Source organism: Carex rostrata, chromosome 22, assembly GCF_964058835.1.
Source record: "Carex rostrata chromosome 22, lpCarRost1.2, whole genome shotgun sequence".
Lineage (NCBI taxonomy): Eukaryota > Viridiplantae > Streptophyta > Magnoliopsida > Poales > Cyperaceae > Carex > Carex rostrata.
In genome coordinates this window covers 174,721-240,736 of record NC_135939.1, presented here as the reverse complement: position 1 = coordinate 240,736, position 66,016 = coordinate 174,721, and the positions used below count along the sequence as shown (strand labels likewise).

The window sequence follows — 66,016 nt, the reverse complement described above, 5'->3', positions numbered from 1 at the left end:
CCGATCGTTAAATGCCTACCATTGAATGAAAACTTAAACTAAATTTTTGAGGCACTAAACGAGAGTTCCAATGCCTCATTTTTTTTTATATACCTCACCATACCTCATATTTTATATCTTCATTTTCTTCATATTCAAAGTCTAAATTGTCGATCCGAAACGTTCAACATGATATCCATATTAAAATATGGTTAGGGATGAAATTTTATAATTTTTGAAATTTTTTTAGTATTTTTTAAGATGGGTAGAAAATCACTGTTTTTTGAACGGTTCGGATCGAATAAAAAAATTTGTTGAACGGTTCGGGTTGAATAAATTTTTTAACATATATATTATATGATATATACATATATATACATATACATATATTATATTATATATGAGGAGGGATCAAGTTACAACACTTGAAAGTTACAACAAAGTTACAACATCAATTTTTTTCATTTTGAAAGTCCAAATCGTCGATCCAAACCGTTAGATATTCAATCTATATTAAAATGTGCTTGGAGACCAAATTTTACATTTTTTGAAATTTTTTTGCTATTTATTAAGATGGGTACAAAATTGCTGTTTTTTAATGGTGCAGAATTTTAATAAAAACAGCGATTTTGTACCCATCTTAATAAATAGCAAAAAAATTTAAAAAAATGTAAAATTTGGTCTCCAAGCACATTTTAATATAGATTGAATATCTAACGGTTTGGATCGACGATTTGGACTTTCAAAATGAAAAAAATTGATGTTGTAACTTTGTTGTAACTTTCAAGTGTTGTAACTTGATCCCCCCTCATTATATATACATATACATATATTATATTATATTATATATACATATATTATATTATATATACATATACATATATTATATTATATATACAGAGATAGGCTAATGTGCTTCCGGTAGCATATGGGCCGAAATGCTACCGGTCCAAATTTGAAATTTCAAAATCCAAAAAGTCGATCTGAACCGTTCATCTTGTTCTCCATATTAATATGTGCTTGGAGACCAAATTTTATATTTTTCTGAAATTTTTTACTATTTATTAAGCCACTTTGAAAATCGCTGATCCAACGGTTTTACTGTTTTGTTAAGCCACCGTTGGATCAGCGATTTTCAAAGTGGCTTAATAAATAGTAAAAAATTTCAGAAAAATGTAAAATTTGGTCCCCAAGCACATATTAATATGGAGAACAAGATGAACGGTTCAGATCGACTTTTTGGATTTTGAAATTTCAAATTTGGACCGGTAGCACTTCGGCCCATATGCTACCGGAAGCACATTAGCCTATCTCTATATATACATATACATATACAGGATTTGGCTACGGTGCTATGGGTAGCTAAGAGGCCTTCCGTGCTACGGCTCAATATTCGATTTTTCAAAATTCTAACAGTCGATCTGAGCCGTTCATCTTGTTCTCCATATTAATATGTCTTTAGAGACCAAATTTTACATTTTTTGGAAATTTTTTACTATTTTTTTAGATTTATTGAAAATCGCTGTTTTTCAGACAAATCTGGACCATAAAAAACAGCGATATTCAATAAATCTAAAAAAATAGTAAAAAATTTCCAAAAAATGTAAAATTTGGTCTCCAAGCACATATTAATATGGAGAATAAGATGAACAGTTCGGATCGACCGTTAGGATTTTGAAAAGTCGAATATTGAGCCGTAGCACAGGAGGCCTCTTAGCTTCCCATAGCACCGTAGCCAAGTCCTACATATACATATACATATATTATATTATATTATTTTTTCTTACGGCCGTAAAAAATTCGGCATGAAAAATGTAGATCAGGATTATTTGTAGCAGTCTTTCGAATAAATCAAATTATATAGTATTCCATCTATTTTTAAAAAAATATATTAAATATTTGTAATACTTCAATACAAAAAATAAATAAATTATAAAAAATGAAAAATGAAAAAAAAATTCCTAAAAAAAAAATCCTAAATCTGGAAAAAATTATTCCGAATTTAGGAAAAAAAAATCTTAAATCCGGAAAAAATTATTCCGGATTTAGGATCCTATTTTCAGAAAAAAAATTTCCGAAAATTGGTATTGAAACCGGAAATTTTTTTTCCGGTTTGGGTAGTTTTCGAAATAAACAAGACGTTTGGTTAATTTTTTTGGATATAAATAAAAAATAGGATTTTATATTGAACTATTAAGATTTTAAAAGTCGAATTATAAACACGTAATAATATTTATATGACACTGTTAAAAAAAACAGAAAAAAAAAAAAAAAAAAAAAGCCGGATCGGACCGCCCGGACCCTCAAGGGTACAACGGGCACGGGTATAGGACGGACAGGGCACGATTTTTGAAAAAAAAAATCCGGGATGCCCGACCCGAGATACCCGTCTACCCGTGATACCTGTGCCCGGCCCGCCCTGCCCCTACCCGAGAGCAAACCACTAGATATGACCCAGTATGTATGCTAAATTGATCAATAATAAGGTGGGTCGGGCCTAGGCTTAGAGCCCAACCCAGAGGGAAGGCCTCACGCTTATCCTGGAAATGTATTCGCAAGAACCCGAACAGATCCAAATCATCTATTTTACATCGGACAGACGTAAATTCGTCTCAACTTAGAAGAAGCAAAAGCCGACCCCAAATTGAGATTTGGTCATTTGGATCAGCCACCATGGAACCCGTTTCAGACCAAAATGCACGAGTATCAAGATTTGTCATCTGTGGGGTTAGCACCAGCCACCAGGAGCTGGTGGAGCTGCTCATGTGCACTTGTTGATTCACACGCAAACGCGGCAGAGATGGAGATCTTGCAACAAGGGCCTGCAAAGCATGGATATCAAATTGATTTTCCACACAGTTAAAAACAAGAGATTCTAAAGAGGTAGTCCTCTATTAGATCTACGACTCTCAGAATGCCTGAAGAAATTAAATTAAGAAGTGACAACTGTCCGGATACACTGCACAGCAGTTCCCAGTGAAGAGGTCCCAACGAGTACGGCCATCAGTGACAGTGTCATACCATGTACGACAAAAAGCTGATGTGGCATTGCGGTGTCCCACTTGGAAGTCAGAAGCTCCAGAACACACCTCCTTGATAGGACGAAATACTGGAAGTACAGTTTGATAGGACAAAATACTGAAACGGCAATATCACAATGATTTATTTTACTCAAAATTGAAGAATACAATGATTTATTTTACTCAAAATTGAAGAATATAAAAAATATAACATCGGAATAGGTCCTCTGCAAGTTCAAATTCAGCTGGAAAGCTATCAGAAAAATACCGCCAGACAATCATACAATACAAAAAATTATTTTAACCCAACTCGATCACTACAATTAAATAATTAATAAACAGTAGATCTATAATTTAGTTATGCAAACTTGAAATACTTTATTAGTGAAAATAAATATTCAACATATGAAAATCCACAGCTCAAAGAGGATCGCAAATTGAAGTACATTTTTTCAGCCTTTCTACAGTGGTGGTGCCATATATGCAAATTAGATCATAAACTCGTACAATGCTAGAGCAGCACAGGTTTTAAACCTTTTGCAAAGGGGAGGGACCGAAGGAGAGTTGAAGAGACCTCAAGAGACTTCAAGAGAGAGACATGTCCTCTAAATTTATTCAAGCAAAACTACCAACTATTTTTCAATAAAGACAATCAGAGACCGAATTCTAAATTCATTCAAAAAAACAATAATTACAAATTTACAGTCCTCTATACATGTTTCATTATTGCTGCCTTACGTATATAAATTATAACTGAAGTATAAATTTCAGGCAGTTGGTGGAGTGATGATTTCAGGAGGTGATGATGGTGTGACCTCAGGTGGGGCCCTGGGCAGATCGATATCCGGTGGGGTCCACCCAGGCTCATGTCGTGGTGGAGGTGGTGTGGGTACTTCAGGGTTCTGAGGCTCACCCGGCATCTCTGGTATCGACGGAGACGGTATGGGTGGTGATGGGAAGTCCGGACCGGGACTAGGTATCGGTATATCAGGCATTGGGTCTACACCCGGTGGCGGTCCGACCTCAGGTGGGGCCCTTGCTGGATCGACATCCGGTGCAGTCCATCCAGGCTCAGCCTGTGGAGGTGTTACAGGTATTTCAGGTTTCTGAGGTTCACCTGGTATCTCTGGTATTGGCGGGGACAGGAGGTCTGGACCGGGTTGAAGTATCGACATCTCAGGTATCGGGTCTACAACAGGGGGCGGCTCGATGTTCAGATGAGGAATAGGAGTGAGTGTTGACGTGGCACCTGGGGGTTGGTGAACGGATGTAAGTTTTGGAAAGGAGGAACGGAGAATTGGGAATACAGAGGGAAGATGGTTTTGCGGTGAGAAATGGTAGGATCTAATGAACTGACCGCAGATTGCTTTTGATCTCATTTTTTAATGTGTTAATTGGAAAAAGAAGATAGATGGCCCATGGGTAAGGCAGCGACCATGTAAGAAATGGATCCGTGGGGTCGGTGCAAGGTTACACGTGTTGAATTGTGACACGGGAGAGGGTTGGAATTTGACACGTGGAGAGTAACGAGTTCAAAAAAAAAAATAGCAGAACATTCCAGCTTTTCCTCTTTTCCTCTTTTCCTCTTTTTGGATGATAGCGCACCGGAGTCGGCATTGTTTTGCAACTCACTGTTCTAAACGAAGAATTTACGTAAAATAAAACCAACGATACAGCGGACTCGATAAAATGATTCAACACATAATATATAGAAATTATGTAAGCTCATAAATATAGAAATTGTATACATAATATTTAAAATAGCAGTCTATGATATTTCTTTCTTTCTGCAATCACATCAATAGCCTTTTTTTGGTTTTTCCTCAGTGAATTTAGCCTCGGATGGCCCAAACAGTACAAAATAATCTGGTCTGAGCCCAAACAGCTTTTCTGTATTGTTGATAAAGGGTCGAAGCCCATACTTTTGTCATTCAAAACAAAATTGAACTGTTCTGAATTCAGTCAAAAGAACTTGATATTATTTCTTCTATGAAAATAGCTATTTTTTTCAAATGAAAATACCATAATATTCAATGTCCCTACAAAAACTTAATATTATTTCTTCTATTCCCTTTATTTATTTAACTTTTTTATTTAGTTATTTTGAAATTGAATTGACAAATATACTCTTTCATTTTATATAAAAATATCCCTTACATTTATAAAATGAAGATGAAGCGTGTAATATTTCGTTGTCTGAGCGTATTCTTCTTGTGTGCTAGAATTTTTTTTATCTATACTTGTAAACTCAATTCTCTTTTCTCATCATCAATATTTACTATGAAAATTAAATATCCCTTCTCTTCTTTATATTATCTTTTCAGTATTAGTACTAAGTACTGATAACGGATTAATTGGTATGACCTTAAGAGATGTATCAATTCCGTCTAGACTTTGGATGGCATTATTGGTTTCTCCTCAACAGCCGCTGGGGGTTCCATACAAAACTAATGGAGAAGTATCATCTGGATCAATGACCACGTCTCGATGAAGGCTCATTTGAATACCTTCATGCATGGTTAAACAACGAAATTTTGATTTTGATCGATCTAGGTCATGATGTCGACAATTGGATTCAACAAGAATTAGATATGCACCGATCAGACAAATATCACAACTTTTCATAGAAATTTGAAGGACAAGTGCTGGTTAACTAAGATAATATTGTCAAAATATTTCATATTCGTGCTCTATACTTGACAGTAACTTGTAAGATTACTTACCATTCAGAAAGCACGCGACTCAGTAATATCTATAGCATTTCTGCTGGATTAAAATTAATTCAAGCCTCCACTAATTTAAGTTTTATAAAACGAGCCTGCATAGTTACAACAATTGATTGCTTTTAATATACACACAACATAGCAAGAGACATCAACTCCAAGGGCTAATCATTCCTTCCACCAAAACAGGGTCATGATTTCAATTAGCCTGCAAAAATCAAGTGCAGAGCAATTAGATGTGTCAACGAAGCCTATATTTGACAAACCCAAAACCAAAAACAAAAAAACAGGAAACAAAGCAAAGAAAATAAAATCAAGAATTGTGAAAACTTGAAAATATAAAAAACACAAAGGAGTTTTGGAATTGATGAACCAAACTTCTTATATCTGGACTCTTACTCTATGATATGGCCAGCTTCTGTAGCCATGTGGAGGAGGAACTGCTCTTTCCCTTGTCTATAGAGAAAAAAAGAAAAGAAAAAGAAATAAGAGGGACATATTAGCACCAAATTGCAAGTTTAATAACTAACAATTTTTTTGTCTCATAGAAATCATCTCAAAACTCAGAACTAGGTTACCTCAGCAGCATCTGGATAATGCGATTGCTTTCCATGGTAAGAGCCTACTAACAAAAAAGGAACTGCACTTAGAGCTGGATCAAGACTAATATATTGTCACACCAAATAATTTTAGTTTGCTACACAACCAAATTTTTTGTCACAGTGCGCCCAGGCAATTGAAAATATATATATTGTCACCCAAAACTGCGATTTTGTGCCAAAATAAAAAACAATATCTACATAAGGGGACAGAAATTAGCTATAGTTCTGCGCAAAATAGGCAACTTGCAACATTGAATATTGGACTGTAAATACATACCACTCGCATATCCAAAACTAGGGTTCTGGTAAAATGGAGAGGGCTCCGCTATCCCATATGGCTGTGTTACACCACCATAACTGAAAGAAAAAACCAATAATTAAACTATCATCACAAATACTGCAAACGTTATGCTTTAAAACTCAAAATGCAAATTTTACTGCATAGCCCGAAGATACTAAGAATTATCATACCAGTCATTTCAGGTGCCCATGCCTGATTCTACTGTATTGATAGTACATATGCCAGGACTATCACTCAGGGTCAGTGACTACCAGGTATGCCTAGTGTTGGAACATTGGTACATATCGATTTGTACTCACTGCCCAGTAAAACCTATCAATAACCAGGGCCCTAAATTTGTCATGCTATCCTCCAAACTTTGTTTTATTGTCTGTCTTCCTTGGAGAAAATAAACGGAAAAAAATAGACGGCAAAAAAAGAAAAGAAAAAACCTTGAGCTCGACGAACCATACATGCCAGGGTAACTGCTGTCGTACCGAGGTCGAGGGAATCCTCTCATATCAGAGTATTCTGGAACATCACTCTGCTATACCATAAAGACAAATCATCACATATTTTTGAGGACATAATAAAAAAGAATATAAAAAATATCTCAGTATATTTACCAGTGCAGAGTGCCCTCGCTTCCCACCATGCAAACTATGGCTGTGAGTTTCAAAGGTTTTCCCTAAAGATCATAATAAACAAATAAATAAAAAGCAAGTTGCATCCAATAAAATTGCGCTCCACGGTCTTAGCGAAAACCTAAAAATTATCAGAGATCATAATTTTAAAATCAAGAGACAAATACCTTTAGGATTACCCATCTCCTGATGTGGAGCGGGTTCCCTCAAAGCACGTAGACGGTCAGCGGGAATAGAAGACTTGTTGCCTATACATGAAAACCAATTTTAACTTTGTAATAACACTAATCATAAGAAGGGATATATAAGCTGTGCCCAATATGAGCATAATAGTGCTCCCTCCACCCCCCACCCCCCTGCAACCAATTTTGACACCAAAGTTGGGTCAAATGTCAGAGATAAGACTCCATTTCTGCACGGTTTTCCTGATGTGGTGGAGTCAGAACTCAGAAAATCACAATTGTGGTTTGGCATAAGAAATCAGTCACTTTAGGTTGCTCTTTCTCTCTACAGTCTACACAATAACACAACTAAATCCAAGAATATATTGGAAATATTCAACAAATGATAATTATTTATTAATCTCAATTTGTGAACCAATAAATAAGTGATAGGTATGAAGGAAAGAAGATAAAGGAAAAAAACCAAAATGAAGATAAGATTTTAGGAATAAGGAACAAACATTATAGATCATTCAATTGTGAAGGTTATAATGATAACCCCCAACCATAAAAATAAAAGGTAAAGAAACACATTTTGGAACTACAAATAAATTTTGTCCAACAATCATAAAACATAAAAGTAACGAGACCAGCCAAGTCGAACACCATCTGACAGAATCAGAATAGATACCTATATGGTCTCAGGTCAGAGATGTCACTCACATAGTCACATGGCAATATATAAAAGGTTCGCAATGGAGTTGAGATCCACAAATCAGGGATGCAATGTAGAAATGACAAAACATTCTTTTTCAAAACAAAAGATGGATCACTATGAGAACAAAAACTCACTTTGCAACGTCTTTTGTTTATCTTTCTCACTAGCACTAGGTCTCCCCCCTCCTTTCGTCATTTTTCCTTTACTAACTGGCTTAGCTAGTGACACCTTAATATTTACCTGAGATACGCCACACAAATCAAAGGAAAGACAAATGGTGGAGGTTCAAAAGACAACCAAAGTTCAAAGGTTCAGTAGTCAATTTTTACTTGGCATAATCTTAGGTTTATAGTCAAATATGAGCAAGATGTTTACGTGCAAATAGGTAAAATTTCTGGTTCAGTTTGCAAAAGATAATAAACAAAGATAATCTAATTGTCATATATTAAAATGGTTCAAAAGTCCAATAAACTTTTTTTCAATTCTAAGGGTAAAAACCAAACCTTCAATCCATTCTCAACCAATCCCTCCTTTTCAACAAATTCTATGCATGAAATTGCAGCATCTCGGTTTGTATAGTTAACAAATGCATAGTCTTTCCTCTTGGATGACGGAATGTCTCGGGCAAGAACAACCCGTTCGATCTTGCCAAATTTTTCAAAAATCTCTGATATCTTGGCCTTGTCCCAAGATAAAGGAATGCACTCAACAAACACAGATTTTACCTATACCAAAGAAAAATCAGTAGGATTTCAGAGTCTTGGATTAACACTGAAGGATAATATGGTAATTTGGAAGCATACTCAAGGGTCAAATCTTATCCGCAAGAAAGAATGATGACAAGCCAGAACCTAAAAACAAGGTCGGTATCCAAAGAAGAGTTGGTATCAAAGATTCACGAGTAATCAAACAACAACAGTCATGTATTAAAGTGTCAAATGAACTCTGGTAAACATAAATGCATTAAGGTGGATGGGACTAAAGGTAATATTCTGATTTGCAGACTCAGTTTGTTTTTATCATTTGTCTTTTTGGAGAGAACTGATAATATAACAACAACAAGGAGAAAATATTATAGAATATGAAATGCAAACGTCAAATAAAAAGCTCTCACATTAATAATGGGTAGTATAAACTGTGAGGCAATAAGTATAGAGTGTAAAGCACTAACATAAATATAGTTCCCATTCCAGGTATCTAAAAATGAGGAAAGGTGGCTTTTCGAAAATAGAACATAAAAGTTACTTTCACAAATTTAAAAGCAGTAGAGTTAATTATAATACACTTGCCTTTTTGCAGGCAAATAAAAATAAATAAAGTGGTATTTGGAAAATGGACTTTATATCAACCAAGCCTGATACAACATATTCAAAGAGGTAATACAAAAAATGATACAAAAGATGATATTAAGAATTACTCGCTTAGGGAATCATTGTAGTACCTTTGGGTAACAAAACAAAAGAATTACTCGCTTAGGGAAGATAAACAAGAAAATTGAGGCAGCTTATGGTACAAATTTAAACTGCCCAAGGCCAATAAAGAAAAACAAGTGATCCTAATGAATCAAATGCTTAACCTAAAAAGGAATAGATATATTCCCTTCGTAAGAATACCACGACCTTAAACATATCCTTGCTTGGTTTATACCAGAATTATAAAATGTTGTCATTTAATCAAGCATGTCCCCTGACAGCTTATGTTATAATACTATTAGCCATAATGACTCACAACACCAACACAAATATGTATAAACCAGAAATCGGCTGATATCCTGCTGCAGTATCACTATGCTCCTACACAATACTATGAAGATTTAATTGGAAATTTGCAACAAAATTATGTAATATACAAAATAAGCCCACCAACTGTAAGATCACCAGAAAAGATTTGTGGCATGCAACTGGTAACACTGACACACACACATACACACGGATAGTACCTTGAGCATCTCCTCTTCATCTGGCTCATGACATGGTTGAGCCCAATCAATTCTGACATGGCATCCTTTACTAAAATCTCCCACTTTGAGTTTTTTATAGGCGACTTGGGCATCTCTGTTGGTTTCAAGATCAAGGAATGCAAATCCACGGTTCAATTCTGGGTTTTGCGGGTCCTGCATTACAGTAACTGTGTCGATCTTCTCTATGCCAAAATCCTTTAACATCTTAATAATCTGCCCATAAAGAAACAATGTAAAATTCATAATAATTAAACACTGAAGTTTGCAATTTCAGCCAAAACTACTTGCAGATATTATTATAATAAAAGTTTCTGCAAAATTGCTGAACAAATTAAACATCATTCTGCAATTAGGTCCAAATACCCGCCCCCCAATAGTTCTAGTATGCAACTTATCTCAATTTAATTCAACCTTGCATCAGTTGAACATCTGTTATGCAATAATTCCGTAATTATTTTGAGGTTCCAGTGTACTTTTCCAATTTTGTGTTTACATGTATGATATTAGAAGAATATTTACCACTGTCTGAAAATAATACTGAAAACTAGCAACTATGCAAAGGAGGCTATGTATCAAAATGTAAAATATGTTTCGACTGCAATGTAAATGAAATTGCAGATCTAATAAAACTCACTTCATCCTTTTTCCATCTCTTGTCAATATTGCCAAGAAAAATGCTATCATGGTCCTCCACAGGGGCCGCGCCGCAACGCTTTCCACATATCTGAAGTGTTTATTCAAATATTAGAAAATGGTTGCAAACATATCCAGACAATTTAAAATATGCTACAAATGCAGCATAATAACTTGAAAGATATATCTCAATTATCCTTGCCATCAGGCTTTCACACAGTGTATTTTGTACAAAAGAATGTCATATAAGAAACAAAACTGTACGTAACAATTAAAAAATGGTACGGTGTCCACATTGTATAATCATACAAAAATAGTGGGGAACATTCATTGCAGCGGTTTCAGTGATTTATTGAGATTCCAAACTACTATAAGAGTACCAGGTTTACTCAGATAAATCACCCATATGGCGTGTTGATGAGGTAAAAATACTAAAATTAAAAGCAACCAGGTCCATTAGGTCTAGCAAGCACTGTGCAAGACACTTTTGAGTTATCAGTACAGCATTATCAGTAAAATTGGTAAACATTTTCTAGTTGTATCTTGGATTTACTACAAAGTTAACATAGATAGTTGACAACCACAACCTACGTATTACTTGCTATTACAAGCTTGCCAGATGTCAAGATCCTATTTATTCAGAGGGCTAGTAATTCATTAGCAAAAAAAGCTTGTGTTCCTTTACTACATGTATAACTTCTTCCATTTTTAACTTAACCAAGAGCAATATTGAAATGCAGAAGCTATTAGTATCATATATTTTACCAAATACTCTAGTTTCAAGTTAAGTATTACCCGTATTGAGAAGAATTATAACACTTAAAATTTGAAATCCAATCAGAAACTGCATGCACGGTAATATTACCCTTTATAAATTAAACGTAATGAAATTTTACAACAATTATAATTTGTTACCTCTACTTTAGAGAACATGGAAATAGCCTTTTTAGCTTGTGCTGGCTCCTTGTAGCGCAAAAAACAATACCCCTTATTCTTTCTCGTGTTGTTCTCTATAAACATTCTCACCTCAACAATTTCTCCCGCCTTTCCAAAAACAGTTCTAATATCCATTTCTCCGACTTCTTTATCCAAACCTCCTATGAATATCTCTGTTTTTCTTCTCTTTTGCCTCTCTGTTAGCCCTTCCATCTCCTCGGCACCCGCATTCGAGGTAGAAAATTGATTTTGCAACATTTTATTAGCCAATGTGGTTATGCTTCCTTGTTGCGGGCTAGGGTTTTCAGCCATAGGTTTCTCACCTCGGGTTACAGTTACTTTGGCAGGCTGCTTAGCTGGAGGGGTTATTAATTTTCTCTTTTGTTTCTCTCTTGACGCCACCATCTCAATTCCCTTCTGGGTTTCAGCATTGGAACATTGCTTCGATTTTACACCATTAGGACTTTCTTTATTAGAAACCGTTAACTCCTTCCCTTGGGCTTGTTCAGACTCAATTACACTATTAGAGCTACCTTTTCGGTTTAAGAGTTTATCGGTAATAATTAGGGTCTCTTCACATTTGGGGTTACAGCTCTCGGCCTCTGAATTTGCAGATACATTTAGGTTTTCCTCGGCACATTTTTTGGCCAAAAGCGTTCCCTTTGGAACAAACTTTTTAATAATCTTTTTCTTAATAACCTTACGAACCTTCCTCTCATTATTACTAGTACTACAATCAGCTTTCTCCTTTTGAATCTCATCATCGACCTTAATTTCACCACCATTAATTTCTTTCCTATTCACGGAACTGGTACTGATTTTATTATTCTTTGCCTCATCCCCCTCGATTTTAATAACTATCTCCTTACTTTCCTCACCATATTTCTTATCCCCAAGCTCAGAACTAGGGTTTTCTGTACTATTCCCCGCTCTCTCAGTGCTCTTTTCACCTTTATCCCCATCGTTCCCACCTACACTAGGGTTAACATCATGAGTTATAATACTCTTCTCCATTTCTTCTCCTGTTTTATTAATCTCAACACCACCTGACTTGGCTTGTTCCTCTGCTAAGCCCAATGCCACTTCTGCCGCTTTCTTAGCAGCCAACGTACCCTTTGGAACCATTTTTTTCACAATTTTCTTCTTTATAACCTTTCTCACTACCTTCTTAACTTTTCCCTTCACCGCGTCCGACTCCATGGCTTCACCAGATTTTTCAGTATTTGTCTCTGGCCCACTTGTCAGAGACTCACTGGTAGTGGTCATAACTTCTGTAGGCACAACTGGTGTTTCTTTAACAACAGCCTTAACTGGAGAGGTTGGTAGGGATTGCTCTGAATTAGCAGTTATGATTCTGTCCACCGTTGGATTCACTTTTCTTGAATCTATCTTTACATAGCTGTTAACATAAACCGACTCCGGCTCGGTCCCACCAGTCAAACAAGGTTTTTTTACCTTACGAACCACCTTTTTGACCACCTTCTTTAAATTGCTCTTACCACCAGTTGTATCAGATTGGGGCCCAACAGGCAGAGACTGAGAGCTTGCCGTCAAACCGGCCGGTACAAGGGTTCCTTGTTTGGTAACTTCCATTTTGATAGGAGAAGGCGTTTCGACCTTCTGTACGGCCTTGTTTGCACTGGGACCACCAGACAGGGATTGAGCAGTGGATCGTGCAGGGGGAGAAGGTGCGTCGGAAGTGGCCTGGAGAGGAAGAGGAGGAGATGGATCGGGTTTACGGGTTTGGATATTGGATTTGGATTTGGAATTGGAATTGGGGGTGCCTCTCTTCTTAGGAGGCATTTTGGCGGCGGTTGGTATGCTCCTCTCTTTCTCTCTTTGCGTGGTTCGCTCGCTGTTTTACAAGCGTGTGACTAGGGTTATTCACTGGTTAGAACTCGGTAGCAATTATTCCAAGGCGGGGAGGAAACAAGGTGCTCCGGCGACGAACTGACTTGTAAATTCTAATCAGAGCAACTTTCTGAAAGGAAGCAGATGCAGATGCAGATGTTATCTGGGCTGATTTTGAGCGAACATGGCCTGCCAGCCTGTCCGCTAATCCATGTAATTGGTTCTCTTGATTTTATTTTTTCCTCTGTCAGCCTCAGGCCTCAGCCCACTTTGGATTTGGATTTGGATTTGGATTTGGATTTGTAGTTGGTGTTCGTTATTCATTAACACAAATATTCTACGGGTTTCAAATCAAAAATAATAATAATAATAACACAAATATTCTACAGGTTTGAACCGGATTAGTCTGATTAGACGGTCAGGATTGAACTCAAACAATGTATTACCTCATAGAATTCAGACCCATCTGTCCTATCTTTAGTTTGATTGGAACTTAAATTTGGTTCCATCAAATCGTTTTTCTAACTGTTTTGGTCTGATTGAGTTTCTCTGTCGATTAATGCTTTTGTTAATCCATATTAATGCTAAGCCAAATTACAAAAAAAAAAAAAAAAAAAAAAAAAAACAGAGAGAGAAAGAAAAGCTAGCATGCTACATGTAGCATTTCCCTCATGACCTCTATCTTTATCCTTTCCCCTGCATACTCCTAGCTGCATCACATTGGCAAGATATGGAATAAGAGAAGAAAAGATGATTATGAAATTAAGAATTAACCATTTTTTTAGTCTATTTCAAATGAGCATGTTTGGCTATAGTAGAATAGAAGAATTAGATGGAATTGAGTCTTTATTCTCACTGAACAGATCCAAGATTGATGGAATTAGATAATATGGAATATAGAATTTACCCAACTTTTAAATTCCAAGAGAGAAATGGAATTAGATTTTGAGCCAAAATAGATAATAACCTGTGACTCTTTTACTCTTATTTTGCTGACCTGGATCCTTCTTTTTCATTTTTCATTTTCTCCTTCTTTGTTGCACACTTCTAGAGGAGAGAGAAATTCCTTCACCGCCTCTTCTTGGCCTATCTCCAGTGATTTTTCGAGAAAACAACATTTTAAAGGTTAGGAGAGTAATCTAATTAATTTTATCTTTTATATGAGATCTATCTTGAAGAACAAATTACAGTGAATCTCTTTCTTTCTTTTCTCTGTTCTCTCCTTTCAAAGTACTTCTTCCTTCTGAAAAATTATAGGATTTGAACTATTAAATAGTATATATTTCATAATATTTTATACTATTTTTACTTAATTTTTTGAATTTTTTTACATCCATGGAAGTTAGGTTTATTGCCGGTATAGGTATTTCGATACTTTTTTTTTACTTTATTTGTTGAGTTTGGATACTTTGATAAATTGGTTTTATTATATATCGTAAGTATCAAATATCAACAAATTTTACAAGTAAATTGGTTTAGATCAATATCAGTATATTTTGATACTTTAGTATTCATGTCCCGAAATTTTTATTAATACCCAAAATTATTATAAAATTATGCAATCTACATGCTTTTTTGTGGGATTTAAAAAATTGTCCCTTTCAGTTACTAAATAACCGGATCAAGGCATCAAGGCATATTTTTTTTCTTGATCAGATAACTAAATAATCATAAAGCATGCTTCGGTCCGATTATTTAGTAATCGGATCTTTGTTTTGGCAAATAGGAGACGCCACGTGATCAGACCTTTTATGACAGCTCTTGATCCTTTGTTTGTACGAATCAAAAATTTCTGTTGCTTTTATTTTGTGTAACATTCTGTGTTATCATTGGAGATTTATAACAATTAAAACGTGCTCTTCAAATTTCTTAGAAGATCCAACCGACTTGCACATGGAACTTGACTTTTTTCAGCGACTTTTCTTTCATGAAATGCAGGATTACCTGCAATTTTAACCGATTATAATAAAGGGATTTAAAAATTCCCAATTTTTTTTATCATCTTTGAAAATAGGGCTGCACAAAAATTCGTAGTTCGTGATTCGAAATAGTTTGTAAAAAAATTGATTCAAAATAATTCAAAATTAATTCAAACCAAATTCAAAGTAACGTGAACCGTTGATTTCCGCTGATGACTTATGTTCACTGATGACTTAAAAGTTAAAACATAAGACTGCTCAACTATAAGTCATAACTCGTAAGTTGTAACTCTCGCTCTCAGTTCTAAAACCGTAGATGACTTTCACGGTTTCACCTCTCGCTTTCGGCTACTACGACCACTTTTCCTTGTCGTAAAAAAATTCGTAAAAGATTCGAAATTGAGTTCGAAAAATATAAAATATATGAGACTTTAGATAATGTTAATTATTAGTAGAAAGGACAAGGCAATATTGTAAGCAACACAATATTATAAGCAAGGATAGCCCACAATATTGTGTTATCCTTTCTACCTTGTTTCACGTGTACTCTTTATCCAAAACTTGATAGCCCACTTATATCTATATATCTATATCTTAATAAATTATAATTGAATTAGAGTTCAAAACAGTGATAAAAACCGGACCAAGACATTAGTTGACGGTTTCATTATATAGAAATACACAAATAATCATCAGACTATAAAACTATAAATTCCTATAAATAGATGCATTCAGAATAATAAAATTAATTACCAAAAGAGCAACATTTATTTAAAAATGTTTATTATTTTATTAGTTGTTTATTAGAAGAATTAACAAATTGTCAATTTACAATTGACTATTTCTTCTTCTCCTGATTATTATTTTGCATTTTTTTATTGAATTTAAATGATATCATAATTTATTGAAATTGAAAATTAAAACCATATTAAAACAAATTGACAATTTGGTAATTAACTTTTTGAAAATCACTATTTAATTTTTTTTAAATATATTTTATATTTCTACTAATAATTAACATTATCTAAAGTTTCATATATTTTATATTTTTACGAACTCAATTTCGAATCTTTTACAAACTTTTTTACGATAAGGAAGAGTGATCGTAGTTGTCGAAAGCGAAAGGTGAAAGTCGTCTAGGATTTTAGAATTGAGAGCGAGCGTTACGACTTACGAGTTATGACTTAAGGCTAGGCAGTCTTATGTTTTAACTTTTAAGTCATTAGCAAAAAAAGTCATAAGTGGAAATCAACATTTCACGTTACTTTGAATTTCGAACTAGAATAGTTTGCGAACCTATTTCGAATGAAACAGATCCAATTTAAATTTGGTTTAAATTAATTTTGAATTTTTTACGAACTTTTTCGAATCAAACTCTAATCGAATCACGAACTACGAATTTTTCGTGTAGCCCTATTTGCAAAGATGGTAAAAAAAATGGGAATTTTTAAATCCCTTTATTATAATCGGTTAAAATTTCAGGCAATCCTGCATTTCATGAAAGAAAAGTAGCTGGAAAAAGTCAAGTTCCATGAGCAAGTCGGTTGGATCTTCTAAGAAATTTGATCCATTTCTGTGAAGAGCGCATTTTAATTGTTATAATAAATCTCCAATGGTAACACAGAAACTTACACGAAATAAAAGCAACATAAAATTTTGATTCGTACAAACAAAGGATCAAGAGTTGTCATAAAAGGTCTGGTCACGTGGCATCTCCTATTTGCTAAAACAAAGATGCGGTTACTAAATAATCGGACCAAGGTATTTTTTCCGATTATTTAGTTACCAGACCAAGAAAATTGATCCGGCGATTTAATCACCGAAAAGCATGTTTTGGTCCAGTAATTTAGTAACTGGAAGAGGCAATTTTCGAAATCCCACGATAAAGTGGATAGATTGCGTAATTTTATAATAATTTTGAGTATAATAAAAATTTCATACCATGTCAGTATACTTTGATAAATTAATATTTAGCATCCATGTCAGTATATGTCCATGCCAAGTAAGCCCCAATCTAGTGTATAAACATGCCCTAAAACATTGTGTCAAGACATTAGGTTAGTTAGGTCCAAACCATGTACTACTGGTACCAATAAACTCCAAAACCAGCACTTGTTACAAACCAAAAACAAAAAGATATCTAGATAATGAATTTAGCTAAACTGCTTTACACTCTAATAGAGGACATCTTCATGAGTGCATAGAAACTAACCTTACATTTTTTGGATTTTTCTACAATTTATAGTGAAGTTTCAAAGTTCAGATTTAAAAAAAAAAACTGGTACAATACTAACCAGGTACACAAACTGCCATGTACAAGACCCAAATTCAACCTAGTTAGAAAGCCCAAAAAACATATGAAATAAATCATAGTTACAGATCTCAATGTCTTGAGAATTTTGATACTAAGAACATCAAATTTGGATCTCTACTTTATTCTACACAAAATATATACATTTTTTTAATTGAGATAATAAACAGATCATACTCTATGGTTACATAACCTAATTTGTACATTGCCTTTATGAAGTCCAATCCTTCCCTGTTAAGGTTATAGCTACTGGCATGTATTGATAGTTATCAGGTACATAGGGGTTAACTGGTTTAATTTAACAATCCAGTCAAAATTAAGTTCGCACACTGAATCAATAGTTATCAGGTGCATAGAGGCTATGGTACTATGCATAGCTCGAGTTGGTCCGTACTATGGATAAATATCTCTGTTTTCGAAGTTCAAGTAGGCAAGCAAATTATACATATATTACTAAATCCAATATTTTTTTATAGTGCTATAGGTAATGTTGCAATCCGAGAGCCAAAATACCAATGTTAGTGTTCAGTCCGAGAGTGGACCGGTCGTAGTAAGGCGAACTAATTCACGGTTGAATCTTCTACAATTCTGGTACAGTACCACTGGTATCTAGAAACAATGCTTTAATCTTATTAAAAGTTTATAAAAATATGTTATTAAAATAACAGCAAAAGTTATAGGGGTTTAGATGCAAATTACTTTCTTACATCTTGTCAGGCCTTCATACCAACCCTATTACAAATATAAATTTTATTAGGACCTATCTGCATATTTTATAAATTTTATCTTATTAGTTCAAAGGGAAAAACCAACAACTTATTTTCATGGAAAAATACTTCTTACTGCCTAGTTTGAATAATTTTATTTTAATTGTGTATTTTCTTGTTATTGTTGTATTTATCATTCAAATATTCTGGTATGGAATGTACCAGTATATTCTGGTTAGAAATAAGACATGAAATTAATTAATTCTGGGTGTTTCTATCAAAATTTTATCTTATTAATTCAAAGGGAAAAAAGCAACAACTTATTTTCATGGAAAAATACTTCATTTTACTGCCTAGTTTGAATAATTTTATTTTAATTGTGTATTTTCTTGTTATTGTTTGTTCAGGAGTGTATAACTGGTAGAACAATGGTTTGATGGTAACAGAATCCTGCCTTTTGTCATGTAGTGAGTAATCCCTAAAACTTGTTTTACCATAAATTTATACCTCTTTAGTTTTCAATTAGTGGTGAATTCTGGATTTCCTTTAATGTAGCAGTTGTAATCATAGCTAGCTTGAACTGGTATGTATTGAGATTTGGATGGTGCTGTACCAGTTGATGTACCATTTTTAACAATTTCTTAGGTAAATTCAAGCTTAACCATGGAATACTGCATGCGTGTTATTAGGTTCAAGGTGTTGTTTATGCGCTATTGGAGCAACCAATGGAGGATTGTTTCAATCGTTTTCTCAATCTAGCTTGTGAAGTAGGATTGTTAATGGGTTTATTAATGGGTCTGTTATGGGTGCTGGTTGCATTTGTAATTCTTCTGTTTTTTTTATTTTGGTTTTAATTTCCCCTTTATGGGTATCCTAGTTGTAGTTTATTTCTGTTTTTGGAGAAGTCCAGTGCAATGCTACTGGTTGGAGGTGAACAGTGGTACCGGAAAAAGATATGAGTATGAGGCATGGTTCTCAGTGTTGGTTTTACCTTGCAAGGCCTCAAAATAGAAGTAACTATATTGAGATAAGCTGATGCATTTTTAGATAGAATTGATTAATTATGCTCCAAAGTTGGATGCTTAAGCTTGGATTTTTGTATGTTTGCAAATTATGTTGTACAAGAATCTACTGGTTTACAAGTTTCTATTGTTCATCTATACTTGTTATATGTATATTAATATATTTGCATATTCAAAGCAGTTGTACTGTATCTGTATCTGGAATGTACTGGTTTACATTCATTTTTTTGAATTCTGTGTTAGGTTATGCGGATTGAAATGAATTTGATAAATTTGCAAGGAATCAGTTAATTAAGATGCCCGACCAAGGCTAACAGTAAGGTGGTCTCTGCCTTGTTCGTTTAATTGTCTATGTAAAGCCCGTTGGTTGTTCATACAAATTTTGTCCGAATCGAACAAGGTCAGTAATAGTAATGAATGGGGCTTTGTAATGAACACAATTAAACGAACTGAAAATGAACAGAAACTTCTCAAGTTTGAGCCGGTTATGAACTAAACAATTATCATATAACTTGTGATCTGTATCGTGCATGAAATGAAACACGCTCATTAGCAGCTCTAATTAGAAGAACTGATATTGGGTGCGCCTTGTTATACTTTTCTGCTGTATACCTGCAATTGGTAGAGATGTTAACAGAGCAGTTTTGGCTTAAAACGGACGATACAATTGTCTCATGCTACATAGTAGGATACCGCACTGGATTTCGAATTCCTTTTTCTATCGCTTTACAGATATGTTAGACTTATAGACAGATGATAGATGGCCCACTCTGGATAAATTAACTCTGATAACTTGAGCAGGACCATATATACATTCTGACCAGGCTAGGCCTAATAAATTGAGATTGAAGATGCTGAATAAATTATTATAATATAATTTTATCTTGTAAGAATAAGATAGACTAAAAACATATATACGTACGTACGTACTTGTAAAATTATTTAATTCACAGGATGCACTGCACCTTAGCTACCCCGCAATGTCGATCATCTAAGCTAGCAGAAACGGTGCCAGTTCGCATGCTGAGTCCATGCACACGACTACACGAGACGTGCACCTTCTATGGGGATATCTCTTAATTCCATTAACAGTTCAGATTTGGATTGCGATGATAATTAATTGAATGAAATATCTATGTTTTTTTTCTTAAATATATCATTTTCACTATCTGCCTAAATAAATAATATTTAAAATTTATACACTATCAACACCCCGAAAATATCATGTAAGAGCAAAAGTTTCACAATTTCTAATTGAACATGGACCGAAAAAGGAATATTTATATATATACCTGTTAAGGCTGCACTGGACATCTCCAGCTATCCTACTAATGGACAGGAAAGCTGATTTATTTCTAACGTCTTCATCAGACATTCAGAATTTCATCAGAAGGTTGTTATACTTGTCTCATCTGCTCACGCTTCCTACACCTCTGATTTAGTTAATACTCGCCATAGGCCATAGCTTACTTAATCATGATTAATGTAAATCATAGTTAGAGATTTCAGGTTGCTCTATGTATACATATATAATTAAACTTAATTTGTATTCAGTTTAAAAATACAAATTAAATGAATGAATAGAATATTTTCAAACTATATATCTTCTTCTCTCTCAAAGTTTATAGTAACCGTAGATCTTCACTCTCAAAATACTCCCAGCCTTTTTTTCAACTAAAACAAAAAGAATAAGCGCGCGGTATATTGTACAATTAGGTAATAAATACATATTGCTCTATTATCAAGTGTGTGTGAGTAATAACCAATTGCGTATTTTAACAGATTTATAAAATGAGTATATATTCTAATATATTTAAAATTTTAATAGATTAGTAGTTCCTAAAAAGTGGTTATTATGCCTGCACAAAAAAAATAATAACACGGTAATCCAGTAATCCCATACTTGGAACTTTTGAAGTTTGAACCAAATAATATTAATGTTAAATACATTAGCCAAAATAAATCTTAAAAGGGCAATATATATATATATATATATATTATTGTGTCCAAAATAGTCAGTATCTGTGTCACTATGCGGACATCCGATTAATGCACAGGCGTAGATTGTAATTAACGAACTGTGATTAGGCTGTTAATTAGAAATTTAGAAGCTAGACCGAATACTGACAGCTGACAATTTCGTTGAGAGGAATCTACAGTGCAGACTGTTGCAGCAAGTATGGGTCCCCTCCGGTTTCGATAACACTGGAGCTATCCAGTAATCAAATTGTTTGCTATAAATAGGGATCAATGGATATGTTAAGGGTGGGATGGAAGTTCATATCCGTATTCATTACAAATTGTTTTTATCCATACTTTATATTTACCTGCTACAAATTATCTTATTTGTATCCTATCCTTATTATGATTGTCAGATAACGAAACGGTAGTGGATAAATAACATATAATACTAATATAATAATTATTTTTGTTATATATTAAATAAAACATTAAAACATATACATTTATTTTACAAATGAATTGTACTTTATTGGAAAAAAAATGTTGATCATACTAAACACAAATAAACCAATTGAAATACGCTTTTCAATACTTCTTAATATCTATTATATATATAATATATTTTATATATAATTACACAATCGGAGAAGAGGTACAAAATAGGCTTTAAATAATAAAAAAAATATTTATTCATATTTGTATCTAATAAATTTATAAAAAAAATCTTACTTGTACGGTTATACCTATCTTATCGGGTATGATGCGGATCGGGTAAATGAATAAAAGGGTAGCATTGACACCTCTAGTTATAAAAGTATAAATACTCTTATTTCATTTATCACTTCGTCTCCTCCCACTTGTGCTCATCTAGTTTCAGAAAGACTGAGACCAAACCCTGCGTCCTCAGTTTCCAGTGCGCCACAAACCCTAATACTAGCAGCCATGGCACCAGCAACAGCTGCCGCTCGACCCCTCGTGTCTGTCCAATCCCTTAATGGTTACATGGCCGTCGACCGCAGTAACAAATCCATGTCTGTGCCATTACCCGATGTGCTTATAGCACCAATCCGGACTGATGTAGTCCAAACGGTTCATGCTTCCCTCTTATGCAACAAGCGTCAGCCGTACGCTGTCTCCAAGCGCGCTGGCCACCAGACCTCTGCTGCTTCCTATGGCACTGGCCGGGCCGTGTCCCGTATCCCTCGTGTCCTTGGCAGTGGAACCCACCGTGCTGGTGAGGGTGCTTTTGGCAACATGTGCCGTGGTGGTCGCATGTTTGCCCCGACTAAGACCTGGCGACGCTGGCACAGGCGTGTGAACATCAACTTGCGCCGATATGCAGTGGTCTCTGCCCTTGCTGCCTCTGCTGTTCCATCGCTTGTAATGGCGAGAGGCCATCGGATCGAGGCGGTCCCTGAGATCCCTCTAGTGATCTCTGACTCGGTTGAATCGATCGATAAGACCTCAGATGCTATCAATATCCTGAAGAAAATCGGTGCATATGCTGATGCTGAGAAGGCGAAGAAGTCAGTTAAGATCCGTCCCGGCAAAGGTAAGATGCGCAACCGCCGGTACATCAACAACAAAGGCCCTCTGATCGTGTATGGCACTGAGGGATCCAAAATCATGAAGGCCTTCCGCAACATCCCTGGGGTTGATGTGGAAAAGGTGGAGCGCCTCAATCTGCTCAAGCTTGCCCCTGGTGGCCACATCGGTCGGTTCATCATCTGGACCAAGTCAGCCTTTGAGAAGCTTGACTCAGTCTATGGCACATTTGACAAGCCGTCAAATAAGAAGAAGGGGTTTGTCCTGCCGAGGCCGAAGATGCTGAATGCTGATCTAGCAAGGATCATCAACTCTGATGAGGTGCAGGCTGTGGTGAAGCCAGTCAACAGGGACAAGAGGAGAGAGTTGAAGAAGAACCCGCTTAAGAGCATCAGTACCCTGTTGAAGCTGAACCCATACGCTGCGACCGCGAGGAGGATGGCTCTTCTGGCTGAAGCACAGAGGGTTAAGGCAAAGAAGGAGAAGCTCCAGAAGAAGAGGAGCCCGCTTAGTGCAGTAATGATTTCTATCTCATTTTTTTGTTCATTTATCTTCTTAATTAACTTAATTTGTTAGTGTTGTTTCATGTTGTGCTACTTTTGGTATTATATACTCGCTGTTAGTTGTTACTATACAGTACTTTTGCCTTGGTATGTTTGTGTTTGTAGTGTTAATAACTTAATATTGTTGGCTAGTGTTGTTTCATTTTTAATTGGTTGTTAGGAGTATGTTTTTTAACATGTATAACAACAGTCTGCTTGCTTGTCAAATTGGTCAAGGCCTCACTAAAGTTTGAAGCAATGAGCATAAGTAAAATTTATTTCCCTTCATGGTTTGGAAGTTAGATGGCTCAATTGTTCTAATCAGTTATCTTCTTCTAATATCCAAATGCATGTCTGTGTAGTATTTGGTGGTCTGTTGTCACATAATGTTGGTTGGATTGTATTACCTCAATTAAACAACTCTGGATTATTAGTCTGTGTAGTTCTAGTTTAATTAAAGACCTGTCTTAATCGGATTAAAGAAAGTGCAGTAGAGGTTTTTTTATACAGACCTGATGTATTCTGGTTTAATTGGGTCTCTGTTTGTTAGGTCCTACCCTATCATTAGTGAGAACCATTTATCCTTTCCCTGTGCTGTAATTTTTGTTGCTATATATATATATATATATAGATATATATTATTGTTGGCTTATGTATGTTTAATTTTTTGCCTGGAACTGCTATTTTGTGATAATTTGCTCTGTACTATGGTGTTAATGTTTGCTCGAATTGTGACAGGAGGAGAAGACAAAGATCAAATCAGCTGGAAAGGCATGGTACAAAACCATGGTTTCCGACAGTGACTACACCGAGTTTGAGAGCTTCTCAAACTGGCTTGGAGTGACTGAGAACTAGTTCCCTGCATTGAGAAGTATTCTGAGCTTGTTAATGAGTCAGGTTATCAAATTTTGTCTGTGTTTTTGTGTTGCCTTGTCATGCAAGACCATAATTTGATAAGAGTTTATTTTGAGAACCTTTGTTCTTTAGTTTTTTCCAGATAGTTTGGTTTTGGATGAACGAGAGTTTTTGTTGTCATGTTGAATATATAGTCCTGTTAGGATTATCAGATTATGTTGTTGGCTGGTACTGCTTTTATATTATCAGTTTATTAAGTATTTGTTTAAATAATGCTAAGGAAAGTTTTCTGATATAATTCTCCAGTGGTAGTAATGTAGTATCATATACCTCACTTTTAAAGCAACCATTATATATAGCATTCGTACAGAGGTAATTCACCACTTTTGAGATTAAATCTAAAGATTAACAGAGAGAGAAGAAGAGTGGAGAAATTGTATTCATACAAGTAGTAAACCAGCTCTCTGAAGTTCTTATCAATACTAATTTAATTAGAGTAAGGTTTACAGCTTGCGTGATAATAAAAGACAAAAAAGGAATAACTCAGTTAATTTCTAGAAGAATCAGCACATAGCAAAGGAATAATTACGTCGGTAAACAAATTTACACAGAGCCATTTGAAACCAACTGGAGAGATGCAGTTATTCTTCAACATTAAAGCATCAAATCCATCTACGTGTAGTTCGAAATTTGACTTGTATCCCAGCCTAGATTAACTTTTTTTTTATTAAAGGTTAGAGCCCTTAAAGATTGCTAACGGATATATATATGACATAAATTAAGAACTATTTACAAAGAAGGCCCGTGTACATCAATTAAGTGGGCAATTTATCCTGTCTACATGTCTTTGGATTTCCACAATTTTATTTGCAGTAAATTTTGTGTCCAGATAATACAGACATCCATGTATGTTTAAATTTTTCCAGTACAGGTAAATCACAGACGATCTGTAAAGGGAGAATTAATTAAGATCCAGCCAGGTACCTCATACCTGACTTGGTATAATGAGATCCAGACCGTTAATTATTTAAATATGATATTGTTGAGAATGAAGGATAAGTCAGACCCGTTAAGCTTTAGACCCGTTTAGAATTAAATAGAGTTATTAGTGATAAAAAGTTATCGTTAGTACTGTAGCTTACTGTATAGGATAGGCATATTACCGTTATATTTATTTTTCTCCAACTATATAAGGAATCCACTGTACAAATTAGATTAAGAATGAAATATACAATTTTCTCATTCATCTCTCTGTCTAAAACTCAGAAACTCAACATGGTATCAGAGCTGTAGTTCAGATCCTGACTCAAGACAGAAAATTAAAATCACAGACAAGGACTGTGATTTAAAAAAAAAAAAAAAAACTGAGCATCTGTTCAGCAAATCTGCAACAGCACCAGCAGCTGAAAAAACCGAAAAAATCACCAGTACAAAATTCCGCAAAACCGACTTTGGTAAACCCGATTCAAAAAGAACTGAGCAGTACATACTGCAAACAGTCACCCAAACAACAAGACTGATTGCGTACCAGCAAATCAGCACCCAAAAAAAAAATCAGAAAATCTGATCATATACTAGAAAAGCCAAGCATAATATCTGTTCTTATCAAAGTTCAGTAAAATCAGCAAGGCAAATACCAAAATCGAAAAATGGGACAAACATCTTCTTTAACCCAATCGGAAGAAGCAAGGGGCGTCACCATGGGTGGTTCGCAAGCTACCAAAGGCGAGCGATACGGGATCCAAGGTTGCACCGAAAAAATTCCCCAATTCTCAAACCACCACGCAAATCCTAACCCTAGATCGGCTCCCGAAAAATGCACGAATTGTAAGAAAGAAGGCCACAGAGAGGACCGTTGTTGGTTTCTTTACCCCCATCTCCGATCAAAACGCAAGGCGGTGGAGATAGGAGGAATCAGAGGTGCTGATCGGGAGAAGGAAAAAAAATGGGCGGAGAGAGAGAATGAAAGGGGAAGAGGCTATCCAGCATTAAACCTAGTGGGTCCAGAAATCAGATCCAAAGAATTAAAATCCTCCAGTGGGTTTAGATCCGAAACAATTTGAAGGAAATCTAAGCAAGTTAGGGTTGATCAATATCTACACGCCTAACTTGAGGGGGAGTGTTGAGAATGAAGGATAAGTCAGACCCGTTAAGCTTTAGACCCGTTTAGAATTAAATAGAGTTATTAGTGATAAAAAGTTATCGTTAGTACTGTAGCTTACTGTATAGGATAGGCATATTACCGTTATATTTATTTTTCTCCAACTATATAAGGAACCCACTGTACAAATTAGATTAAGAATGAAATATACAATTTTCTCATTCATCTCTCTGTCTAAAACTCAGAAACTCAACAGATATATATATGCATCTTGAACTCCCAAGCATCTAAGGTAAATTCTTTGGAAGTGATATTGGAAAAAGTTATAGAATGAAACAGCTATATGGGTAACTAGTCCGTAAAAAAATAGATTCAAATTCTGCTCGTCTCTTTCTTCTCTCTTCCTCTCTTTTCTCTCTTAAGTTAAAAATCATTTCGTCGTAATTTTATTAGACTTGCTTCGTACTTTTGGGTCTTATTATTCTTTTGAACTGTTTTTTCTTATTTAAAAAAAATATTTCCGGACATATATATGGAAGCACAAGCACTGCATCGGGATGTATTTCATGTTCTTACAACGATTGTCTGATTTTCACTTTTTGAGCCTAAAAAGACGCAACACGCACAACACAATTAATACTTTGTAACTTATTGTAAAGGCAGGCTATACATCACGGCAAGTAGGACAATAAAAAATGCCCCGTATCGTATGCTCATAGCAGCACATTCACAATTGAATAGTTGGGATTCGGTTTAAGATCAAAAATAAATATCAAAATAACATTACACACATTATTCAATTGCATACAAAATATGTAAATATTCTAAAATATCTAAACCAAAATCAAAGGAAAGAACGATAATTGAATCAAATAAAATATAACCATATTTGAACCATTATAATTCAATCGATTCAGTTTATTGCCGGTTTCGAAAAGTCTAAACTGAACCAATCCATTTAAATCAAAAAATTTTGATTCAGATAAAAATCAAATAAACCGATCCGTTTGAACACTCCTAGTTTGGATCTATTGTTGAAATGTGAAAATACAAATATGAGTCCATAATTAACACGATCAATCCATAATATGCATATTACCATAGCCTCACTCCTGTGCAATTACTAAACATATATTGCTCTACAGCTCTAGTATTAAGTGTGTATTGATCAGTAATAGTCAAATATACATTTTAAAAGAATTTAAGTTGAGTTTGAAAGAGAAAATAAATATGAAAACACATTTTGATTAGGTTAAATTAAAGCTACACCACATCTGTTTTACAGTTGTCTCATCGACACAATTAACAAATATATATTAGCACAATAAACAACTATATATATTCCAACATGTTTAATTTTTTTTATAGATATGAATAGTTCCTAAAAAGTGATTATTATGCCTGCAAAAGAAAATAACACGGTAATAGCATCCATGCAGGAATTCCATACGCTTTGAAGTATGAACCAAATTGATCGATGTTAAATACATTGCGTCCAACATATATAGAATTCGTATCTGTGTAACCATGCGGACATCCGATCGATCAGTGCACAGGTGGATCGTAATTAATGAGATTGAGTCGATTTGTAATTAGGCTAATTTAAGGGTGTCAAGTCTAATTAATATACTTCTCTTTCTTCAAAAAAATTAACATATTTCTCAATATACTAGCGGTTCTTTCCTTACAGCTTGGATTTTTTTTTTTAAATAAATTAAATTTAATATTTTTATCGAAACAAGCATTATTAGTTTAATTCTACAAAAACAACCCAATGATTTTGCAGGTAGGTGAAACCATTTTATGACTCATCTATACCCGAATTTTTTATTAATATCCAAATTTAATAATAAATTTCAAAAAATAACCGCATCAGCCACGTTTATCGAAAATATACCCTTTCCGGAAAAAAAATTTCCGGAAACAGAGGCTACTTCCGGAAAAAAAATTTCCGGAAACGGGCTATTTCCGGAAATTTTTTTTACGGAAACGGGCTATTTCCGGAAAAAATTTTACGGAAACAAGCTCTTTCCGGAAATTTTTTTTCCGGAAACAGCGGCTGACTACAAAGGGCGCTGGCTCCACCCGTCCTCATCATACCCCATCAGCAGCGTTTTTAAGGTATTTTTTTTTATTTATTTAATTTATTTAATTTATTTAATTTATTTAATTTATTTAATTTATTTAATTTTAAATGGTTTAAAATAATGTCCAAATAATTTAGGAAATACCGAATGGTCTAGAAAAATTTAGAAAATACCAAAATGATTTAGAATAATTTAGAAAATACCGAAATAGTCTAGAATTGTTTAGAAATTACCAAAATGTTGTAGAATAATTTCAAAAAATACCAAAATGGTGTAGAATAATTTAGAAAAATACCCAAATAGTGTAGAATAATTTTGAGAAATACCAAAATAGTGTAGAATAATTTAGAAAATACCGAAATAGTCTAGAATTGTTTAGAAAATACCGAAATGGTGTAGAATAATTTAAAAAATACCAAAATGGTGTAGAATAATTTAGAAAAATACCCAAATAGTGTAGAATAATTTTGAGAAATACCAAAATAGTGTAGAATAATTTAGAAAATACCGAAATAGTCTAGAATTGTTTAGAAAATACCGAAATGGTGTAGAATAATTTAAAAAATACCAACATAGTCTAGAATAATTTAGAAAATACCAAATGGTGTAGAAAATTACCTTAGTAATATAGAAAATTGTTCGATTAATTTAAATTTTGTTTAGGAATCTCTTTTCCTTTCGGGTCCCTTTCGGAGCTCTGATTGTCTGATCGATCAGATCTGCGATTCAGGTTTTTACATTTGAATTTTTTTTATTTTAATTTAAAATATAATTAATGAGTTCATTTTAATGGTTTAGAATATTGTCTGATTAATTTAGAAAATACCAAAATGATGTACAATAATTTACAAAAATACCAAAATGATGTAGAATAATTTGAAAAAATTTAAGGTGATTTACAATATTGTTCGAATTTTGTAGTATGACAGACCCAGTACTTAAGCATAGATTTAGCCCCCTGTTGTGGATAGTTCACGGTAATCACAGGATATCTGAGGCGTCTAAGGAGGTAAACATTTACTTATTTCGTTTTTCATAACTCTGTAAGTAATCAAATAAATATTGTAATTAATTTTTTTTCTTATTTTAGAGTAAAGAGATTTTAAACGTGAGACATTATCGGCACAAATGCGAGTATAATGAGAGGTACGCACCATTTTTAATTCGAATGAGCTTATATCAGCTCGCGACATTGCCCGATATCGCCCTCGATGCGGCCCTCATTCATGGACTTGTCGAGCGGTGGCGTCCGGAGACGCACACTTTTCATCTTCCTTTCGGAGAGATGACAGGTATTAACTAATTTAAATATATTTTTTTTATTCCTTACTGACAAGTCAAATATATTACAGTTTCTCTGGAGGATGTGAGTTGTCTCTGGGGTTTGCCTATTACGGGGGAGCCGATAACGGGATTTACAAACTCGGCGAGTTTTCAAGGCCGACTGTATGAGTTGCTGGGGGTGAAAGATGATGAAGTGAAGGGGTTCATGAAGAAGAGGGGAAATGATACGTACGACATGCTTATTGCCAAAAAAGCTGTCCGTGAGCGCTTCAGAACATTACCAACAGATGCGAACGAAGAACAATTGAAATGGTTAGTATTTTTTTATTTACAACTTTATTCGTATTTGATATTTTTTAATAATGTACTCACATTTTAAAATTGACGGTTAGGTATGTCCGTAGATTTCTCCTCGACATGCTAGGGAATACAATGTTTGCTGACAGTAGCGGGGACGGAATACCGCTGTGGTATCTCGGCATGATTGAAAACTTGGACGAGCCGAGAAAGTACAACTGGGGCGGAGCTGTTCTCGCTTATTTATATAGAAATCTATGCCTCACATCCAGTCCTTCATGCAAAAGCATGAATGGTCCCACCATGCTTCTGCAACACTGGTCGTGGACCCGATTTCAAATTCACCGGCCGTTACCGGGATCTCAACCGAATTGGGGCGCAGAAACAGAAGATACATGTCCATCATTTGCTGACATGTGGAAAGGCCCACACAATTGGGAAAACTCGTCTCATGGTGCAACCTCCGGTCCAAGTATCCCTCGCGACCAGATTCAGAAACTGACGGATAACATGGTCAACTGGCAGCCATACGCATCTGTTTACCACAACCTTTCGAGAACAACCCGGGCGGATCAGGTACATTGTAGTAAAGTCATATTATTTCTTTCATTTATGTCATCACATTTATAATTTGTACCTAACATTGCAACTCTAAATTTGTCAGCCGTTCTACTTGTACCGCGGTCCTCTTATTTTTTATTGGATTGTTGAGCATCACAATCCTGATCGCTGCATGCGACAGTTCGGAAGATGGCAACAGATAGCGCCACCGCTTCCCCAGGATGCAATCGAGCACCAAGAGCTGCACAAGTAATATTCGCAAATCATATGTGGTTTACTTATTTTAAAGTACTTATTTACTTATTTATTCTACTAACCTTGTAAACAGGTTGAAATCGGGCTCAAAGAGAAATGCCAACTGGGCGCAAGTGCACCGTCGGCATGTAAACGATGCAACACATTATGCAGATCATGTGTACGAAGTAGGTCATCCGTGGAACATAAATGACCTCCTAAGATATCGTAAATGGTACCAGGAGAACTGCATGGCATCCGTCTACCTGTTTGGCCAGCACGTGGTGGGTATGGATCGTAATGTTCCGGTTTCAAGAGACGAACACTCCAAGTCTGGATACATTCCCAGCGGATCGACATTTGTTCGAAATGTAAACATTTCTAACTTTGAATTTTATGATTGTTTTATTATATATAATTTATTATACTCCGAATATACGTACAGGCTTTGCGTGGGATAGGAGAGTTAGCACATGGCACACGGGCATTTTTCACGAAGGGTCTCCGTGCAATTGGCAAGGGCAAGATGAGACTAGGTTGGTGCCTCTGCAGAGATAATGGTTATGGAGACCATGCTATTGCCATGCTGGAGGATGCGGGGGTTCCACGTAATTGGGAGGAAATTCCATCCGACGATTCTTATCCTTTGGGAACGGAGCCGATGCCACCAGGCCCTGTATTTGAAGGCCCAGATCCAGTGACGGGCTGGTTATATGATGGCTCACAATGGAGGGATTACATCCGTCCGGGAGAGTTCGCAGGGCATACTCTATCATCACGTGCCAATGCGCGCCAGGTATGAATTCAACTTACAAGCTGATTTAAAATTTAATTTGTAGCTAAGAAAAACTATGTATGAATTGCAAGAGCAGACTCATGAGCATACTCAGGAGCAGACTCATGAGCATACTCAGGAGCAGACTCATGAGCAGGCGTATGAGCAGACGCATGAGCAGGGGCAGGAGCAGGATATGAGTCATGCTGAATGGATGAATGTACTATTCGGCGATGAAGGCGGCCCGGTATGTAATACTTTAATTGAGGTAATTTTATTTTTTAATTTATAATCAACAAGTAATAAAAATTTTCTTATGAAATGCAGATGTCTCAGGATCAAGCGGGTTATTATTACTATCAAGGACTATCTCAGGAGCAGGCGAACGAGATGGAGCAAATACAATTTGACCAGGCAAGGCACGAATCAATGATGGCTCATATGGAGGCGCCTCCGACTCCATTCTTTGACCACGCATTCGGTGATCCTGGGGTGTCGTCTTCTTATGATGCAGGTGATCTTGGGGCGTCGTCTTCTTATCCACCTCCTGCAGAGGATCCGTCTCAGACACCACATGCAGTGGATCCCACTGACGCACCGCGACGTTCACAGCGTGCTAGGGTTGACGCTTCTCGCTTCTCACATTCGCAGTATCCGGACCACCATGTACATGCACAGCGTCGCCAGTAGGATTTATGGATTTTATCTTGTTATTTGCGTTATATGTTGTTATTTTTATTATCTTGTAGGACTCCTCGTATATTTTTTATTTATATATTTGTGCTATATTTTGTTATTTTTGATTTATCTTGTCTTGTGTGTTGCATCGAAACCATATCCTATAACCTAACAAAATAAAATAGTTCTCAACACATACAAATAAAATAATTGTCGACACGTACTTAATTAAATAGTTCTCAGCAAATACATAATAAAATAGTTCTCAACACATACAAATAAAATAAGTCTCAACACATACAAATGCTAGCCAGACTTTTTTATCTCCCCCAGACGACGTGCTAGCCAGGCTTTTTTATCTACAAAATCATCATCAGATATTTCAACTCGTAAATATTCCTTTATCTGCACACATCTCGGACAGTCCTTTTCATCTCTTCCACAGAATTGACAAATTTTGTTATTTTCCCCGGTCTTTTCTCGATTGTTACTGTCCATCTTGGTGGTCTACAATTTCATAATCATCAACATTATTACATAATAAAATAGTTCTCACCACATACAGATAAAAAAACACACACATGTTAATTTCTACGACGCAGACTGAAATGTTGTCTGAGGGTGCGCCAAACGGTTGTACTTGTTCTTGCTGGTTGCTCTGCCGCTGCTTGCGCCTGTCTTGCTGCCTCCTCTACATGTAGTGTAGAGCATGCATTAGATTGTGAATTTAGTTAAAAAAAATTAACAACAGTTGGTTTCTCAGTTATACCTGCAGCATTTCGATCAATTGTCTCACGATGAGCCTAGTGTCCGAGTCTCCGACCACGCATTCTGTCCATCTCCATCGGTATGCGGTCGTGCCGTCTCCTTCCTTTTTTTATCAGTCTCGACTCAGGTTTAATTTTCGGGCCCTCATACACTGGCCATTCACATTGGTTGCCTTTCGGTTCCCAATGTCCACTCCATGTCTGTGCCACTATTGACATACGGTACAAGGGGTTGACGTATAAATTTTCATTATATCTCATTTCACGGACAACGGCCATGAAATGAGAACAAGGTATGCCGGTCAATTGAGGCTTATGACATTCACATTCAACCTTGTTGTTGTCCTTAATAACAACCCTATACCCGAAATCCCTACGAGTATACTCAAGTCTCGGCTGATTACGCCTTGCTGGAATTTTTTCACCCTTAACTAGGACCTCAAAAAGCCCATGACTTCCACGATAAGGAATCACAGTCATGTCCCTTCCTTTTCCAATACGCTTTTGCAATAACTTAGTTACCCTGTCGGACCACACCTGACCATGCTGACATGCCATTTGAGCTTTGTTCGATCGTTCAAAAAACCATTTATTTAATTTATAGAACGTATCCTCCACGACCGCTGCATCCGGTAATCGCCGACTAATTTTGAACACGACGTTCAGTGACTCTGACCCATTTGTTGTCATTATCCCCCATCGGTGGCCTCCGTCCAAAGCTTTATACAACTTCTCTGGACATGGAAGCTCGTCTTCATCGTTAGGGTCCCTCTTACCCACCTTGTTAAGGTAGTCGATAGCCTTCGGACAACCAATTTCAAAGTCTTGTAACATCTCCTGCAACCTCCTAGGTTTGCATTTGTTCACTCCAGCTATGAACCTGTCACTAACCTCTCTCTTACGGCCCACGTGCTTGTAGAGATTTTCGGCAACATGTTGGGAGCAGTACCGATGCACACATTGATCGGTAGACTCATCCCATCCGAGATTTGGATCCTGAAACACGGCTTTAATTCCCAAATGTCTATCCGATATGACACAAAAGAATCGATTATCTCCAATTACTTCCAACCTTAACCATCTCATAAAAAAACCCCAGTTGTCAGCGATTTCTTTCTCCACAATTGCAAAAGCCACTGGAAGCAATTGGTTTTCAGCATCGTACATACATGCCATTAGCAGCCTACTTTGGTACCGTCCCGACATGAAACATGCATCGATACTAATCACTGGTCTGAGGAACGGTATCGCTGCAATACACGCTCCAAATGCCCATGCCGCTCTGTGGAAGTGCCTATCAGTTTCTTTCTCAATCGGTTTCGAGATCACACAATACTTAGTTCCTGGATTGTTTCTCTTGATGGCTTCCAATAGTGGAATAAGAAAGTTGTACGAGTTCTCCCAACTCCTAAATAGATTTGCAATAGCAAGCTCACGACCTCTCCATAATTTGTTGTACTTGGGGGTTACCTTATCATATTTCATCATGACGATATCTCGAATATGATTTATAGAAGAACACACGTCCCTTCTAATGGTCTTATCAATCGCAAGGGCAACCATCTCTGCTGTAAGATGACAATGATCAGTACGTGTTGCCGATACTGTGCACGTATGGGGAAGTGCTTGTTTGGTAATAATCCAAGATTCTGAAAGACCGTTCTACTTTGCGGACACCTTAAATTTACAAAAAACATCTCTGCACCCCACCTCGTAACGTCTAGGTTCGCTCCTAATAACCCTGCACTCACAATTATTTTCAAGATGAAACTCATTGATTGCTATCTTTAGAGCCGTTTTCGACTCAAAAAATACACCTTTAGCCAATGGATTATCTGTCATTTTTTTTGAGCTGCCGAAAAAATCGACATCCGCAGGCCGAAAACCGGATATGTCATTGAAACTGTCAACCGGATGTGTCATATTTTCCCGACCAGTAATCGGGTACTGTGATTGACGGGACTGTGGTTGTGACTGATTAGGCTGTCCGATATCATCATCGGAACCCGACGGCTCACCGGAGAGCATCTCATCTCCACTCGCCAAACTATCAGAATCAATTGCATCCACAGGTACATGCGAATAATCGCGTACATGTCTGCGGACCGCACTGGAACTGGGTCGGGATCTCATTGGTATATCCACAGAGTGCCGACCGGTACTAGGTCGGGATCTAACTGGTATTGGGTCTTGATCCACATGATTCTGACTGCTACTGGGTCGGGATATAACTGGTTGATCCACAGAGTTGCTACCGCTACTGGGTCCGGGTCTCATTCTTACATCCACAGAGTACCGACCGGTGCTAGGTCGGGATCTAACTGGTATTGGGTCGGGTTCCATAGGATTCTGACTGGTACTGGGTCGGGATCGAGGTTCAGGAATCTGACTAGTACAGTTCGGTTCCAATTCTACATATAACTCCATAATCTGGAACCTTTGTGAAAAAGACGACACAATTCCTAAAATCATTTCGAATGATTGTTGGTCCATTACCGGTACTAATTGATAGTTACGTTGTCCATCGGTGGACATATTAAACCTGGCTTGAATTTCCAGATTTGCTTAACTAGCATTGTACCCAACAAATTTATAAATCTCATTCTGAAGATAATCAAAATTGTGGTTCACGGTTATCGGTAATGAGTATTTAGCTCGGGTACTGTAATAGACCCCCTCATCATTATATTGGATTTCCCCTCCAGTATAAATTTTCGCACAAATAGTTGTCATTTTTAATTTCGATTGGTCTGACAATTTCAAAAATAACAACATATAATTAATAGGGCATTGGTAAAAATATTCTGGACAATTTTCAATAATTATTCTACACTATTTTGGAATTTCATAAATTAATAGGGCAACATTCTAAACTATATTGGAATTTTTAAAATTATTATAAACCATTTTGGAAGGTTGTAAACAATTCTAAATTTTCTGGACAATATTATAAAAAATAAAAAATATTTTCGAATGAAGTAATTAATTATAAATTAAATTAAATTAAAAATAACATAAAGAAAATAAAATTACCTCAATCGAAAACCGGTCGATCTGACTGTCAGAGCTCCGTAAGGAATCCGAAAAGCAAAAAGTTCCTAAAACAATTCTAAATCATTTCAGAATTAATCAAAATTATTTCAGAATTAATAAAATTATTTTAGAATTAATAAAACTTTTAAAATTATTCTGCACCATTTTTAATTTTTTTCAATTAATATGACAATATTCAGAATTTAAATAATTTCAAATTAAATAGTTACATATTTAAATAATTACAAATTAAATACTTCTAAATTTAAATTATAAATAAAATAAATTTAAATTAAATTTAAATTATAAATAAATGAAATTAAAATTATAAATTATAAATAAATGAAATTAAAATTATAAATTAATGAAATTAAAATTATATATTTCTTAAATTTAAAATATAAATAAATTAAATTATAAATAATAAATTAATAAAATTTAAATTATAAATAAATTAAAACTTACTGTGAGAGAGCGGATGAAATGAAAGCGACGACAATCTGTGAATTTATAAACTGCATTTCCGGAAAAAAAATTTCCGGAAATTCCGTCTATTTCCGGAAAAAAAATTTCCGGATTTAGCCAGTTTCCGTAAAAAAAATTTCCGGAAATAGACCGAATTTCCGGAAAAAAAAATTTCGGAAAGGGTAATTTTCGAAAAACATGGCTGATACGGTTATTTTTTGAAATTTAATATTAAATTTGGATATTAATCAAAAATTCGGCATCTATACACTATGACCACAAAAATTAATAATAAATAGCTCCAACGATTATACGATCAGTGGAGCTGTTTTTTATGAAAATCAAATTAATCATACTTGTTCTGTTAAAATATTTAAAATTGGCTCTATTTAAAAAAAAAAGTTCTACAGCTTGCACCAAACCGATTGGGGGACAAATACAGGGGAATTCGGGCCTGTTTGTTTGTCATGGGATTACACGGGATGGAATTTGATGGGGACGGGAATCCACTTTTGAAAATATGGGAACCCATCGGTATGGGTATGTACGTGATTTATTATGGAAATGTGGTGAAATGAGTGTTCGGTTGTACCGTGGGATTAGTTGTGGGAAATCTTATTCTCTTTCTAAATGATTGATATTATACAATTATTTATATTAATAAAATTATTAAAAATGTAATTAAATAAAATAGATTAAAAAATAACATAACCTTACTTATTAATTATTATTTTTAAAATATAAATATTTTGATAATTAAATAAAATAAGAAAATAGATACAAATAAATTAAGAAAATATTTTAAAAAATAAAAATAAATTAGTTAAATTCAGTTTAATATTATTAATTATGATAAAATAGCTTAATTACGTCAAGAAGCAACTCAATTTATTGATTTTCACTTTAACTGCACCAATTGGGAAAAATAAAATGAACTTTGACTCAATTTAATTTTTCCTATGTAAATAGTGTTGTTGAAAGAGAAAAAGAGAACCTCATAGGAATCAATTGAGAATTAAATTAGGAAGATATCATGCTGCCGAATACATCGGGGTTAAATACCAATATTATGTTTTTTTCCCACATAACTCATGTAACCGAACAGGGCCTGTGAATAGGGGTGAAAACGGGTTAGATATTATCCGATCGAATTCGGATCTGTATTCGAATTTTTCGGATTTGGATATTCAGATACGGATAGTTTGCGGATACGGATATTGTTTTTCAGATACGGATACGAATTCGGTATTAATTTTTGAATCGAATACGGATACGAATACGGATAATTATCCGGATACAGATATTTTGTCTTTTCAGATATCCGGATTTTGGAGTTTCTAATTTTTTATTTTGCCGTTTCCTGTTTCTCAATTCTCAATTTTCCGTAGTGACTGGGGCCATGCCACGCAGCCACATACCTCTTTCTCTCTGCCTTTCAATATCTGCTTTTTGGGACAGGTTGGATTGGAATAAGGTTTTTAGGGGTTTTTTTTAGTTTTGACATAGAAGCCATTGAAATTTTTTAATTGACATATAAGTCGAAAAACCTTTGTCTTAATAATATTGCGGGAAGTTTTTTTTTGGTACTTAACTATTCATTGCAAACTAAAGGTTATCCAAGTTTATAGGAAAAACTTTATTTAAAATTCAATACTTGTAAGTTCCATGTTAAAATTAGTAAACAACTTTATTAGGTTTGTCAGATAACCACACTAATTAACTATAACTGGGTGTTATATGACTATATCTCTGCTATTAACTGATAGAGTCTTTGATTGATATCCTAAGTGAATAAATTGATATGCTATAATATTAACATGATTGATATACAATTATGCTAAATTTTACTTCTATTTTTAACGGGGGAATTTTTTTTGTTATATTAATTTTGTTATAATATATATATATATCTGAATTAGAAATTCGATTTATATCCGTATTCATATTTGTATTCGACTAATATTCGATTCGTATTCGTATCCGATTAATATCCGATCCGTATTCATATCCGATTAATATCCAATTCGTATCCGTATCCAGAAAATAAAAACGAATACGAATATGATTTTATCACTATCCGATCCGTATTCGATCCGTTTTCACCCCTACCTGTGAATGATCTGGGAAAACACTTGGGGACCGGACCACAATCCTGGCAGCTTATACTTTTTTTACAATCATGAATAAAAACAAATTAATTACATCATCATCCATCACCCGGGCCGATTTTAAGAGGTCAATTTTTAATTGCCTCAGGGCTGAGGTGAGAAAAAAAAAATTTTGGGGACCATATTGGCCTCTCTCTCAGAATAGAAAACTAATAAGGCTTAAGACTGTTCTAAACCTTCCAAATTAGAAGAAGTAATATGCAAAAGGCGTAGTTAATGTTGTTACCATAGCGTAGATTGTTTTTTTTTTTTTTTTTATGTTTTGAAGTAAATTTTTTTTCATTATTTCGACAACTAAGTTGCAGTAATTATTTTTTATTCATATACTAAGATAAGTTTTTTTAAGGCTTTGCTCCTATGTTCCAAACCCTTTTAGTTTGAAAAGCTAATGAAAACATTTTCTTACCCTATATTCATACTCGAGAAACTAACGAAAAAACTTTATTTGTATCGACTACGGTACAAATCAAGTAATAAATGGATAAGACTATAAGAGGGTATCATCGACACCCCTTCTTATCACCAGGTGCAAATACAAACATCAAAATTCCAAGGAGATGTATGTTAGTGAGAATAAAAATTAGAAAAATAAACGAAATTGGGGCACTAATTCAGACTGTTCATAAATGTGTTTATACTATTGTTTCAACATGCCGAAGTCGAAGTCCAAATATAATAATGTATAAATCAATTCAACCATGTTTGTACAAGTATATATAGATAAAAGATAAGCATACTAGTAGAATGACTTTTCAAATATAGAATTTTTAAATCAGCCATACCTGTACCAGTGTACTACAAAGTGCTTATCATCATCAGATTAATTCTATATCGGTACAAATAAGTAAACTAGCTTTTCAAATCTCAACTATAGAACTACATATCTTATTATTACACTGATACTTTTGTCAGTATAATTTTGTATTTATTTTTGTAATAATCAAATAAAATTATTAAAAAATTACATTAATATTGCCAATGTTTTTATGCTTACCAAGTTACCATCATCAAATATATATTTTTAATTATATATCTTCTAGTGTCTAGTAGATGGATATTGATGAGTCGGCAATTCTATATTCTGAAAGGCAAAAATAATTAAAAAAAATGGAATAAAAGAAATGACAATATCTAATAATATGTCAACGATAATAATTGACATATCTACTTAATTTCAGCATTAATTTCCTTTAATTAAAATTTTACAGCTTTATTAATTTCCTTCTGGGAGAGAGGATAATATAGTCCATAAAAAAGTTTATCTCACCTCCGCCCTGCAGCAGTTAAAATTTGCATACAAATGTTTGCTATAAATACGCCATTTCATTTATCATCCGTCTCGTCTTTCCTACTAGTGCTCATCTAGTTTTAGAAAGATCGAACTAATCGGAATCAAAGGCGGATCACCAAATCCTAATTCCTACGCATCCTTTAATTAGACATCATGTACCTTTAATTAGCCCTCTCACGATCACCCAATAAAACCCTGCGTCCTCTGCTTCCAGTGCGGCTCAAACCCTCATACTAGCAGCCATGGCGCCAGCCACAGCTGCCGCTCGACCCCTTGTCTCTGTCCAATCCCTTACTGGCGACATGGCCGTCGACAGCGGTAAGAAAACCATGTCTGTACCATTACCTGACGTTCTCATAGCACCAATCCGCACTGATGTAATCCGAATGGTTCATGCTCACCTGTCACGCAACAAGCGCCAGCCATATGCTGTCTCCAAGCGTGCCGGCCACCAGACCTCGGCTGAGTCCTGGGGCACTGGTCGAGCTGTGTCACGTATCCCTCGTGTCCCTGGCACTGGGACTCACCGCGCTGGTCAGGGTGCTTTTGGCAACATGTGTCGTGGCGGTCGCATGTTTGCCCCGACTAAGCCCTGGCGCCGCTGGCACAGGCGTGTGAACATCAACTTGCGACGATATGCAATGGTCTCTGCCCTTGCTGCCTCTGCTGTTCCATCGCTTGTCATGGCAAAAGGCCACCAGATTGAGGCAGTGCCTGAGCTCCCTCTTGTGCTCTCTGACTCAGTTGAATCGATCGAGAAGACCTCGGCTGCGATCAACATCCTGAAGCAAATCGGTGCGTTTTCTGATGCTGAGAAGGCGAAGGACTCTGTCAAGATTCGTCCCGGAAAAGGTAAGATGCGCAACCGCCGGTACATCAACAAAAAGGGCCCTCTGATCGTGTATGGCACTGAGGGATCTAAGATTGTGAAGGCCTTCCGTAACATTCCTGGAGTTGATGTGGAAAATGTCGAGCGCCTTAACCTGCTCAAGCTCGCACCAGGTGGCCATGTCGGTCGATTCATCATCTGGACCAAGTCAGCCTTTGAGAAGCTTGACTCAATTTTTGGCACCTTTGACAAGGCATCAGAGAAGAAGAAGGGGTATGTGCTTCCAAGGCCGAAAATGATGAATGCTGACCTAGCGAGGATCATCAACTCTGACGAGGTGCAATCGGTGGTGAAGCCAGTCAACAGGGAGGTGAAGAGAAGGGAGCTGAAGAAGAACCCAATGAAGAATGTCAGTGCTCTGTTGAAGCTGAACCCTTTCGCGGGTACCGCAAGGAGGATGGCGATTCTTGCAGAGGCGCAAAGGGTCAAGGCCAAGAAGGAGAAGATTGAGAAGAAAAGAAGCCCCATTAGCCCGGTAATGGTTTTTTCTCCATACACCTTTCTAGTGTTTTGTTTTTGTTTTCTTGGAAATTTATGATTTTTATATACCTCGATTTTGTTAAAACTGTTTTGTGCTAATAATCAGAGGTATATCCGTTTATTTAATAGTCATATTATGCACTAGGTAAGCCAGGTATCTATATATTATCAATTTGAATTAAATAGTTTCCCATATATTCAGCATTTCAGCATGTTAGTACAGCTAAGAGAGAATAGATATAGTTGATTATACCACTGAATTGAATGTAAGATACCTTCTAGTATCTTTTATAGAGCGGGTTATATATATGTCTTTTTTTTCAAAATAATGATATATAATTAATTATCCTGCTCATCTTGTCACCCATTATTTCCTTGATTTGTATAAGTTTTGTCACTTCCAATGTAGACATGTAGTTTCATGCTAATTCTACGACTTACAGTTTAATTATTTTGTTTCTTTTATTCGGAATGTGATTGATTAATAATAGGAGGAGAAGGCAAAGATCAAGGCAGCTGGAAAGGAATGGTACAAGACCATGATTTCTGACAGCGATTACACCGAGTTCGATAGCTTCTCCAAGTGGCTCAGAGTGACACAGTGAGAGCAGGATTTCCATCCAGAATACCAGTATTTATAATTAGTTAATCAGTTTACTGATTTTAATCTTGGTTTTGTTTGCTTGTTAGATTTACTTATTAATTGCAGATCGATCTTTTATAAAGACTATATGTTGAGTAGTAGTTTGCTTTTTGTTCTTTTAATTAAAAACCACCGTAGTTTGCTTTTGTTTGAGACATTTGATATATATAGCATCAAATGTTACTGGTATTAGCATTAGAAGTATCTGTTATAGTGTTATGGCTTTGGATTGTTGATTTTAAGTCTTTTCGTGAATCTTTTGCTTAAATTTCATGCTGTTTTAGACTCTTAGGATAAAAGGTGCATTTATGATGCAGCTGGAAAACGGATGTGTTTGTCAGGAATTACGATCCATAGAGACAGAGTTAGTATCACCTACTTTTTCAAAAAACAAAAGTATTGAAAAATTAGTGGATCTGAGTAAAATTAAAGGAGTCTGATCCGATACTACTGTGGACCCTGTTACGGGCCTTTTCTTTCGGCCTGGGCCTCATATTTTGAAAACCCAACGCTCTACTGTGTTTCGTTGCAAAACATGTGGGCTAACACAAACCTTCGATGCTGAAATGGACGTAGTATGGTCCGTCCGATATTCAAATTAAATGGCTGAGATCTTCTGCTACCTTTCCTACAGTTATATCATACAACTTGTTTATATGACATAATATATTATTGTAGCTCTTGATTTCATTGAGTTTGATTTTAAAAATAGCACAGCAAAGTCAGTTCTGTTATGAAATGCCATGGAATGATATGGCACGCATGTTGGTTACGTGTCATGATTCACGTGTTTTATGTTGTGATTATTTGTGTACCGTGACTATCTTTTAAAAAATTTGACACGATACGGTACATCACGTCTTGTGAAAGATCTAGTTACAACACGGTACGACACGTGGTTACACGAGTCATATGTAATTAGAACCATTAGATCTTGATCAAATGGTGAATTTTGAATAAACTAATCTAAATTATGATCGAATGATCACACAAGTCACGTTTGGTCTTAGCACATTTAGGCACAACGTGATTCACGTGGCGTGACCATTCACATGTCATTGCCACTCCTTGAATATTTGATCACAACACGGTATAACACATGAAAAATTAACTCCATCACAACACGACAAGGTACAAGACTAAAATCACAGCGTATTAGTCACGACACAATACAGTAAGCTACGTTTTTTCCACTCTACCCATATATCATTGTTTCGGTATAGCGAATCATTTTTGTACCGGATATATTCAGAAAAGTGACCTAGTATTTCAATATGTATTGATCTGATAAGAATGAGATTCCAACCATTTATTTTAATTTGACACAAATTTTAAAATACTCCTAAGCCTAAAACATGCTCAAGAAAAAATCGTTCTACTGAAACTAACTAGTTACATACAGTGTTGTAAAAAACTATCTTTAACAGCCAATTAAATAATTGTTTAATCGTTAATGGCAACCAAACCGTTACGAATACATTTAATATATGTCTGTTTGTGAATGAAAACGATTAATCGGTCGTTTTTCCGATTAATCGGCAATTTTACTGTTTAATCGTCCGTTTATTTTAATTTATTTCCGTTTATTTCAATTTATATTTCTTAATAATAAAAAATGAGTTTTAAATGAATAGACAATAAATAAAATAAGTTTGTAAGTTTTTAAATTCAAAATGTTTCTCATGTTAAATAGGATATTATGATATTTAGAGAGAGAAAAAAAAAAAAGTAATTTCGATTTTGATGTTATCAGATTCAAGGGTATACATGAATTTTTCTCGTCTTTACCGGCTCTTTGGAGGTTTGGACTTTGGATCTCACTTTTACAATGTATAACGGGACCCACTTTACAGTCTTTGAGGAGACAACCCATGGTCCAAGTTTACACAAAAATTTTATCCACCTCGCTTCGTGATGTCCGTCGTTCTCTGAGAAGAACCTCAATTGAAACTCGAAACACTCCTATCTCACTCTCTCTCACTCCAAGCCGCTATTTTCTCTTCTCCGACGAAATGTCGACCCAATCGATTCACCTCCTCTCACCTTCCTTTCCCTCCTCTCGCTCCCTCTCCAACCTCCCAGCCTCTTCTCGTCTTCTCTCTCTTATCCCCATTTACCTTCCCTTTCCGCTTCGGCGCCACGCCTTTCCTCTTTCCTGTAGCTGTTCTTCATCTCATACTCCACTTCTGTCATCTGATAATGGATTCGGATCTAACTTGGTGGTGGCCCAGGCTACGTCTTCAGCAATTGACGTTGACGCTGTCACTGAGGCTGAATTGAAGGAAAATGGATTCAGGTGAGGAGATTAACCAATTGATTGTTGATGATTCAATGCTAATTCTACAATCAGTGTAGCTGTAATTTTGTGCTTCCATAACTTATCTTTTTTGCCAAATGTTTTAAATAAAATGTTGTGTCACTGCATGCTTAATTGAAGTCAGTATGATCAAATGAACGCCAATTTGGTGTTTTATTTCAAATAGGATTTATGTGGAGTATAATCTATGCAAATTAGGTCCAGGTTATTTCGATTAAAGACTAAGGCAAGCCAATTATATGTTTTTTTTGTAGTATGCTGGAAATGATAATTCTTTTTTTTTTTTTTATAAAAAAAAAAAAGGTATTATAACCCATATTGCTATTAAACTAACATATGTATTAATTACATTGACCTAACTTTAAACTGCAACTGCACTCAGACAAAAACTAAACAAAGAGATATCCAAATGCCTCAGCAACTCACACCTGCCTCATTAACTAGTCACTGAACAGAAAACCAAAAAGAATTTGGCTTTCTGCAGGAACAAGTTTTGAGGCCACCCCCCCCCCCCCCCCCCCCCCCCCCCCCCCCCCCGACACACACACAACCACCACCACAATTCAGCTCATCAAATTGGATATCTCTAAAACACAAAATCCTACCCAATACTCAAATGATTGGTACTCAGCTGGTACCAGTAAAGCATATATCAAATGCCATCAACGTCAAACAACTACAAGTAACATATTAGCTAGTACTTCTATTACATCCACAAAATGAATAACACTGAAATGGCACAAAAGACTGCCTTGCTTCATTCATCTGTCAGCATTGGTACCACTGTACCATAGCATCTTCCTTTTCTCCCCTTGCAGGTGTCTCATAGGGGAAACTGGAAATGATAATTATTTAATTAAGTAAAGTATTATAAATGTTGTAGCATGCAAACAGAAAAGAGTGTCATTTAGGTTATTTTGCACAAATAAAATTGAAATCGATTGAACTTGATCAGAACCAAACCCCAACCAAAAGAAAAGCTCATCTAGCCTGAGTCCTCAGATAGCCTTAGTTAAGCAATTAGCTTGTTATTTAACAAACATAAAATAATACAACCGACAAGCATATATCTAGAAAGAAGAGGCCAAAAATGTAAATTATACCAGATCAAAAGCAGATATTTTTAAGTTAAAGATTGTACTACGTAAAAAAGAAAACATAGTCTTGCGGTTGTTATACTTCAAAAACTTTTGCAAGCATTACAAAAATACTAAACTGGCATATTGTATAACCAGGAGCACAAGGAGGACAAAGCTGATCTGCACTGTGGGCCCCGCAACATGTGGGCCGGAGCAACTAGAGGCACTGGCAGTGGGAGGCATGAACGTGGCTCGGGTGAACATGTGCCATGGGACCCACGAATGGCATCGCAATGTGATTCGTCAGGTGCGCAAACTCAATGAGGAGAAGGGTTTTGCTGTTGCCGTCATGATGGATACTGAGGGTAGTGAAATCCACATGGGTGACCTTGGTGGGGCCCCTTCTGCTAAGGCCGAGGTCAGTCTTCTCATCCTTTATCACGATAAAATTGAATTTAAAGACTAATTACAAGTCATGACTGAGTTTTAAAACATCTAACTTAGCAGCCACTAATTATTATTAGATAAATTTGAATCAAATGCATCAGTGAGTTTAAAAATTTATTACAAGTCACGACTCACTTCTCTTTCAAAATCACAATGTTGTGTATTCTGGTTCACAAAACTAACACAAGAACATTATTTGAGGCAGTGGAATTAGAAAAACAATTTTAAAGAAGAATTTGAAGAAATTAGGTGTTTTAGATTAAACATCTAATGTTTTCAAATTAATATAGACTTTTAAGATAGAATAGAGAAGTGCCATTAATCATCATAAATATAAACTTAAAACTAATAGATGACATTAAAAAAAATTTATGTTGTCCAGTTCCTATTTGAATTTTCAATTTGCTTTTTGATTTAGGTATTTATTTGATTTTATTGGCATTTCAAAGATTTTTTCTCAATATTTGAAACCCTCACAACTTGCTTATTTCTGTCTCTTCTTTTCAACTATTATTTCATGTAGCTTACGCTAGACTAATAAATCCCATTTTGGACTTGCTGGATTTCTATTCACTGAAATTTGGATGAGACACTTTTTCTTTATATCCCTTTTATCTATCGTAAAGATTTGAAAAAAAGATCATCACATGGAATTATATTATCCTTCATTTCTTCACATATTAATAACAAAATAAATAAAAAATGAAATGATAAAGCATCTGGGATGCTCTTTATGTTGAAAACTTGGGAGGCATTGCATCTGTCTTGAATTTCCCCCATTTTAGTCTCCATTATGAAAATTGGATGACTGGCTTGAATTGTTATTGGAAGGTGGGATCCACATGGGCTACCTCGAAGGGCCCTTTTTCTATGCTATGGGGGGTCAAACACACATTGGGGGTCAATCATATAAAATTTTAATGTCAGTATAGGAGTCAATTTTACAATACCCATATAATTTTACTCTAAACTATATAGAAAATCATGTATAAATACAGAAATTTTGACAATAAACGGAGGTCAATTGACCCCCATCCCCTCTTACTGGATCCACCCGTGGTTGTATTTTTCATCTTAGTCTGTTACTGGAGGGCATGTAAATGTAAGAACAGGTCCTTGGGATCTGCTGGGTTGGTGCCAGTCATAACTATATGATGCTATAATGTACTTTGGATTCATGATAAGCTGAATGTTTGTACTAGGCAACATCTTTTATAAAGATAATTATTGACAATCGACCAAAATCAAAAGATGGTTTTTTCTACAAAATAGGTCAAAGTTAACTTGTTATGGGCTATATATTATTTTTCCTGACCTCCTAATGGAATCATTTGTAGGATGGTGAAATATGGACATTTAGTGTCAGATCTTATTCTCCTCTGCCGGATCGTACTGCTAATGTAAACTATGATGGTTTTACTGAAGGTAACTTTAATTTCTGAAATAACCCCTCTCTATCTCTCTCTAAACTTCTAAGGCATTATATTACTTGAACTAAATGCTGGCACTTGCTGGTTTTGACTGAAGTAGAGGCTTGATTATGTCTTAATTTTGTGGATTGCAATGCGGTCATGTAGGTTTATAAGGTGCCAGTTTACTTGTTTGGTACTATTGCCCGTGAGTAGGCATAACTGGGAAAAACAAAAAAAGGGTGGGTAGGCCAGTATTGTTGGTTTAAGTCTTAAATACTTGTGAACAGATATAAGGATCGGGGATGAATTGCTAGTGGATGGAGGCATGGCTAGGTTTGAGGTGATAGAGAAGGTGGGGCCTGATGTGAAGTGCCGCTGCACTGACCCTGGCTTGTTGCTTCCACGGGCTAATCTCACTTTTTGGCGAGAGGGTAGTTTGGTGCGTGAGCGGAATGCCATGCTCCCTACAATTTCTTCTAAGGTAACTTGCATTTGGTATTAACATGCTGTACTAGTTTCACTGGCAAATGTTGTACCCTCTTGTAATGATTGGTTTGAGCCCAAATAAATTTTGTCGATTTCGTGGGTTGTTTATGTTCGTATGTAATAATAAGCGAGGGTTTCTTTAGATTGATTGGAGAACAAGATTTTTATTGAAGCTATTTATTAATTCTTAAATATAAAATATGGAATTAATAACATACTTTTGTGTACTGATTAGTTTAATGCTCATATTGATCTGAACTTCTATGAAATGTTTGCTTTAGTACCATAATTTAGCATTTTACATATTTTTCAGTATCCTTTAATCGTACCTAGCATGTCTTTTTGTGTTCTAAAATCGACGAGGTTGCAATTAGAAAGAAGAAACCCATCGTGTGAATTCAATAATATGTACCTTGTTTATTTCCCCTCTTGATAGTTGATACTATGAGCAAATTTGCAGGATTGGCTTGACATAGATTTCGGCATTGCTGAAGGTGTCGATTTCATTGCTGTTTCATTCGTCAAATCCGCTGAAGTCATTAGCCATCTCAAAAGCTACATAGCTGCACGTTGTCCTGGCTGGTAAACCATAATTTCTTTGTTTTACAGATTGATTTCTGAGTAGTGACTATATTACTATAAATTATCTATTATTTACTTGGCATATGTATCAGTGAAATAGGTGTAATTGCAAAGATAGAAAGCATCGATGCTCTAAAGAACCTTGAAGAAATAATTCGTGCATCAGATGGTGCGATGGTTGCTCGAGGTGACATGGGGGCCCAGATCCCGCTCGAACAAGTCCCAGCATTCCAGCAAAAGATCGTCAGACTCTGTCGCCAACTCAACAAACCAGTAATCGTTGCATCCCAGCTCCTTGAGTCCATGATAGAGTACCCGACTCCAACACGTGCTGAGGTGGCTGACGTTTCCGAGGCAGTGAGGCAGCGGGCTGACGCGCTTATGCTGTCTGGTGAGTCAGCCATGGGGAGGTACCCTGACAAGGCACTGAGTGTGCTGAGGAGTGTTAGTTTAAGGATAGAGAGATGGTGGAGGGAGGAGAAGAGAAGAGAGGCACTGGAGATGCCTGAGGTGGCATCGTCATTTTCAGATAGAATTTCGGAGGAGATTTGCAATTCAGCTGCCAAAATCGGTAAGCAAGTATAGTATAAATAATCTAAGGTAGGTATTTGCTAGAAGATTTGGCTTAGACGCGATGGATTGCCAGTTGGAACTCAAACATGTTAATTTTTTTTTTTTTTTTTTAATTCCTATTTGTGTTTTTCTCTTGGTCATGTACGTGGAACCACATTATCTTTTTTAACACCTCTATATACCCACAAATTTATAAATCTTAACACTTAAACAATGAATATTTCCTTATTTAACAATTAAGACAATGCTGAGTGCAGCCATAATGCATGTTAAATAAGGTCTCCAGATGTGAAGAAAGGGAACTACCATCACATAGTTTGTTTAAAAGATATATTAAGCATGAAATCTGAATTGTTTGGATAATTTATTGGTCACATTTGTTTATTTGTTTTTTTTTTTATTAATTTAATGTATCTTTGCAGCAAATAACCTGGGAGTGGATGCAGTATTCGTGTACACAAAAACAGGCCACATGGCGTCCCTGCTGTCGCGGTGCCGTCCTGACTGCCCAATATTTGCCTTCACCACTTCGACAACTGTGCGACGGCGGCTGAACCTGCAGTGGGGTCTGATCCCTTTTCGCTTGAGCTTCTCTGACGACATGGAGAGCAACCTCAACCGCACCTTCGCCCTATTGAAGGCCCGTGGGATGATCCAGTCTGGAGACCTCGTAATTGCGCTCTCAGACATGCTACAGTCGATCCAAGTCATGAATGTGCCTTGATGTTGTAAGATCAGTTTATTTTTGTGTTTCTATCTTTCTTTGCATTTGTGATTCGATGCTAGTAAAAGCTGATTGGTGTTATTTATTCTGAGGAATAAGGTGGTGGGGTTTGTGTAGTTTTTGGCAAGAGTGATTAGTAATTAGTTTGTAGTTCCGGAAGTGTTGTAATTTATTCAAATGATGAATGTACCCATGTTGTTTGTAAGATCTAGAAGCTGTATGTTTTATTTTATAATTTTTGTCTGCTGCTTTTTAGCTAACTATTATTTGTGTATTTCCAGCCACTCATCAAAGTGTTCTTGTTTTCTGTTTGGGATTGAAGTAATGTACTGAAGCCCAAACAGTTGCATTGGCATTTTGGGCCGATTTTTTTAAAAATACCCAAAAAAATAATTATTTTATTAAAAATAACCAAGTTTTGGATGAAATTTTAAAAATACCCAGGCCGCAGATTTTTTCTGCGCTCCGGAATTTTTATTCCGGGCCGCAGAAAAAATTTGCGCCCCGAAAATTTATTTATTTTTTTTTTTTTTTGAATTTTTTATTCCGAGCGCAGATTTTTTCTGCACTCGGTAATTTTTTTTTTTTTTTTTTTTTTTTCTTTTTTCTTTTCTTTTTTCTTTTCTTTTTTCTTTTAGAGTTTGGAGAAAAAAAAATTCATTATGTATATGTATGTATGTGTATGTATGTGTATGTGTATGTGTATGTGTATGTATGTGTATGTGTATGTGTATGTGTATGTGTATGTGTATGTGTATGTATATGTATATGTATATGTATGTATATGTATATGTATATGTATATATATGTATATATATGTATATGTATATGTATATATATGTATATATATGTATATGTATATGTATATATATGTATATATATGTATATGTATATATATGTATATGTATATATGTGTATATAATATATGTATAACTCATTTTTTTTATAATATATGTATATGTATATAATATTTATGTTTATGTATATGTATATGTATATGTAGATGTATATGTATATTTTTTTATTTTTTTTTTAAAGTTTGGAGAAAGAAAGTATCCATGATCTGATTTTTTTTAATAATATATGTGTTTGTATACATAATATAATATGTGTATAATATATGTGTATGTGTATGTATATGTATATGTATATATGTGTATATAAGATATGTATATGTATATATGTGTATATATGTGTATACATATACATAAACATAAATATTATATACATGTATATTTATATATATGTGTGTGTATATATGTATATTTACACACACACACACATATATACATACATATACATACACATATACATACATATACATACACATATACATACATATACATAATGGATTTTTTTTTCTCCAAACTCTAAAAAAAAAAAAAAAAAAAAAAAAAAAAAAAAAAATCCCGAGCGCAGAAAAAATCTGCGCTCGGAATAAAAAATTCAAAAAAAAAAAAAAAAAAAAAAATTTCGGGGCGCAAATTTTTTCTGCGGCCCGGAATAAAAATTCCGGAGCGCAGAAAAAATCTGCGGCCGGGGTATTTTTAAAATTTCACCCAAAATCTGGTTATTTTTAATAAAATAATTATTTTTTTGGGTATTTTTTTAAAAAATCGGCATTTTGGGCTTGCTATTCATTTGGTTAAAGGCTGATTGCGCTGTTTCCTCGTTCAAATTAAAAACAGCTTTATTCTAAATTGCAGAGTGATGAGCCGAATCGAGATTTTACAATATTAGAGGTAGCACAGGATATATATATTTTTTTTGTACTTGTATTTGTGGCAAGTGAGTGGGGCTTGGATCAGTTTGATTTTAGATTATCTTTGGGAATGCCCAAGGAATAGGGTGTTGAATCATTTGCTTGAGATTATTTTCACTATCTTATTGTCTCAGGACTCAGGTTGGGTTTGCTGGATTTCTGGTTGTTCATTTTTGGATTATTTTTAGATTTTGGATTCTTTGAATTTCGGTTGGATATGTCTCGAGTTATATTCTTTGAACACAACTGTCTCTGGTTGTGTCGAACTTGGATCATCTCAGGTTTGGATTAGTTTTCGGATTTTGGGTCATCGGGTATGGATGAAATCGGGTCGGTTTTGAGATGTCCGCTTCAGATCGTCTCAATGTCAGGTTGTTTGGGTCCAAATACAGGTCATTGGTACGGATCGAATTTCATTTAAAGCTGTTAATTGATTGCCATAATAAGCCGGAAAGTGCCTCGTCAAGAAATACAATAAACAAAATTAAAAGTAAATATACAGGAAATGGAGGCACCGTGAGATAATGAAAGGTCTAGTTAATGGAAATCCTTTTCCAGTGTGGATGTGAAATTAAGCACAATAACATCTCTCATGAAAACATCCAAATTGAGAAAGTGGAGGTAGCACAATTGACTAGAAAAATATCCTAGAGTTGTTATACCCAAAAATCGAGAGTTCGATTTCCCCTCACGAATCTTGATAGCTACTACCAAGTTTTCAAAAAAAAAAAAACATCCAAATTAATCAGTGTTTTCAAAAAAAAAAAAAACATCCAAATTAATCAGTGTTTCAATTATGGTAAGAACTGTTTGGTGCGTATTTGTCTGGACGCTTCTGTTTACTTAATGAAATGAAAAACAATTATAGATATTGGACTTGTGCGTCGAAGACTTCCTTTTAAATTTTTTTTTTTAAGGATATACGGAAAAACTAAATGGTTGATCCATCAAATCTTGAAAATTGTTTTGCGTAGTCTCGTTTCGTTTTTATTAATAAAGACGCTTTTATTCTAATCATTATTAGAGCATTTTGTAAAATTCACGTAATAATACCGCTGAATGTTTCACTATAGATATATATTTTCATGTTACATTGCTTCTTGAATTTAAATTTATCGAGAGTTAAATTACTTATTTTATTGTACTCCTAATAGGGTGTAAACGGATACGGATAATCCGCTCTGTATTCGCTCCGACGGATACGGATAATTGCGGATATGGATACGGATAATTTCATTAAGGTGAATATTTGTATTTATATCCGCAATTATCCGGATCCGAAATGACTCCCAACCAGCTTTAACTTTACTGCTCCGAATAGAAGTTGTTATATATTATCTCATATTCATTTCAGTTTTGGTTGTGGTATAAATGATAATATGATATGATTTTCAATTTAATATATTTTTTGCTGGTAATGGTGCTACAATAACGCAATTTTCTTTGTTTTTTACCTCCGTTTCTTCATTCTTAATTATTTTTCATTCAAAACTTTAGTCCGTGAATGTAGTATGCTTTTAATCACTGCTAAATTAGTTTTAGTCATTGTTTCAAGACAACAACAAGTCATTTTTTGTATCTTAAAGTGCATAACTCAATTATCAGACAATTATTTGTTTCGTATCCGTATTCGAATATGTATCCGTTGATTATCCGCTCCATATCCGTATCCGTTTAAGGCAGATATGATTTTAAATTTTAATATCCGTTTACTATCCGTATCCGTATCTGCTCGTTGAAAAACGAATACAGATATGGTATTAGCATTATCCGCTCCGTTTACACCCCTAACTCCTAAGAAGTTAAAAAAATAATCTTTATTTATGACAGTAGGTCTGTAGAAGTTATTCCACTAAAAAAAAATGATTTAACTTATTTTGTGGTTATTTCATTTTGAGCTCATGTTTTACTCTTTATTTTGACAGTTTAAGTGTGAAATAAGACTCCCACCTTATACTCCAAAATCAAATATGATCAAAATTTGTGAATAGTATTGACCGCGAGGATCACTCCCCTATAGCTCGTATGTCAATAAATTAATGTGCTAGGTCGTCAACAATTTTAAATCCGGTTTGTGTTATATATGTTTATAAGTATAAATTTTTATGAGAAAAAAGAATATTTTTAGCATCTAAACTGTGGAAATTGGTTCAGTTAAACTCTTGAACTATATCATTAATTTGGTTCAAATTAATCAATCCTTCTATGACTAGTCAGTCATATGACTAGCAAATCCTTTCCTATGCCATTATTGAATTCTTGCTTGCTTCATCTCTATCCAGTATTTCATGAGTGTGTTCCTCTTGTTTAATTTGGAGATAATGAGAAGTCAAATGGTGGAGCACAATGAAAGAGACCAAGAGTTTTAATTTTGTATTCATGAACAAAAAAAGTTGATTATAGGTTTGTTCAGATCTAGACACGTCATCTCAGCGTAGTAATATAATATAAAAGTGACAGGACTAAATTGTATCAAATATATTATTTTGAGAATGTGGAATTCGACAATTTTACGAACCCTTCTTGTGCACTTAAAATACACTTCAAAACATCACTTAATATCTTCATGATTTTTATATCAATGAGTAGCTCACAATCAACAATCATACACCACATTAACTAAAAAGTTAGAAACTAAATCAACCACCAATTCACAACCACCAAAGATCACTAAAAAGAGGAAATACCAAAAAAAAAACATTATCGCAGATTAAATCGAGCCAAAAGAAAAGTACAAAAGAGCAACAAACTAATATTAAGTGGTTCCACCAAGACCTTTATCGAGAGGTCACGGAACAAACTTCAATAAAAGAGATTAAATTGAAATTTAATGTACAATCGCTTAATGCAAGTAATTATTTGATCCGATATTCTACCAGAGTCATTTAGTTTACCTCAAGATTTGTTAAAATAGTTTTAAGATTCGCACGCATCGAGTGCACACGAAACTTAAAGCGGATTAAACAACTTCGATCGAATATCAAACCAAATTTAATTTAATACCCATCGGATCGCACATCTCCTTTTTTCACAATATCTAAACTTTCGTCCACAAGTACAGTTTAGGTCCGATGGCCATCAAAGCCAAATTAAATTTGTTTGAATCTTAAAACACATTAGATCCAAATTTTCTATCAATAGTCATCAAACCTACATTTTTATCCTCCCACACATTAGAAACCTTTAGGTACAATTTACAAAGAAGAAACCTAAGTTGTTATTTTTGCTTTACGAAAAGCTTCTTATGGGGAAGTTAGTCAAGCTACCGTTACAGGTGGCATGCAAAGAAAACACCAGTCTAAAACAATTAATATCCAAAGTAATATATGAAACAATACTAGTTGCAAAAATTCTGGGACCATTTCTTGTGCCAAAGGTTGCATTGTAATTGCATTCACAATTTCTTCATAAATTAAAGAGCACTGGATTAATTGCTCTCCAAACTTTTAAAAGATATGCGTCCTTCTTTTCTTTTAATAAAGAAAAAGAGAAGAAACAAAGAAATTAAAAAAAAAGGAGGACAACAAACAGTATGCTAGGAAGAATCATTTTTCATGTACATTTCACTTGAAAAGCATTTTCTTTGTAGGGTTCACTTGTTTAGCAATTAGCATTGACTCTTTAGTTAATTTTCTTTGGTTTTTCAAGTAGTGTGCTGTGATTCTGTTTGAGTTACTTTGTGCTTTTTTAACTACTTTTCCTCGTGTTTCTCCTTTAACTTATTTTGTTTTCTCATCCTTTTTTAATTTGGATGAACCATGCATATAACTGGAGGATTACATAATCATCATGCTGTTAAAATAATCAATTAATGTCAAGTGATTCATTTTGAAAAACTAATTACTTAAACATATATCATATATTTGTTTCTCTGAATTTTTCTCTCTAAATATAAAGTATATATTTAATCACTTGAAATTTAAGAAAGATAAATTTACTAATAGTAAAAATTATGTATGTTTATGGGCATGTTGATCACGTGTCATAATCAAGTTAACGATGTTAAGTGCAATTGATAATTTCCCTTTATGGGGTAGACATTTATGGCGCGCTGAATGTTTTAAGAGATGATTGTTAACAATATAAGTTTCGAAGTAACTATCACAAAATGAAAGTTGAAGAAGACCCCATAGGCGGGAAAGTATCGTCTGCAGAGTTTTTCCGTGCGGAGCTGTGCGGCGCTTTTAATCTGGTCCGTTCGTTTCAGATCGGACGGACCAGATCAAATCTTGCCCGAATTTAAAAAAAAAACTCAAAATTTGGTGAACCCTTAATCCAGTCCGTCCGATCCGAAACGAACGGACCAGATTAAAAGCTCCGCACGGAAAAACTCCGCAGAGGATAGCGTTTCCCCATAGGCATTATCCCTAAGCATTTGAGCATTCATGTCAGGCAACTGTGTCAAAAGGTGATTTGGACAATTTTTTTTATTCTACTTTATTTTTCTATAAATTAGATGGCAAATCGATATTTCAATCTCTTTTTTTTTGAAAGTCTTTGCGGAAGCTGCAAAGTCGTGAGAGAAAATCAAACTCTCGACTTGTGGATGACTAACAGTTCTAGAACTTTTTTTTTTCTAGCCAACTGTGTTTACCTCTTCTTTCTCATATTTCAATCTCATTGAGATATTTATTGGGACCGAATTAATTTAGTCATGTAATTTCCGTAAGTTGTTGCGTGTCTGCAGTCTGCACAACAAAAAATACAAAAGCTACTGTGAAATCCGGAAGTCCTCTAACCCTCTTCTCTCCTTCTTTTTCTCTCTTCCACCTGAATTCCTATTTGGGAGAGGCCAATAATTATGTGGTTGCTGGCATGCTGCTTCTAAAAACCAATGAAATCGAACTATTGATTTATCTCATTAGCATGTCCTCAGTGAACTGAATCAATGATTCGGTTTCATCTATTTGCACAAGAAAAAATCAATTAATCTTATTTTTTTTATTATTTTATTTTAAAAAATTTAAAAATAAAATAATTGTAATTTGGAGATACTTGACATCACCTTGCTAGATAAGAGTGATTAATTAAAATACAATCTTGATCAAGACAACAAGCATGTTATTAAAAAATTAAATGCTGGTGTAAGCACAGAAATCAAGTTGATTAATCTATGTGCAATTTTTCAATCCTAGGAGCAAGGCGTCATGTTTGGATTATTAAACCCATATAATGCAAGCACCAATAGTTAATTACCCTCCTTTTAATGCTTTTTTGAAAGCTACATTTTTGTTTTTATTCATTTTATTTATAATTTATTTTTGTACTATCCGTCCTTATCCGTTCTCCCCCACACATCACTCGAAATCAGAAAAGAATAACAAAAGAGAATTAATTTTTGTTGTTGTAACTGCTCTTCTAAAAAAATATATATCTAGTTACTGGGTTAAAGAAAAGTATTTTATTCTCATATGCCCTTCCAAGTTTTCCTTCTACCACGACTTTTTTTATACTCCATTTTTTGGTTGGGAGAAAAAAAAAATCATTACTTTCATGAACACAGATATTTTTTTTTTGTTCAACTATAAAATAAAAACGAGGGGATTGGATATGCAAGTTAAAATAAGATATTATTATTATTATTATTATTTTGAAAGAAAGATGGGGTCCAGCCTTCAAATTTCATATTCATGTTATTACATCAAAAAATTTCTCTCATTCGGATTTCAAACTCACAACTTCTCACATAAAATGTCATGTGTCTTTGCCACTAAATTAAAAGCTAATTTATAAAAAAAAATGAAATTGAAATGCCAATACAATTGAGCGCCATTTTTAATATGTTTGGATAAAAACAAAATACTTGATAATTATTTTTTAGGTACATTACATAATAATGGACAGCTTGAAATTAATAACCAACGGATGTTATTCATCCCAAATAAATAATTTTCTAGTATTAAAGACAATGTATTTCGTGTAAAATATCGTGAAACTCAACTGAGAATTTTCTTGTAAATATTTGAAGTTGGATAAATTGACTATTTTTTATAAAAAAAAATATTATTCATCTAATATAATGTGAAATCACTTTTTCTTAAGCGACATAAACGTCCTTCTGTTTTTATGCATAAAATATATTTAATAAAAACAGTGCATTGTGAAATTAAATCGTGTCCAATTATAATTAGAAATATTATGATCAGTATTTGGGTCAGTGTTGTAAATAACGGTATGCACTCGTTGGACGGACAAAATACCGTCAAACGATTAATTGGGAATAATCAGAAATAGTCGGCTATAATAGAAAACAATCGGCTGATTAGTCGGAAAAATTCATAATAGTTTGATCGCCGCCAAGGACTAATCAGTTGATTAAATGACTTAAACGACCATTTTTACAACAATGATTTGGGCCAAAAATATGACTTGAAAATCCTTCTTGGACTGAGAAAAATCAGGTAGATTTATTACAAATTAAAAACTCTCTTTCTTGAAGTAAACATGACACTAGAGACTAGACTATGTTTCTTTTTCACAGTACAAAGCAAAATAGAATCAAAGAAACAATCCAAATGTCTGGTTGGAACAGACATGTCAAATGCATGTATACCTATGACCCTATTTGAAAATGAAAATAATAATATTCTTTCCTCCCAATCTGACTTTGTTAACTCACCAAATTAATGAATTATGTCATTAAAATCTAATTCCTACAATTTTCTCACAAGTACAAATTTCTCACATACAATTTTCTCACAAGTCTCATTTAAATTCAAACATAAATCATTTGATCTGCGTTAATATTCGCACAGACAGTTAATGTTGAAAATTATTATGAAATACAAATATATAAAGAAATTATTATAATTATATGCTTGGAAACCCACAAATCATGTTGATAATTATTGTCACAGAAAAATTCAAACTGCTAAAGACAAAGAAGGGTTAACTGCTAATGACATTACCTAATAACTACTCCTACATGGACCCCACAATTATTTTTATCTGTGATAAGATCATAAGATCAAGATTAGTTGATAAAATATTCCTTGTCAATTATATTAAAAAGAAGAGACCAAATAAGGGATGAAGACAATTTAGCTTATCTCATTCTATTTGTACTTGTTTCTCTCCTTGTCTCCATCAAGCTTGGATGCCAGTAGAAGTAGATGTAGTATCATCTTTGTTTATTCTAATGAAAGAAATCCTAATATAATTAATGTTGGTTTTAACAACCTATTGAGCTCACAAACTAAGACAAGATATAGTTATATAATTATAAGCCGACACAAAATTATGATAATCAACGGAGAAGAGATTGAAGTGCAGTATTGATGGAAATTTCGATTCATAGGGACGCAAAACAAGAACAATTTTGGGTAAAGATATTGACAGCGCTGGTTTCACTTCAGGCAGTGCATAGTTCATATTTCTTTGCATTTTTTTATTGGCCCTGCTCCGCGTGAAGTGAAAATAGTACTGTCAATATCTTTACCCCCAATTTTGCTATAGGAACAAATTCAAGAATTCGTATCCTCTGCATTAACTAAAAAAGAAATCTTTTGAGTTAATACATATGGACCATCCGGTAAGCTTTAAGATTCGCACGAATTAGATCTGCACAAATATTAAAGACCTCCTATGTTATAAGCATAGGCCGGATGGTCTCCGTTTACAATCAGACAGCCCATATGCGTTAACTCAAAAGATTCTCTTTTGAATTAATGCAGACAATGCGGACTCCAAATTCAATGGGAGTACAATTGAGTTCATGTTTAGATCTTATTCTACTCATTTTAATAGTGACATAATCAAAATAAGTTTTTTTCATGAGATATAATTTAAAATTTTTGTATCCTACCCTTTGAAAGCTAAAGAAATTAGTACTATAAAATTGCTCATAATGAAACCATTTTCTAGTTCATCTATTATACAAATTAACTAAATTTCCGCTCTAGTTAAGAATAAATAATCAATTTTTGATTTAGTAGCAAAAGTAATATTCTCCGTATGAGAAATTGCATGTTTAAAATTTAAACGGAAATCTCTTATTAATATTAAGTTGTTAAATAATTTGACCTTTTCAACCGTTACTAAAAGATGCCGCTCTACTTAATCCCATAATACAAGAAACGTGATCAGATATTTTTAATTCTCTTTGAAAATTTCCAATTACAAAGTTGTTTACATCAAGAAAAAGTAAATATGATAGATATATATATCTCTTTTTTGTTAATTGAAAATCTGAGAAATTGAATTATGATGCGAGAGCGAGACGAGCAGCAAGCAAGTTGCCAGAACTTTTGTCCAGTAGTTTATCATTTGTGTGATTATGAAAGAAAAGGCATATTTCCTTTTCAGTAGAAGGACGTAAATAGTATCATGTCGGAAAAGAAAACAAGGACATAAATAGTAGAAAAGTCGTAAAGGCTATCGAGTGTAGACTCAATACTCAATACTCAATAGGTGAGGTACTGAGGTGCCATTATGAAATGGAGTTGGATCCTCTCCAGTATTATATTAGTTCGAATTGAATTTAGGGGAGTGCTATACTAAGAGCAACGATTCTAATTTTGAGAGCTGAGAGAATTTTTTAATTCTAAATACCCAAATTACCCTTACTTATTTAATAAATTGATTGATTACAGGATTCACTTCCTCTCTCTCAATTAATAATATAACTAATTAAAGGAAAGTTTTGTCCTTGACAGCATGAGGATTTCCCAGGAATAGAAGGGCAAGCATATTTTGTCCTATAAGAAATTATTTAATATTGGAGACCCATATTAATAAAAGAAAAGGGTTCAAATGCCTTCAATTTTTGTACCTTCATCATGCCTCTAGTTTGTAGCTTGTACCTGCATAAGTGTATATTAGCTTGAATTTGTGTATTTGAGGTAAGTTGTGATGATTTTTTATCTTTATATTTTTGTAGCTCTATAGACAGGATGGGTGCCTACACTACTTCGGGCCGGCCGTGGAATGACTTTATGGGATAAAGCTGGGATTGAACCTTCACAAAAGCTCCAACTCTTTTCATATGAAAACAACCCTGTGATTTTTTATCTCATTTTTTATCTGATGAAATTTATAACCATGGTGCTTAAATTAAGCTATTCTTAAGTTTTCTTTGTATTTCTTAGTATGCTAGGATTGTTCGTGAGACACTTTGCGAACTGGAGCTCCCTTATATATTACAAAATGCGGGGATTGGTTCAGCAAATTCTGATTTGCTCTTCAGTCTATCTGGTTCCAGAGAGGTACTGAGACATATTACTTTAAAATTTTAATGGAAAGTCAATACAAATCAAGATTTTGTAAAATCAACGTCTAAAAATTATCCACATTAGTATACATTTTTATAAGCTCAAGATGATAACCAAACCAAAGTTGAAATGCCATAATTTTTTACACGTGCATAGATAAAATGATGTATTTCATATCCAACGGTTTTATTTTGAATTTTAAGATTTAAATTTTGAGTTATTAAAGTTTTTAAAAATAGAGGCATGATGGAGGTACAAAAAATGAAGGCATTTGAACCCTTCTCTTTTATTAATATGGGTCTCCAATATTAAATAATTTCTTATAGGACAAAATATGTTTGCCCTTCCATTCCTGGAAATCCTCATGCTGTCAAGGACAAAACTTTTCTTTAATTAGTTATATTATTAATTGAGAGAGAGGAAGTGGATCCTGTAATCAATCAATTTATTAAATAAGTAAGGGTAATTTGGGTATTTAGAATTAAAAAATTCTCTCAGCTCTCAAAATTAGAATTGTTGCTCTTAGTATAGCACTCCCCTTGAATTTATGCTATTTAGGATCAATTGATCATTCGATTGTCTTAAAATGAAAAACAAAAAATTAATTTCTAATTGTATCAAACGATATTATTACATGGAAAAACTTTTATCGAACATCCAGTTGTTAATATTATAATCTATGTTCGTATCCATGTTTGACACTTATCCGACACCGACACGACCACAATTTGCTAGGAGACACAATTTTCATTTTTTGAATTCGTGTACTTTCTTTAGAATTTTTGAAAATAACTGTTTTTTTACGATCCATAATTTTCTAAAAAATAGCTATTTAAAAAATAGTAAACAAATTTCAAAAAATATAAAATTTTGTATTCAATTACACTTCAATAGAATGATCATCTTGAACTATTTGAATCGACTTTTTAAACTTTAAAATTGATAATATAAGCATGAATTAAAATTTGCATTTTACTTCATGAAACACAATAACGCAACTCATTATTATAATTTTTGATAAATTACCTCCTTTGTGAACTATATGCTAAAATGTGTAAAAATATTAGCGTTTTTTAGAAGCACCTCAAGTAGAAAGAACGTTAGATATTTCCTTTTTGGACGTATCGGGGATATGAGTGTCAATGACACTCTTTTAACAGTTTATCTGATCTATATTGTATTCGTATTCGATAAAACTGGTATAAATAAAAAAAATTTCCGTTAACTTATTAGGTATGAGTATTAATAAGGATATCTTTTTTCATCAACTAAATGGATAAGCATACAGATAAAGATTATTTCGCACCTTCTATATAGAGTAAGTATAAAAAAAAATTTATGTATAACTTTATATTTAATTATGAATGATATAATATATTGAACATTCAATAAACATAGCATAATAAATATTTGATTGCCCTATGCATGATTTCACTTCTCTAGTGCTCTGTAATTATGTATCTTCAATGCTTCGTATTTTTTTTTATTAATTTGTGGTAGCAGAGACTAGACCCCCCCCCCCCCCCCAAAAAAAAAAGAAAAAAACGCAAATGGAGAACACGCAAATAGAGAATGAAGTGCGGAACAAGCAAAACATCTCTATATTCGTTTTTCGTTATTGTTGTCTTTTCCTCAATTTAAATATCCTAAATACGGTAAACAATCTGGCTCTCACTTTCTGTTTTTTAATTTGTTTACTCTTAATAAAGAATAATTTAAGTTAGAATTGATTACACATATGTATTTTGATTTTATATTAGTAATGTGTTATATATGTGTGAAATTAATAATTTTTTATGGTCTATTTTTTTAAAATAATTATTTTTATATTAGTATTATTCGTTATTCATCCGCTACTGTTTTGTTAACCGATAATTCGAACGGATAGGAGTAGAGTATGATAAGATCAATTCTTAATGGGTAAGAATATAGTATGAGTAAATTGATAATGGGTATGAGTATGAAAATAATTCTACCCATTGAAATCCCTAATCCGGAGTGATTAGGGTTTAGGGTTTATGAAAAGATGGAAAACATAGGTTAAAAGATAGAAAAATATTTATAAAGTGTTCTAACCTTCACTCAAACAGACATATGTTAATTTACATGAAAGATAAAAATTTATTTTTCTTATACAGAATAGCTTGTTCCAAAAAATTATATGAATAAGAACAAGTCACATTTTCATTCGCCGGACTGTAAGTTTTTACAAATATATATAATTCACGCCTCCTAAAATGGAAGTAAAAGTCAATTTTCAACATGGCGAACGCCTGATATGTCTCCATTATAAGTGAGTCTAAAACGAGCTTGATTGTTTTTAGTCTGCAACATTAAATTTTGAACCCGTTACATTTCATAAAAAAAAAAACATTGTTTTTACCATCAGATTAAAGACATATTTTTTGTGCTGAGAGAATTTAAAATAATCTATTTGATGTTTCAGACTTTTATACCTGATTTGTTTTCTTTTTACCATCAAGATTTTATGAACTTGGTTGCTGCCCTTTGTAGAAGAAGCAATTGGAAAATTGACAGTTGTTGATCCCGACAAACCACAAAAATTAAAAATATGTATCAAAGGGTGGAAAAATTGACACCCGGTTCCCTTATATCTATCATTATCATGGTTTATCAACAAACTCACACGAACAACAATTAATATTTCATACAAGAAGATGGGTATTTTAAATCAAAATAATATTTCAAATACAAATACAGTAGAGGATCCAAACGAGTTCAGGATGAGGCATGTGATATGTTCTAAATTTTGAAATTTTGTCATAGATATGCATGCCCACAAAATTTTGTCCACTTCTAAAAATAATTTTGAACCGCTCTGGAAAGCTCCAAGTCGTAATTGACTTAAATTATTTACGGTTGTATGTACAAATTAAGTCAGTCAATTTCTTCTTTTCTTCAAATTTGTCAATAAAAATATTAATTAGAATTAGTTAATGGGTTTAAATTCTGAATCCACCCCTGTTCTGTTCAAGTAGCTAGTATTATTTGAGAACTATTTTTTCTACTATTTGAAAACTATTTTTAATTTTCAACTATTAGAGAAGTCTGCATCCAATGAACGAAAGAGCAATCAAAGTTGTTTTAAACAATCATTTTAATTAGTTCCTAATAGAGAATTAGACACGTCATAATTAATGTCTTGATCCAAGTTCCGACACCTTAATGACATTAAATTAAACATAACAAAACTTATCCTTAAATTTTCATAATAAATTATTGATTGATTTGACTTGTGCCCACATTAACACTATTGATGGATCAATTTCACCATGACGGAATAAGACCTTTATCTGATCAAATTGTTTCATCGATCGTTTGATGGTGAGCCAACTGATTTGACCTCTAATATGTTTTAATAATGGACATTTATATTTCCTCAAAAAAAAAATAATGGATATTTATAACTCACGTAATTTGTCTCAATCTCATAATTCGTTTCAGTAATTAATTATATAATTTTGCTTCATTTTCGTGGATCTAGATATATAATGGATCATATAAAAATCTATCTTAAAAAATAGTAAAAATATTTCAAAAAATATAAAAATTGATCACTAAATACATTAATACGGATATCATGTCGAGCGGTTCAAATCTTTTGCCTGAACTTTAAAACTGAAGATAAAGATATTGAAATAGAATTGAAACATGAAATAATGGGACATTTGAGCCCTCTTCTTTTAAAAGAACAATATTATTGGAATGAGAGGTTTCTCTTTAGTCTAAGTCTCGGGTGTGTTTGGATCACCCAAGAATAGAGCTAACTCTGGATTAGCTCCACTATTCTCAAACTTTGGTGATTAGAACACAAATTAGCAAATTGGGTTAGTTTAAGAATAACTCTATTCTACTAACCCATAGAAATAGTGAGTTAGCAAGAATAGTTAATAAAATAAAATATTTGATTCTTTTCAATTAGAGTTAGTTTAAATATTAAACTAGTATTAAGTAAAATATTTAATTAGTGTTGAATATAATATAATATTAAATTAGATTAGTGTTGCATAAAATATTAGTTTTAATATTAAATGTAATATAATATTAATTTAAACTATAGATTAGTATTAAATAAATATAATATCAAATTAGGCTACTATTAAATAAAATATCAGATTAAATATTAAATATACTATAATATTATTTTAAATATTAGATTAGTATTAAATAAAATATCAGTTTCAATATTAAATTAGTATTGAATATATATAATATATGATTGGATTAGATTAGATTATTATTAAATATAATATTATATTATTTTAAATATTAAATGTAATATAATATTACTTTAACTATGAGATTAATATAAAATAATATTAGTTTAAATATTAAATATAATATAATATTAATTTAAATATTAAATGTAATATAATATTAATTCAAATATTAGATTAGTATTAAATAAAATATTATATTAATTATAATATAACATTATTTTAAATGTTAAATGTAATGTAATATTAGTTTAAATTTTAATTGTAGTATAACATTAGTTTAAATATTAAATATAATATAATATTAGTTTAAAAATTAGATTAGTTCAATCATTATATTATTCATTTCCTCCATTGCTATTCTAAATATACATTTCAAACGACATTTTTACTAACCCGAATAGTTTAAAGTTAGTGTTATTTTCAAACTACTGGAGTTAGCATTATTCTCAACAACTAATCCAAAAATCACTATTCTTGCACTAATCCTTGCACGATTCAAAGATACCCTAATAAGATAATTCCTTGTTTTGAGAGGTTGAATATCAAGAGGAGAGATACAGGTCGAATATTCCGAAATATGCTCCTTCATCCTTCTCTTACCAGGGAAGATGACACGTGTCATGTCCTGAGTTGGATCTGCAATTTCTTTTCAACAACGGCAACACCGTCACCGCTGCTTATAGCAGCTTGGTAAGACACCCCACTCCCCCACAAAAAAAGTAGATTTGATCCATGTCAAAGACAGAAAATAGTATGTGTGACCTACGGACAATTCTCAAAAAAAAAAAAAAAAAAAAAAGAGACCTTCTTTAGTCTTTTACCAGACAATTTTGCAGATAACCCGTTGTACGGTCAACTGCACAGACCGTGCTGCTGTAGAGTAGTATAAAGAAATGGGGAGTACTGCAGAGTTTTGGATTTGTATATATCTGGCGCACATCTTGATGCTATTGAACGGCTCATATAGCTCCTCAGCAGGGACCTCTTCCGTGGATGAATTCTCATCTCTGAGATATCACATATTTTGCGTGACTTTTTTGGAGAATCTCAACCGTTAAAAT

At 34.2% G+C, this 66,016-nt stretch overlaps 4 protein-coding genes across 9 annotated transcripts; 3 read left to right on the top strand and 1 right to left on the bottom strand.

Annotated features, from left to right (window-relative positions):
* Positions 1 to 5,647: 5,647 nt before the first annotated feature.
* Positions 5,648 to 13,646, bottom strand: LOC144574278 (uncharacterized). Of its 6 annotated transcripts, none has more exons than XM_078324206.1 (12): positions 11,636 to 13,646; positions 10,722 to 10,811; positions 10,067 to 10,300; positions 8,631 to 8,852; positions 8,262 to 8,367; positions 7,416 to 7,496; positions 7,231 to 7,292; positions 7,057 to 7,151; positions 6,602 to 6,681; positions 6,301 to 6,347; positions 6,122 to 6,178; positions 5,648 to 5,930 (listed from the first exon to the last, which is right to left on the bottom strand). In XM_078324206.1, exons 1-12 carry the CDS (start codon positions 13,457 to 13,459, stop codon positions 5,922 to 5,924), a joined length of 2,907 nt encoding a protein of 968 aa, XP_078180332.1. In that variant the 5' UTR covers positions 13,460 to 13,646; the 3' UTR covers positions 5,648 to 5,921. The 6 variants fall into 6 exon arrangements, 4 of the variants coding, with proteins under 4 accessions (XP_078180332.1, XP_078180333.1, XP_078180334.1 ...); XM_078324207.1 differs by having other exon boundaries at positions 6,301 to 6,344; XM_078324208.1 differs by having other exon boundaries at positions 7,057 to 7,148.
* Positions 13,647 to 22,370: 8,724 nt separating this feature from the next.
* LOC144574400 (large ribosomal subunit protein uL4-like) lies at positions 22,371 to 24,551 on the top strand. Its single transcript, XM_078324361.1, has 2 exons — positions 22,371 to 23,489; positions 24,254 to 24,551. Exons 1-2 carry the CDS (start codon positions 22,371 to 22,373, stop codon positions 24,368 to 24,370), a joined length of 1,236 nt encoding a protein of 411 aa, XP_078180487.1. The 3' UTR covers positions 24,371 to 24,551.
* A 15,749-nt stretch (positions 24,552 to 40,300) lies between these two features.
* Positions 40,301 to 42,203, top strand: LOC144574399 (large ribosomal subunit protein uL4-like). Its single transcript, XM_078324360.1, has 2 exons — positions 40,301 to 41,475; positions 41,972 to 42,203. The coding sequence occupies exons 1-2, from the start codon at positions 40,354 to 40,356 to the stop codon at positions 42,083 to 42,085; spliced, it is 1,236 nt and encodes a 411-aa protein (XP_078180486.1). The 5' UTR covers positions 40,301 to 40,353; the 3' UTR covers positions 42,086 to 42,203.
* A 1,743-nt stretch (positions 42,204 to 43,946) lies between these two features.
* PKP-ALPHA (Pyruvate kinase family protein) lies at positions 43,947 to 49,978 on the top strand. The gene is made up of 7 exons (XM_078324359.1): positions 43,947 to 44,419; positions 45,676 to 45,937; positions 47,304 to 47,391; positions 47,666 to 47,859; positions 48,325 to 48,446; positions 48,539 to 49,017; positions 49,442 to 49,978. The coding sequence occupies exons 1-7, from the start codon at positions 43,995 to 43,997 to the stop codon at positions 49,741 to 49,743; spliced, it is 1,872 nt and encodes a 623-aa protein (XP_078180485.1). The 5' UTR covers positions 43,947 to 43,994; the 3' UTR covers positions 49,744 to 49,978.
* The last annotated feature ends 16,038 nt before the right edge of the window (positions 49,979 to 66,016 follow it).

Bases quoted from the DNA above. Each gene is read 5' to 3' on its own strand.
- LOC144574278 (XM_078324206.1), bottom strand. From the start codon at position 13,459: ATGCCTCCTAAGAAGAGAGGCACCCCCAATTCCAATTCCAAATCCAAA. The intron at 7,293-7,415 runs GTATTTGTCTCT...TATGATCTTTAG, and splicing joins GGAGATGGGTAATCCTAAAG to GGAAAACCTTTGAAACTCAC. The intron at 6,348-6,601 runs GTATGTATTTAC...CTTTTTTGTTAG, and splicing joins TAGTTTTGGATATGCGAGTG to TAGGCTCTTACCATGGAAAG.
- LOC144574400 (XM_078324361.1), top strand. From the start codon at position 22,371: ATGGCACCAGCAACAGCTGCCGCTCGACCCCTCGTGTCTGTCCAATCC. The intron at 23,490-24,253 runs GTAATGATTTCT...GAATTGTGACAG, and splicing joins AGAGGAGCCCGCTTAGTGCA to GAGGAGAAGACAAAGATCAA.
- LOC144574399 (XM_078324360.1), top strand. From the start codon at position 40,354: ATGGCGCCAGCCACAGCTGCCGCTCGACCCCTTGTCTCTGTCCAATCC. The intron at 41,476-41,971 runs GTAATGGTTTTT...GATTAATAATAG, and splicing joins AAAGAAGCCCCATTAGCCCG to GAGGAGAAGGCAAAGATCAA.
- PKP-ALPHA (XM_078324359.1), top strand. From the start codon at position 43,995: ATGGTCCAAGTTTACACAAAAATTTTATCCACCTCGCTTCGTGATGTC. The intron at 48,447-48,538 runs GTAAACCATAAT...CATATGTATCAG, and splicing joins GCTGCACGTTGTCCTGGCTG to TGAAATAGGTGTAATTGCAA. The intron at 49,018-49,441 runs GTAAGCAAGTAT...GTATCTTTGCAG, and splicing joins CAATTCAGCTGCCAAAATCG to CAAATAACCTGGGAGTGGAT.